Source organism: Aplidium turbinatum, chromosome 15 (assembly GCF_918807975.1).
Source record: "Aplidium turbinatum chromosome 15, kaAplTurb1.1, whole genome shotgun sequence".
NCBI classification, from domain to species: Eukaryota; Metazoa; Chordata; class Ascidiacea; order Aplousobranchia; family Polyclinidae; genus Aplidium; species Aplidium turbinatum.
This window is the reverse complement of record NC_137486.1, coordinates 14,344,256-14,416,344: the sequence shown is the minus strand read 5'-3', so window position 1 is coordinate 14,416,344 and position 72,089 is coordinate 14,344,256. Positions and strand designations below refer to the sequence as shown.

The 72,089-nt window shown below is 37.7% G+C and overlaps 3 protein-coding genes across 3 annotated transcripts; 2 read left to right on the top strand and 1 right to left on the bottom strand.

The window, feature by feature from the left end:
- Window positions 1-6,420: 6,420 nt before the first annotated feature.
- LOC145783993 (uncharacterized) lies at window positions 6,421-10,095 on the top strand. Its single transcript, XM_082595752.1, has one exon. It carries the CDS (start codon window positions 6,421-6,423, stop codon window positions 10,093-10,095), a length of 3,675 nt encoding a protein of 1,224 aa, XP_082451878.1.
- Window positions 10,096-17,479: 7,384 nt separating this feature from the next.
- On the top strand, window positions 17,480-37,770 carry LOC145784668 (synaptojanin-1-like). Its single transcript, XM_082596536.1, has 26 exons — window positions 17,480-17,617; window positions 17,990-18,076; window positions 19,285-19,433; window positions 20,880-21,013; window positions 21,378-21,492; window positions 22,089-22,199; window positions 22,380-22,525; window positions 22,742-22,838; window positions 23,717-23,822; window positions 24,133-24,275; window positions 24,530-24,682; window positions 25,044-25,212; window positions 25,595-25,728; window positions 26,866-26,992; window positions 27,935-28,095; window positions 28,327-28,428; window positions 29,023-29,120; window positions 29,727-29,867; window positions 31,847-32,039; window positions 32,587-32,754; window positions 33,125-33,274; window positions 33,347-33,432; window positions 33,700-33,897; window positions 34,563-34,678; window positions 34,875-35,365; window positions 35,523-37,770. The coding sequence occupies exons 1-26, from the start codon at window positions 17,497-17,499 to the stop codon at window positions 36,000-36,002; spliced, it is 4,176 nt and encodes a 1,391-aa protein (XP_082452662.1). The 5' UTR covers window positions 17,480-17,496; the 3' UTR covers window positions 36,003-37,770.
- LOC145784669 (guanine nucleotide-binding protein subunit alpha-14-like) lies at window positions 37,708-51,565 on the bottom strand. Its single transcript, XM_082596537.1, has 6 exons — window positions 51,351-51,565; window positions 45,432-45,549; window positions 42,668-42,812; window positions 41,814-41,907; window positions 39,246-39,415; window positions 37,708-38,951 (listed from the first exon to the last, which is right to left on the bottom strand). The coding sequence occupies exons 1-6, from the start codon at window positions 51,510-51,512 to the stop codon at window positions 38,237-38,239; spliced, it is 1,404 nt and encodes a 467-aa protein (XP_082452663.1). The 5' UTR covers window positions 51,513-51,565; the 3' UTR covers window positions 37,708-38,236.
- Between the last annotated feature and the right edge of the window lie 20,524 nt (window positions 51,566-72,089).

Sequence of the window (72,089 nt, the reverse complement as noted above, 5' to 3'; positions counted from 1 at the left end):
GCATGGTGCAGAACGCCTTTTCACACAGGTAGTTAGTCGGAAATGGGACGATCAATTCCATTGCTGCTCGTGCCAATGCAGGATGTGCTGTCAACTGGTCACACCAGAAATCAGCAAGCGGAAGGACGAAAGTTTGTCCCACAACTCGGATTCACCTGCATGTCAATCATAGCTCCTCCTTTAGTCTATTAGCCTATGATCACTCATGTCTGCCAAGATGGCTGCTGTATCCACTCTGGATACTTTGCCATGGTGGTTTCTAGAAGCGAGAGGTGAGCAACAATATTACAACAAAACACCCACCAGATAAGTTCGCACAATCTACTCAGGATCAATTTGAGTATTTGACTGGGAGATGACTACAATGACAGCAAATCATGTAGGCTACTTCGAAACAGCAATCATTGATATGACAACTGCTGATACTGGCAGAATAACAAAAAAATACAGAAAATTAAAATGGCATTTTTTGATATTATACTGCATGCATTTAGCACCCCTTACAGTCTATTCCAGCACCCCCAAGGGGTGCTAGCACCCCCGGTTAAGAAACGCTGCTCTAGAGTGTAAACTTATGTATACTATACACAGTGGTGGGCGCAGCTAATGTTAAAGTTAGCTTTCAATAAAGAAATCAACGGATTTCCAATAAATTTACTTTCGCTAACGAGTCCGCTAAAATTTCTAAATGTTAAGTTAGTGGAAATGCTAATCCATTAACCAAAGCGTTAGCTTCGCTAATTAGCGGAACTGTGCCCTCTACTAACATAATATGAACCCTGCACGTTGTGTAAAATAAATACTACATTCCAGGTTCTGCGTTGTAAGGGGCCCCGAACTTATGTTCGGAGGGGGCCACGTTCTTTGTTGCTACGGCCCTGATCTTTATGCATTTGCAGTAAGCTATGGCAATGTATTATTTCATTCTTTTGGATATGGACAGCTTTGTCTTATGCACATAAATAATCATAGGCCTAATTGTAGGCTAGACCTACGCCTATTTGCTCATACGAGCAACTTGTAAATTACTAACAATAGGCTACAAATCGCCAAAAAACCCAAGGACGATTAGCGATGTGAAAACGCTTCAAGATGAAATTGGGTTTGGAGAGTTTTCACAGCGGCAATGGGAAATTCATTTTTGTTACATTCTGGCAACGCTCGTAAAAGGTAGGTTATTATTATTAGGTTATTAACATAAAATTTTGGTAAGACAAATGATTCAGCGGACCAATCAAAAGTTACAGGAACAGCGTTTCAACCAATCAGAAAGTTACAGGTAAAACGGACAAAAAAGGCAAGCATTTCTGATACAAAGTAAAATCAGTGAACGTTCGCGCTCCGTCGTAGCCCGTGTGGTCTAGTGGGCTAAGGCTAAGAAATAGGCTACACATCGATGACGTGGATTCGATTCCCACCTCTGTCGTAACTCTTTTTTCTTTCAGGGTCTTTCGGGTTGATTACACAAAAGGTCAAATAAAATGTCTTGCTATTTTCATTGATAGCCAAACAGATTAACTTGAATACCGGTAGGCCTATATCATATAGAAAAATATACGAAAAAGTTGCATAAGGCTCATGGGCATTGCTGAAACTCAAAAATTATGTAGACACAGACCCTCTGAAAGTTGTTTATCATGCTTCGATTTATTCACACTTCCATTCCAGTATTGTAGCCTATATTAATTTGGGGAAAGACCTGTGACAGTGTCGTGGATCTTCGGATAAAATTGCAAAAAAAGTTATCAGAATAATCACTAAAAAATCATATTATGCTCACAATAACCCTTTATTTTTCAAAGCGAACATCTTGAAACTAAAGGACATATAAAACATTGATATAAAAAAAAAACAGAATGTGTAGGCCTACAAAGTTTATTCGAATCAGCATCCCTCGACGTATTGTGAATTATTTACAAATGCTTTCTATTTATCAGCATAGCACAAGATATCAAACCAGCTGTGTTTCATAAATAGATCAAACACAGAATCTGGAAAAAAATTCATGCAGGTGCTGGGACCAATGATCTGGTCAGAAGTTCCAAGCAGCTTGAAAAACTTATTTTGTTGTTTTTAAAAAGAAATGGAAGCCCTAATTTTACAAAGCTGATGGCAGCGCTTCCACTTTGGTGGTAGGCTAATTCAATTCAATTTATTTTTCTTTGCTGGCGCGAACATGTAGAGAACGATAAAGTAATCACACGAATTTTACACCAACAAAAGGAGAAGATGACAAAACCAAAAGGTTTAAAATATGCATCAATAAAACTGTTTGAAAAACATAATCTTAAAAATGCACAGCCACCAAACCTAGAAAAGAAAGTGAAAAAAGAAAACTTTTATTTCATCGATAATAAGATAGACCTACAACACTTGCTAGAGTAGCAAGGGCGATTTAACACAAAAGAAATTCAAAAAGTGACAAGTTTCCCGAAGGTTTTATTTTGAGAGCCTCCATTCAAAACTTGGTTGTGATGTCATAAAAGACTCAAAAAAATGGCAGGAAACCGGCTCAGTGTGACCATGCGAATTCAGAAAAAAGTAAATAAAAATAGAGATATAATTAAGCATAATAAAATAAAGACATACTACTTTCTGTTCAAATAAACTTTGTTCAATCAATTTCACTTTCCAAAAGTTTTACAAAAGTTACAAGTGAAATAATTTATGGCGATTTAAAATTTAAATCATAAATGCAATTATATTTCCACCAAAAAGGTAGTGATAAAAATGCAAAAAAAAAAATTGTAGTCAAAAGCAAATTAACGAGAACGATTATAGTTGCAACAATTTGTATAAAACATTAAAGCTGCAGATGTAAAATAATTTTGATGATACGAATTTTAGTACAAAAAAAAAGATCTGGCAGCACTATTTCTAGAAATATAGTTAGGCTACCATTCAACAATCAACATATTACAATTTAATGAGCAATTTGATGACAAAAATTAACTAATTTGCACAATTTAAAGTTGTATTTTAAGGATAAATAATCACATCTTAGTCCCACACAAGCAGTTTTTGTTATTTGACCGAATTTCCATTGGAAAGCCTACTTCTTGTCTTCTCTTTTTTTTCACATTTTTCTGACATTCCACTTCGTAATTTCCTTGCAAACGTTTGAAGAAGATGAAACTGTAATTTTTCCTTTATATTTTCTTGAGTTTAGCTTATCTCCAGGTCCTAAATTTGCACAAATCCAGTTTTTAAACTTGGACCTAGAGAGCAAAAATCTTGCTTCCGACATCCAAAAAGCGCGGGAAAACTAATTACCACAATTGTGGAATTTTCATCATGCTTGTGGTAAAAATGTGGTAATGAAAAATTTGTGGTAATTTAGTGGTAATATGGAAATTTTGTGTGGAAATTTTGCCAAAATGTGGAAATTATAAATTTTGTAAATTTGACATAAAATACTATCAATTAAGAGCACTTAAACTGTTGTCTTCCAAAATCGAACAGATATGCAAAAAACTACTTATAATAGCATGTGACTAGCATGTTCCGCTGTTTTCGGTTTGATTTTGGAATACGTCTTGACTTTTGACTTTAAACGTAGGGTGACCATGTGATCATATTCATAATTCATCGTCAAGATGTCTTTCAGATTCTAGCTGCGGTGTCAAGTACAGTACTGTGCTTACTTATTTTGGACGTTTTAATAACTGTTAATAACCGGTACGGTACTGTTAATAAACTGAATAGTTGTTTTAGACCTTATTTTACACTATATAGTGTAAATATAGCCAAATAATAGCGTTGCCAGATAAGGAATTCTGTCTTAATTTGAGAAAAGTTTAAAGCTGTTGAAAACAAAAACTTGCATTTTAGAATTTTATTAGTTCTGTGCCTAAAGATCAAAACCCTAACCTTATTCCTAAGTCTAACCCTTGCTTCAACCCTTGATAACTTTAATCCTAACTCTGGCAACACCTGATTGTAAACATGGCAACAAGTGGGTAAAAATAGCCACTTTAATACGGTTAAAATTGGGAAGAAACTCACAGTAAAAAATGTGGTAATCTGAGGGCAAATGTGGTAATACAAGTGGTAATCTAGCTTTGTAAAAGTGGAAGCACTGATAGATAGACAAGTTCTCTACTTCTCTAGAAGTATCAATTGTACGGTATGTGATGCAAATCCAGTCTTTGCTTATTTCTTGTAATTTTGGGTAAACGTTATCTAAAATTATCTGTTACATTTTTTGTGTGTCTGCAGTGACAAAATTACCATTTCTATAGGGTGGCAATTGAATAGTAGACCGTATGGTCGTTTTGTTGTCTCTCTGTCAGTATGGGAACTTATGCCACTTTTGCAGTGTGTAGCGTAGGCTATACAACTTGCATATTTCGACCATGTGCTGTTTCTGGCAAATAAACCATTGATAAATTTACTGGCCTGTTTTTACAAAGTAACTTGGCAACATTGGGGAGCAGTCTTATTGTCTGTTAGAGCATAGATATCTTACATGTAAGATACAGTATATGCAGAGGTGGGCAGTAGCGCGCTACTTTTGTAGCGGCGCTACTAGCGGCGCTACTTTTTTGGTAAAAGTAGCGGTAGCGGCGCTACTTTTTAGTTGGAGTAGCGGCTGCAGTAGCGGCGCTATTTTTATTCCAAAGTAGCGGTAGCGGGAGAGGCGCTACTTTTTTTCAGTCGCACTCCCGCTACCGCTACTTTTTAATTTAAATTGAAAAAAATGCTTGATTTTTTTGCAATACTGACGTGGTCAAGCAGCTATATAATCGGCTTGGTTGCAAAATTTTGGTCTTTTCTAGCTGACGTCAATTTCTTCGGGGAATATCTCCGTGTGATGAAGCCTATCTGCCAGGCTTTAGACATTCTCTAGGAAGAGTCCAAGGCGTATGACGGAGTCTTGCTTCCAACCATTACAATTTGCGCGAAGAAGTTGACCGAGATCAGTGATCTTGTGACCTGTGAGGAGTTGAAAGTGAAAGTCCTTGAAGAGGTGAAGAAACGATTCAATAAGTGCTTCAACAACATGAAATGCGTTATGGCATCATGTCCTCATCCCTCCTTCAAGACGTCGTGGCTACAATTTCTGCACTACGTTTCCACGGATGATGCTGACGCACTGCGAGAAAAAGTCAAGACAGATGCAATTTGACTGTTGCGGGAGACATCAAGCCAGGTTGATACCGAGAAGAGTGACACCAATACCAGTCATGACTCGACAATGTATTTTTGGAGTGTTTGCGCCATCACGTGAAACGTCGGTGCAGAAGGAAGCAACAATAATTGTGGACGCCTTTTTTTCGGACAAGAGCAAGTCCTTGAGCTTTTCGAATACCGAGTTAAAACATCTGTTCATTAAATACAACACCCCCATTCCTTCCAGTGCTGCGGTGGAGACACTTTTCTCTGTTGGAAAAGATGTGCTTAAGCGAAAGTGCGGGTAGGACTTAGTGACTCTCATTTTGAAATGCTCGTATTTTTGAAAGATGCGTAACAATAAATTTCCCTTAGAATGTGTTTTCTATAACGACGTCAAAATGACAGCGTAAACGAATGATAACATTCGTTTTCAAGGTCATTTTTGCGTCACTAGAGACTTGAGTGTTTCCTAGTGTCATTTTAGACAAAAGTAGCGGAAGAAGTAGCGGTAGCGCGCGCTACTTTAGCCCGAGTAGCGGTAGCGGGTAGCGCGCTACTTTTGTAAATTGGTAGCGGGTAGCGGTAGCGCGCGCTACTTTGGCCAAAGTAGCGGTAGCGGGTAGCGCGCTACTTTAAAAGTAGCGGGTGCCCACCTCTGAGTATATGTAATATAACTGCAGACAGTGCACACCGTTTCGACCTTCCGGTCTCATCAGTGCAGTTTACAATGGAATGGCCATGTTTATCATCATCGGAGCTGGTGTAGTTTACAATGGAATGGCCATGAAGGTATATACCTCCATGTGACATTTTCCTATTTGTGGTATGTAAGCACCAAAAATAGTACGGTACTACTGCCAACCTTGTCAAAGTGCTCAAACTGCAAGCAGTGAGCTTGCGCAATGCATAGCAAGGTGCCCCCAGTAAAGTGCTCAATCAGCTCAATAAAAAATAGAATGAAGTTTAGACAGTGGGATATCGGACTCAGAGGAGCAAGGAAAAATTAGATGATTCATCACTATCAGTTTCCAAGGAGAGCTTGTTTAATCATAATAATATTCTAGATGTTGTAAGCACCGAGGTGATTTTTCACCTTTCTGATGTAGCCTACAGTTGCTGTCGAATTAGGTTAACAGCTACTACCGTAAATTATAGATATAGACTACTACCGTAAATTATAGATTACTACCGTAAATTATAGATTATTTCTATTTGAATAAGGTTAAGGATTGTTTATTTGAATAAGATTTCAAATTGGTTTTGTAATTGAATCATTGAAATTGTCTAAGTGTTTGAATAAAGAAAATGAATAAAGAAAAAGAAAGTTGCCCGAAATGCAGTAAAAAAGTTACAGTGGATGGAATTGCTTGTGACATTTGTGACTGTTGGTTTCATGCTAAATGTGTGAGCTTGACAAAAAATGCATTGCAAATTTTGTCAAGTCACAGCAGCAGTGCAACTGGTAGCAATGAGGTCATACAATGGTTATGTCCTGGATGCCAGAGAGGTTCAAAAAAGATTATGGATCATATAACCATGCTTATGAACATTCAACAGGAGCAGAGACAAAAAATAGAATTGCTAGAATGTGAAGTAACCAAGCTATATTCGCTGATAGAAACTGTTGAAGAAAAACCCTGTGAAAAAAACTCTCAAGTTGTTGAATTGCATGATGAAATGCAAAAGCTAAAGCTGGATGTTCAGGAAGATATGGACAAGCAAAGAAGGCAACTCAATGTAGTGGTTTTTGGGGTCGGTAAATCAACATATGAAACTGAATCACAGCGGCGTGAGTCTGAAGGAGACAACCTTTCTGCTGCGGTGGAAGAGGTTATCTCACACAAGATTTGTATGGTTAACAACAAAAGGTTGGGGAAAAAAAAGGAGGGAGAGACACGTCCAATACTAGTCACACTGCTATCACTGGATGACAAACATAAGTTACTAAAAAATGGATATAAAATCAGTCAATCAAAAAAGTTTCAATTCAATGTGGATCGGACAAAACAAGAGAGGATGCTTTGGAAAAAATTGATACAAGAACGAAATGGAAAGCGACGAGGAAAAACTATCTTGGAAAATAAGGGGAATGAAAGTGGTAAAAGTAGGAAAATAAAGTTTATGGATAAAAAACACTCCATAGTCCTGTACACAAATATGGACACTTTGACAAATAAGAAAGATGAACTCCTTGCTAGAATTATCACCTCCAAAGCTGATATAATTGCTCTGGTAGAAATAAAACCAAAAAATTTTCAATTCTGTCTTACACAACAAGAACTGGAAATACCAGGATTTGATATCTTTTGCAAACTTGATGACACTGGTAGAGGAGTATGCATCTATACACATAAAAGTTTAAAAGCAGCTGAATGGCGAGATCCTTGCTGGCATCTTCCTGATGCATTGTTCATTGAAATAAAAGATAATTTTGGAGTAAATGTAGTGATTGGAATTGTCTATAGAAGTCCAAATAGTAGTGATGCTCACAATCAGAACTTAAACAACTTATTGTATAACCTAGGATCAAAAAACAATGATATTTTACTTGTTGGAGATTGGAATTTTCCTGAGATTGACTGGTCTGTGCCAATCTGTACCAAAGCTGTGACCCACCCAGCCAATTTATTTTTGGAAGCCTCTAGGAATGCATACCTTGATCAACATGTCGAACAACCAACACGGATACGAGTCGGAACTACACCAAGTTTAATTGACCTGGTTATGACAAATCAAATTGGCCTAATTTCAAATGTTACTGTAGGTTCCCCAATAGCTAAAAGTGATCATGCCACAATAATGTTTGACTTGCATTTGCAGAAAACCACCACCACAATGTCTAACTGGTTCTACAATTATTCCAAGGGAGACTTTAATGGTTTAAGGGAAAGCTTAGAAAAGGTGGACTGGGATCAAATACTGAGTGATACTTTAGACATACCGGTACCAGAGATGTGGGAAAAATTCAAGAATAAAATATTTGAGGCTCGTAACAGATTTGTACCTCATACGTACTGCAATCAAGCCCAAACTGCAATACAAGCAAAACATAAGACATACAGAAAATGGCTAAAATCAAGAACAAATGAAGATTACAGATTTTACTGCAAAAAGAGAAATGCCTGTACAAAAGTCATACGTAATGCAGTTAAAAATTATGAAAAAACTCTAGCAGCCAATATATCTTGTAATCCCAAAGGTTTCTGGAACTATGTAAAATCTAAAACAAGGTATCAAGAAGGTGTTGCAGACATCGACACTGCTTATGGAAGAACAGATTCTGATGGTCTCAAAGCTGCTGAACTGAATAGTGCCTTTTGTGGTGTATTTGTAAATGAAGAGGACAATAGGAATGAAAGAGATTTTCCTTCATTCAGCACTAAATCACTCACTCATGAGATGGAAACAATCCATATAACTATTGAGCAAGTAAGAGCTGAACTCAAAGCACTTAATGTTAACAAAGCGATGGGACCTGACGCAGTGCATCCCAGACTGTTAAAGGAAGCTTGGTGTCAAATCACCTATCCCTTACAAAAAATATTTAATCAATCATTGAAAACAGGACAACTTCCAGATGAATGGAAACAAGCTAACGTAACAGCCATCTTCAAGGGGGGTGACAGGCATTGTCCATTAAATTACAGACCAATTAGTCTCACTTCAGTAGTTGGTAAAATTCTGGAATCACTTGTGAGAAATCAAATTACACTGCACACGACAAAAAATGGATTTTTCTCTCAACACCAACATGGTTTCATGCTTGGTAGGTCATGTATGACTCAACAAGTTGAAGCACTAGACAACTGGACTGAAATTTTGGGCCAAGGTGGTAATGTAGATGTTGCTTTTATGGACATAAAGAAAGCATTTGACACTGTGCCTCATAAAAGGTTGTTGACAAAGCTTGAAGCATATGGCATAGAAAAGCTTGTACTGCAGTGGATAAAATCTTTTCTCACATCAAGAAAGCAAAGAGTTGTTGTGAATGGACACTACTCAGATTGGAGAAGTGTTAAAAGTGGTGTGCCGCAGGGAAGTGTATTGGGACCAACATTATTTGCATGTTATATTAATGACATGACCGAAAGTGTAAAATGTAATATTAAGTTATTTGCAGACGACACAAAAATATATCAAAAAATAACAAACAGAAGTGACTGTTTAAAACTGCAGAATGATCTTGATGCACTGAATGAGTGGTCCAGAAAATGGAAATTGAAATTCCACCCAGAAAAGTCCTGTATTTTAAGAATGGGAAAAAACCCACCAACATTCAAGTATACCATGATTCAAGACTATACTGACAACTCAAGAAAGGAATTGACATTTGTGAGTGACTACAAGGACCTTGGTGTAGTTATTGATCAGGACTTATCATTCAGAAAACACATAGAAAAAATGGTTTCTAGAGCTAACAGTATGGAAGGACTGATTCGACGTTCTATATCTAATTTTGATACCACAGTATTTGTCACTCTTTTTAATGCATTAATTCGTCCAATTTTAGAATACAATAATTTGATCTGGTTCCCAACATATAAGTACTCTGTAGCTGTAGTAGAAAATGTTCAAAGGCGTGCAACCAAATTGGTTCCTGGATTAAGGCATTTGTCATATTCTGAAAGATTAGAAAAATTAAACTTGCCTACTCTAGCATTCCGACGTCTTCGCCATGATATTATTCAAGTGTATAAATATTTAAATGGTTTTTATGATGTAAATTATACTGTATTATTTCAAATGAATCCAAATACCTATGATACAAGAGGCCATAACTTAAAATTGTATAAGCCACAAACTATGTCAAGGCTGAGAAGCAACTTTTTCACAGTGCGTGTAGTAAATGCCTGGAATAATTTACCACCAACAGTCATAAGTGCACTTAGCTTGAATGCATTCAAGGCAAGGCTTGACAAGCACTGGAGCAGCGATACATTGAAATTTACCTTGAAATCATCTTATGATGTTATGTATTAAGCGACAGTACTATTGTGTATGTATTTTTCATGTATATATCACCGTATTATTTTCTGGTCCCACTAATATGTCTTCTAAAAGTTTATATATGTTATCAGATGTTATTGACGGTTAGAGTTATTAGTTATTAAACTAGCTGTCACGATTTCTTTCTATCTCTTACCAGGAAAAAGACTTGGAAAGATTCAATGACGTAGTTTAATGGGTCAACCGAAAAGCAGTCAATTAAATGTCGAATAATTCTACTAGTGAAATGATAATCTGACTTCTTGAAGAACTTTAACGAACGGCTTCTCAAATAACTCTAATTTCTGCATCAACTACCAATAGGGATGGGCAAAATAGAATAATTAGCTATTCTAGAATATTCTAGAATACTGAAACCGAATATAGAATACAGATATGTATTCTAGAATAATTGACAGTTTTTACCATCGACACATTTTAATGATTTTTATGACTTTACAAAAACAATGAACATCACAAAAATTGCTTATCGCAGTGTAACTTTCACCAGTCAAACGAGATCTCAACTTGGTGGCAGTTAAACCTGCACTTGAAAAACATCTCTCTGAAGAAGCAGATGTAGCAGGTACACAAAAATATTTTGAAACTAACTGACAGAAACAAGAAAATTGGTTTTTGTTTTGCTTTCCATCAAACAAGGGCGTTTTGAAGAGATGTAGTGAATGCTTTCAACAACGTGAGATATGTATCTATTTCTGAAGCAGGGGAAGCCAAATTTGCTGATTCATCTTCACTACTGCAAGCAGCATCTTCAATCCCACAGCTCAACAAGTCGTCCATGTCACTGTACTGGCATGTACGGTATTACAGGCCCGTAGCCAGCCGGGGGGCCTCGCCCCCCACCTAAAAATTGTTGCCCCCCTGGCAAAATCCCAACATTTTCGAGCAACAGCTACAATTATAATGATTTTGCCCATTTAAATTTTTCGGCCCCCCCTAAAAAAAAAATTGCCCCCCCCCCCTTGCTCTGCGGCAGTACAATAAAAGCTAAGACAAAGCCCCCCGCACGTACTTCAGCAAGGAGGGTCGCTAATTCGCACACCCTGTGGTCGACGTTGCCCTGCATACGAGAGTGGGAGCTCATGATGTTGGGTAGCTTAGCGGAGGCAAGTCGACCCTTGTATTCTACCAGAAACAACTTAGGTTTGTGGTACCGAAATAGAGAAAAATCCTGAAAGCGGATTAAGCTGTTTCGTACCACACTTCCGCAAGACTGTGAGGAGACTACAAAGCGCTTGACAAGAAAGATCTCTTTAATGCGAACAATGAAACTCGTGCGTTTTTCCGACGCCGCATCGCACTGAATCGATAAACAATTCTACTTTCGCTGCAGCGAATTCGTTGCGATCAAACGGACTATTACGAAGTAGATCGTTAAAGCGGTTTCAATTATCCGATTTCATATGCATTTTGAAACCGGTTAGACTCTACAACCGGTTATTCTATATTCGGTATTCTATTTTGCCCATCCCTAACTACCAATCCACAACTCATAGCACAACTCTCATAACCAACTCAATAATAATCACCATAATTCTCAGAATCTACACCACTATTTATATAGTTGGTTGTTCAGTCCAGTAACTTCGAGAAGGTTACATCATAAAGAACCATCGTTCGGTCACGTAGCATTTAAATGTAAACAACAGAAGTCTCTAGAAGGTCACGTAGGGAAAATGATTCCAGAAAACACGTTACATAATACAGATTTCGTCATCAGAGGTTACTTCAGGTCATAACCGATAATAACACATCGCACCAGAATTCTACTACCAAAACAACACATTCGTTGAAGATACAAAGCAAACCATCGCGAGTCATTGCACCTTGATTGTGACATACGCCCCCCCTTAGAATATTGTTGCAAACAATATAACAACACAATCAATACAAAACATATTACAAAACAATTAATTACTCAATAATCAATTCTCATAAGTCCATCGTTGCATGAACTACCAACGATAGCTTTTCTCAAAACAATAGTCACGTTTTCTGCGAAAGTTTCCAACGTCCTCAGCAACTTCAGTGCATCGGCGAGCAAGATGACCCATCTTCTTACATCGGAAACACCTCCTCTCCGGACAGTCCTTGGCGAGATGACCTTCTTTATGACAATTGTAGCAAGCCTTTTCATCAAAAGGGCAGCTCCTGGCTATGTGTCCAATCTTCCCACATCGGTAGCAATGGTTGTTACGGCAACGTCTGTTTTCCGAATGTCCGCCGTCAGCAACGCACTCTCTAGCGAAGTGTCCGCGTCTACCGCATCTATAGCAAACTCCAAATGTTCGTCGCTGATTATCTGCAGAACAATCTCGAGCAAAGTGACCATTCTTGCCACAAGAATAACAGGTAACTTCAGAATCTTTCTCAATAACACTTCCGATTATAAGATCAACTAAAGGATTTTGTAAACATAACGCTTTCACAGTCCCACTACAATACGGAGTTTCGATATATATCATCGCTAACGGTCCTTGGATTGAAGTGGTATCTATCTTTGTCACATGGCCAGTTTTTCCCGTTAACTGATTGTCATTTACTAAATCTCTCCTCACCATTATACCCGTAGAACCAGAATCACGTAAAACTTTTACCTTTTTGTCTCCAACTTTTCCATCTACTACTGGCAGGTAATCTTCAGGTATTATTTTTCCGCAAACATCTTCATCCGGTTTCTCCTCCCCAAGCGTGGGTTCAGGAATCATTAACGCACAACCGCATCGATAAACGTCCGTGTCTTTATCTTTTCCAGACTGAGTGGATAGGGAAAACGACTTGTCCTTGCATTCCTTCGCTTCATGTCCTTGCCTATTGCAACGATTGCACCACTTCCTCGATTCCTGATGATTTCTGTTAGTCTTCTTCCGGCAGTTAACAGACTTATGACCTAAGCCATTACAATTAAAACAACGTACTTCTCTTGGAACCGCACCTCCTTTAAAATTATTTGTTTGCTCTTCGTCATTATCGCATGACAACGTTTCTTCAGTCGACAACTTCTCATCATGAGCAACTAAATACTGTTCTGCCACACTGGCTATTTCTTCTAGATTCTTTGGACTTCTCTCCATTAAATAAACAGACAGATCTTTTGAACATGAATCTGTGAATTGTTCCTTAACTATAAGGTTTGCCAATCCGTCCAATGATTGTTCGGCCCCCGAAAGTTCAAACCATTTTAACAAAAGGTTTCTTCAGCTTCAAGTTGTGCTCGCTTTTCCTCAGCTTCAAGTTGTGTTCGCTTTTCCTCAGCTTCAAGCTCTGCTTTCCTTATTTCACGAGCAGCTCTTCTATCTTCTCTTTCGTCAGCTTCTCGCTGAGCTTTTTGGGCCATTATCTTGTGATACTCTTCCATCACAAACTGAGACTTCTCATTACCAGTCAGCCCCATTCGTTCAGCCATGCTCCCTAAGTCTTCAATCATCTCATGTTTGACAGTATCCGCCATCTTGACATTAATTTATTATTCTTTCAATAAATCTTCGGTATTCTTCGGTTTTTCGGTTAAATCCTTTTTCGGTATTCCCGGACGAGCCCCCAGAATGTCACGATTTCTTTCTATCTCTTACCAGGAAAAAGACTTGGAAAGATTCAATGACGTAGTTTAATGGGTCAACCGAAAAGCAGTCAATTAAATGTCGAATAATTCTACTAGTGAAATGATAATCTGACTTCTTGAAGAACTTTAACGAACGGCTTCTCAAATAACTCTAATTTCTGCATCAACTACCAATCCACAACTCATAGCACAACTCTCATAACCAACTCAATAATAATCACCATAATTCTCAGAATCTACACCACTATTTATATAGTTGGCTGTTCAGTCCAGTAACTTCGAGAAGGTTACATCATAAAGAACCATCGTTCGGTCACGTAGCATTTAAATGTAAACAACAGAAGTCTCTAGAAGGTCACGTAGGGAAAATGATTCCAGAAAACACGTTACATAATACAGATTTCGTCATCAGAGGTTACTTCAGGTCATAACCGATAATAACACATCGCACCAGAATTCTACTACCAAAACAACACATTCGTTGAAGATACAAAGCAAACCATCGCGAGTCATTGCACCTTGATTGTGACACTAGCTGTTAACCTAATTAACAGCAAATGCGTTATGTATATCAGAATGATGAAAAAGCACCTCGGTGCTTACAACATCAAATATTTATTATTATTTATTATTATTATTATAACAATTATTAATAGGCAATGGCTGTTTGACCGTCGCCGGTCTTTGAATCTGAAACACTATTTGACCAGTCATGACGTCACTATATCGGCATTTTTTTCTTTTTCTCTTTCAAAGTAAAACACGAGAAGAGTGCCTATATAAGTTCTAAATTCAACATCAATGTTCAACTGATTCTGTGGCTACGGATACGTATCGGCTGGTGCTCCAGAGGGAATGAGTTTGATACTACGCGAAAGCTTATTTTTTTTTAATTTTTAACTAAATTTTGACCTGAAGTGACTCAATCGTTAGGCTTCTGCATTTTTGTGGTCAATTATTAATTTGAGTAGCCTACAGCCCAATTTTTTATGTCTTTTCAAATACCGGTATGAGTAATAAAGTTAGAGTTTTTTAATTTTCTTGAATTTAAGAATTTCTCTGGATAATTTTCCGTTCGTCATATGAGGATGTGACCGTGTTTGCCGAACGACGCAAAAATGTAATGACCAACGGAAAATTATAACAAACGGAAAATTACCCAGAGAAATTCTCAAATTTCAGAAAATTAAAAACTCTAACTTTATTACTTATATATATAATTTTATTTTTTAATTTTCTTGAATTTAATAATTTCTCTGGATAATTTTCCGTTTGTCATAAGAGGATGTGACCGTGTTTGCCAAACGACGCAAAAATGTAATAATAAAAATAAAAAATAAATATAAAATGTATGTAAAATGCAAAAATGTAATAATAAAAATTAAAAATAAAAGAACGCTTCTGCGTAGTATCAACCTCATTCCCTTTGGAGCACCAGCCGGAGACTTATCCTACGCGCCACCGAATCAGTTGAACATAACTGCTGAATGTAGAACTTATATACGCACTTTTCTCGTCTTTTGCTTTGAAAAAAAAAAAAATGCGTATATAGTGACGTCATGACCGGTCAAACAGTGCTTAAGATTCAAAGACCGGCGCCGGTCAAATAGCCACTGCCTTAATAATATCAGATAGCATACTCAGTCCTCGAAATTAGCGGCGGCACACGGCAATTGCCGTGGTAAATGCCGCCGCAAATGTCATAATGGCCATTCTGCTACGGCAATAAAAATGCCGTCGCAAAGTGAGCACTTAATTAGAACAAAAATTGTTCAAAATTTCTTCCTGTTTTGTTTACTCGCAGCGAGAGTTTAATCAGCAGAAACATCGCACCAACACCTCACCTCGGACTATTTTACTTGCTGTGAGCACTCACGCAGTCTTCGAAATTAGCATATTTTTACTTTGCAAAAACGTTGACAAGGCCAAACGGCAAAAGTTGAAATTGCCTTGGCAATTGCTGTGAAATTTTATTATGAAAAAATTGTACCAAAACATGTAAAACGAGAAGAGAAAAATATAATTGAATAGTCTATCATGACCGCACTGTTTGATTTGTTGTGATGTAATAATACCAAAAGTAGCGATAAAGCGAGAAACACGATACGCACACTGTTACAGTGATTCACATGAAATAACTCATTGGGGGGGAAAAAGTAAGTTAATTTTGGGTTGATTCAACGTTCGAGCCAGCACAAATCGATTTAATTTTCCCGGCGGGTTATATCGCGTAACAACAATGCCAATAAGAAATTTACGTTTGTTTTACATTAATTCGATATTTAGCGACGTTGAATTATCATGAAATAACATTAATTGCTCAATCAGGTACCGGTAACAAATCAATAGAAGATTACCTGGATTTACGTATACAGTACTCTAACATAATTTCGGCACAATTAGGATACTGCGAGCAACACAAAGTTTGTTGGATAAAGAACAAGTCGGAATCATCGGAGGAAGAGGTTGTCGCGTCTTCACTGGAATACTTGAAGACGCAAAACTGCCTGTTCATGAACGCGCAATGCCATATGATTGGAAGCATTACTTTACTGCCGAAGAACCATTTATCTAATTTTGTACCACTTTTTATATTCGCAACGACACCGGTAAAAAATAAGCATTTGATGAAAGAATAATATTTGCGTAACAATTAAGCCAGTAGCCTATTTATAAGGTTGCAAATTTTTACAGTTCACAAGAGCATTGTCAGCGCATAAAATAGCTTGCGTGATGCTCTGGGCTACCGCCGTGTGACACACGATGAAGAAGAAGCACATAAAATTTCGTTTGATTAAAGCATACGGCAATTGTCGCCACAATCCAAGGTTTGTTGATTTGGCGACGGCAATGTTTTTGCCGTCATAGATGGAAGCTAATTTCGAGGGCTGCATACTATAAATAAATCTTCATAAGAGATAATTGTTGCAGCACAACATGTAAAAAACACAGTCATATATGAACAATACACAGCACAATAGTGTTGTAACTTAATATAATAGCCTAGCCTACTGAATGTTATAAGATGATTCGGGGCTTGTATACAATTCCCCCCCCCCCCCCCTTGGTAACTCATGACAAAGAGGAATTGACCAAAACATGGCGATTGAAGTGTGTGAACAATGAAGCAAAGGTAAAGTAGTTTCACCCTATATATATGTTTGATCGAGTCCTGTCTTTGTCATGACTTACCAAGGGGGGGGGGGGGGGGGGGGGACTTGTATACCAGCTCCGATGGTTCTAAGGTAAACTTTAAGAGATCACTGCTCCAGTGATTGTCAAGCAAGCCTCACCTTGAATGCATTTATGACTGTTCGTGGTAAATTATTCCAGATATTTGTTACACGTACTGTAAAAAAGTCACTTTTAACATTAAAATAGATTGTGGCCTATGCAATTTTAAGCTACGTGACCTCTAGTGTCATATGTATTTGAATGCATTTGAAACATTACAGTGTAATTTACATCATGTAAATATTTATACACTTGAATAATATGGCGAAGACGTCGCAACACCAAAGTGGGCAAGTTTAATTTTTCTAATCTTGCAGGATATGATAAATGCCTTAATCCAGACACCAATTTGGTTGCACTCCTTTGAACATTTTCTATTACAGCTACCTACAAAGCACTTGTATGTTGGAAATTCTAAAGTCCCCTTTTTGAAATGTTAATTCATCAGATGGTAAAGATGATATTACTAATTAAATATTAACGATGTAGGCTAGTTATGCCACTGTACAAAAGTCTTTTTTATGTTTTTGTATCAAAATCAGAGCAAGGGCTGATGCATAAGTCGGTTGTAAGTAAACATGGCTTTGGTAAAGCACCTGAAAGTGTATGCTGTGCAGTCACCTTCAATATCTTTGCTGTTAGAACATAAGAACAACAAAGAGGTACTTCTTGTGGAGCAAGAATTTTCAGTTTTATTAAGTAAGCATTGTTTGTTTTAGTGTGACAATATCTAAGTTACAAGTTGATGATATTTTTTTAGTACAGCAGTGAAACTTTTGTTAAATTGGTAAAAGGTTGTACTGACACTGAATGTATATGTACTGTATTATAAATTTCATGATTGAGGTAATGTTTAGTTGACCTTGACAAATTATTCGAATTGCCATAATTATACATAAATTTGTTAAATTTGAACATATATTGCAGAAGCAGCAATGTACATACCTTTCATGCTTAAAGTGACTTATTTTTAACTGAATTGTAGGCTATATTTGTATTATGATAAACTTAACTTGACCGTTGTTTAATTTCAACTGTCATCTTTTCTATGTGTATTACTTATTATCACAGACTCAGAGGATGGTAATCGGTTGAAGGCAAACTCTTCCAAAGTAGCTGATGCTTATGGATGTCTTGGTGCAATCAACTTAACAAGAGGTAAATTTATACATTGGTTGGCATAGAAAGCATTACACTTTGCATTTTAGCTTGTTTAAAATGTTGTAGTAATCCAGTTTTAATCTGGTGACGTTCCTGTTACCGAGGGTGGCTGGATCCACCTCCATGTGCCGCAATTGCCTTCACACCCTGCCTCTACATCGACCTATAAGCCAGCCCTGCTTCTTTTCTCCTCAACTTGTCTTTTTCACATTTGCTTGGGTTTTCCTGATTTTCTACGAGCATTCACTTGCAACCCCAGCAGTCCAGCACCTGCAGTCCAGCACTCTGAAAACATCATTTTTATCCCTTCTCAAAACATGTCCACTGTCCAGTTGTCCACACCATCTTACTCTATTCGTCTTTGCCAACTTATCAACATTTTCATTTAACCCAAGCCAGTTCATAAGTTCCTCCATATTCCTTTTGTCTTTTAACTTCATCACTGTTCTCTCAGTTCTTCTTAACCACTTGCAGGCCTGCAAGCTCTCGGCAAACATTGTGGCCATGGCCTCTGAGAAATCGTTAAATGGCCTCCGTAACTACCGGACCGGTAGGCCATGTTTGGTTGCCAGGTTTCACAAGCCAACATTTCTCCCCCACTTCCATTCACTACCTCAATTTTACCCAACTAAACCTTACTTTTGGCTGCGGTCACTACCGCTTCACAATCACCACTGACATTCAACTTATTTCCCAGATAGCAAAAGGCATTCACTGATTCCACTTCATCATTTTAGCTTTTCAACAGAACCAACCATTCTTTCTTCAATCTTTCCCATTCTAAACAATCTCTCGATCAACATTTCTACATTTCCTATATAAATACAATTTACTCAGTGAAACTTTCAGCTCTGTAAGCTTTTGTGTATGTTCTGCACTAATTTTGTTAGAAGCTGCACAAAATGTTGATAAATTGTTATACTGCTACCCAAAAAGGTAATCCCAATAAATGAACTTTTGTAATATTGTGCTACTCTGGCAAAGAAAAATTCAAGATGTTTTATGATTTCCCACTAGCGATTTACCTTTTTATTGTCCATTTTACTTTTTATTCACATTAATTGCAGGTAATTTGAAAACATTATTTGGAAGCTTCTCTTATTTGGAAGTCACACAAAAGGATAAGGGAAATAAAAAGCAATTACTGTACTGTTTTTCATTGAGCGAATACTGCTGAAACTAGTTACTAATTTAACGTTTTTTAGGTTCAGAGAGTATGGGATATTTTCTTCTACTGATCGCTGGATGCCGAACAGTTGGTAGGATTTTAGACAGTGACATTTATCGTGTCACTGATGTTTCTTTTGTTTCAATAAAAAGTGGCAACATTGACTCAAGCAGTGCTTCATCTGAGGTGGGCTATGTTACATGAATACTGACTTGCTAAAATACGTAGTAGGAACATGATTTTGATGTTTAACTCATATACCAGTTGAGCGTTAGAACCATCAGTAACACATTGAATGTTGAAAAATGCCATTTTCGGTAAAAATGAACGGTTTTATACAGAGAAACATTATTTTAATGTGAACAACACACATGCTATGTGTTTACACAGCAAATGCAAAATGACACTTTAGCTATTGATAATTTTTAAAACTTCCAATTGTGTTAGAATAGATAGTCTGATAATTATATATATAATATACATTATATACAATCTATTTGTTTTTGGCACATCATTAAGGTTTGAAGCTGTTGACATTATTTACAACCAGCAAATTACGAAGTGATCAGGTCATGACAAAGTTGGAAAAAGTTTTCAGTAGCCGCAATCCCAGACAACAAAATTCGTCATTTTTACATTGATTCAATGTCTGCCAACGTTGAATCAATGTGAAAATGACGGATGTTGCCGTCTGGGATATTTATTGCTAGCTTATACAAACGATTTTTACTAATGACAGTGTAGCTTGTATCCGAAATTCAGGTTTAAAATCGAAATTAAAATCGATATGCTTCTCACTTCAGGGAAACTGCCTCATGACTTGAGTTTAGTGTTTTTGACTTATTGAATGGTTGGTGGTAGCCTACATTATTTTAGTATGTTTCCCTTTCAAAGTAGCGAGTCTAACAGTCAGCAAAACGGGTAAGAACACAACTGGAATTTTCGATCATTTCTTTAACTGCACAATTCACATTACATTATCACACTACACACAGCCTACCTTACTTTGTTTTATGTTTGATCATTTACCTAGTAGATTTTGAATTAATTTATATATGATATACAATATACATTAAATTGGTTTAGCTTTCACATTGGCATTATATACATTCTTTTTTATTATACATTGTGGCAGTAAAACGCTTCTTTAGTTCCATGCTTAGTAAGACCAACCGAACGACCGTCATAAGTTTCATTTTTACTTAAACGCATTGCATTTATTCTCTTACTGAGAAAACATTTTTAGCCTACAGTCCTACACAGTTCGGTCGATTTTATTAATGTGAATACAGCGAATCTGTTTTTTTTCTTAGTTTATCTTATTGAAAGAGAGTTTTAAAATGTACCAATATTGATTTTTCTGGTCGAGTGTGCTTAAGTTGCTAACATGTTTAACCAAGTCTAACTTCTGCAATTGTGTTATTTTCAACAAATTTGTGGGTATGGTTTTCGGACCTGTGGACTGTGGACATGTAGGTTTCTGTTTTGGCAGTGACGTTACAGTGCGTTAATTCATATATTGCTAACCCTGCTAGCAAAATCTGCTCTTTTTACATTGATTCAAGGTCTAAAAACATCGTATCAATGTAAAAAGAACGAAATTTGTTAGTTGAGGTTGTTTTATCCGACCAGATGAAGCGACTTCTTTGCACTGGCTCTTTCTACTTTGTGGCTCCCAACGCCGAAGACAACAACAAAACTATCATTGACATCACACAGTCCTTGCAACACAAATCAGTTGAGGAAGACAGGTCTCATTACTTATGGTATGTACGATTGCACGAATGTGGTATAGTTGCTGAGGGTTATATATCATTTAAAAACGCTCGACTTCTTGGTGATGTCTTTGATAGCTTTTGATTCTGCAATTGCGTTTTACAAACTATACTTTTGACAAAAAAGACGGTTTTAAACCTTGTTGGTTTATGGCAGTTACACTAGAAGGGTCTGTGATAGTTCTGTTGTAGCCCTGCTTTGGTTTAAAAAACGAAACTGTGCACCCTACAAGAATGTGATGATAATGATGAACTTTAGCTAATGGTTTGACATTTTTTGTCTTCAACTAAACGTTTTTATTACGAAAATTTTCCTTACCAAATAACTTTTAGTCTAAAATCCTAAACATTTCAGGAATCGCTCCCTTCTTGCCTACTTTTCCTTCCGCGACATTCCGATTAAATCGTGGTTCATACATGTCATGTGTGGCGGAGTGGACATTCGGACTATATACGTTGGGGCATACCAAGTACGATGCCATGCTCTGCTAAAGATTATTGATTTCTAATTGAACACTTTGTCTTTGCATGCAATTGTTAGGGAGTTCTTCAACTTTTTATGTGATCTCTTTTGACATTTCATTTTTTTTATCATGGAGATTGGAGATGTGGGGCTTTTATACTCATTAAGGCCCCGATCGAATGAAAATGGAAGACGTCGTACTCGAGTTTCCCCGCACCATGATGATCCCAAACTAGAGTGAATCTCGAGTATTGCGTCTTTCATTTACGGATTTTTTGTATCGATTTTTTCAATTTCAATTCGAAAGAAACATAATGAAATGAACATGGAGGCATCGAACCAAACCTTTTGCTATTATTTATCAACCTCTTTTAAAATCCAATTAGTTCCAGTGAGTTCCAGTTGACACGTCTGAGAAGTAGGTTTCCGAAAGAATCACTGTATAAACTAGTTACTGGCTTATCTCTTTTCAATGAATTTTTTGCTTCCATCATTCATGCTGATCTTCCAAAAACTGACCTCATATATTAATTTGACTATCCTGATGTTGATCAAACGTAAAATGGTGCAATTATTAATCCATTTCTTTCCCAACGAACGCAGGCTCGGGCTGCAGTTGTCAATCGATTGAGTTGTGAACGTGTGGGTACCAGATACAACGTACGCGGCGTAGACGACAAAGGCAACGTCGCAAACTTTGTGGAGAGCGAACAGGTATTTCAAATTATCCAAGAAAATCAATAAACACGACACACGCAGAATGAATTACCCGTTGACTACAAACACGGTCAGAAGTTAATGGTCTGGTGACTTTATTGTGTGATAGAAATACAATGGTACTGCTATATCTCTATTTATGAGTTAAAATTGCCAGTTGTGTTTTCTTTCAAACAGATACTTTGTATTGGTGACAACTACTCGTCCTTCATTCAAATTCGTGGCTCTGTTCCGTTGTATTGGGAACAGCCAGGACTTAATGTTGGATCTCACAAAGTGAAAGTTCCATTCGGATTCAACGTCAGTTTTGAAGCCTTCGAAAGGTCTTGACGATTTAAAAGTTTTCGTTTAATGAAGGATTTCAATAGCAAGTCTTACCACATCATTTCAGTCACTGTGACAAAAAATGTTTCGAGCCTGTATGTTGAAGTTTAGCCTTTTACTTTGATTAAACGTACAAAGATATTCAAAAACAAAAATTCTGCATTTTTTTTGCTTTTTGTAAAGCTAATTTGTCATAATCTTATTTACCCTTCTAGACACCTGGAGAACATCAGTAAAGAATACCCCAATTGTGCGATTGTCAATCTGCTAGGTTCCAAAGAGGGAGAAGCGTTCCTGAGTCGCACCTTTCAGGTGATTGTACGCATGTTTTGTATGATGAGATGCTAAATCTTCTTTCGCAGTGTCGTCTTATGAGATATTGAGACTATTTTCAGGGATGGAAATGGTTTAAGAACTAAGCTTGTATTTACGCTCTACAGTCTCCAACATAAACTTGGCATGCGTAGTAAGATTCTGATCTTGATCAGTAATCGCGCAATTGTAAACGTTTGTTACTGTCTGTTGAAATCCACACTTTTGCTCGACTGCTGTATATCGACGCATGGGATATCAAGTCCACGAAGTTAACCTTGAAAGAACATGAGTGGTTTTAAAGTAGATCTAGAGTTATCACGTTTACAGTTATCTAGTAAGTAAAGGTCCCATACTCAGATACTGAGCTTTGGGGAATGAGAAGATAAGGTTCTCATTATACTAAGCCTTCGGCACTAAGGAGAGTAGGGTGGCCAGTTCCTTTCTCTCGGCCGCCTTTACTTCAGCAACTACGCCCACCCAATTTATTACACCCTGGGTAGTGGGTAGAGGTGAGCGGTGTTTGTGAACAACCAGCTTAAGCCGGGAGTCGAACCAGGTTTGCATAATTGAAAAGCCAACGTCTTATCCGTTGCGCCATCTCACAGTTATCTACTTGAAAGTAAAGTGTAAAGTAAATGCGTGCAAACCAATGTGCTTCCAGCTACCAAAGTTACCGTTTTTTTTATATCGTTTCAACGTTTCTTACTAAATATCGACTTTTGGTAGCTGAGCAGTAACATCAACATGTCGTGGTAGCCAACTCGCCAGTCGATGCAAAAACACCAGACACTTTATAAAACATAATTTAATAACTGAACCTACATCTGTGCCATGTTGTGTGCTACATTGACAATCTGTGCTGCTTTAAACTCTAGCGCCATCATGAATCGAGCAAGTTTGCTAGTGAGGTTCCTATGACAAATTTCGATTATCACGCTGAATGCAGAGCTGGAAAGTCGACAAACATATCGAAACTGATGGGTGAGTTATTACATATGTTTCGTTGTTGGCTGTATATGTAGTATGAGATAATTACGACATAGTGGATGGTGATGGTAAGACACGAAACTTGTACGCTATTTTTAGCGTTAGTTTGACATGCATTGAGTGAATTGATTGTAATGCCATTTTTTTCTAATTCTCGTCTATATGGTTTCATTTGAACTTCTGTTAAGCTTTGAACACAGCTTAATGTTAATATCGTTTTCCACAGTTTTCTATCACTTTGTACTCTCCGAATCACTTTTTCATTCACTGCCATTGTTGAATCGATCTTTCACTGTTCAAATAGATCAGCTGAACCCCCTACTAGACAAATACGGAATGTTTTCCGTCGTGGAAGGAAATAGGACAGAACAGAATGGCGTACTGCGAGTCAATTGCTTGGACTGCCTAGACCGGACCAACAGTGTTCAGTCCTACGTTGGTTTGCAGGTCAGTTCGAGGGGGATCTCCTCAAATCTGTTTGTCAACGAGTCGCTAATAAAGGGCTTGGATTGTTGTTGATGCAATATCTTTGCATTAAATAACCTATAAACTAAGAGGATTTGTCGCAACTTGTAACACTGTGTTCCAATTTTTGCCAATCCGCAAACCGGCCTTCATTTTTCATTGATTCAACGTCTGCAGACGTATAACTTGCACGATTGACATTGGTTTCCATCGTGTGTTTTTACAATGCGTCGCAGATGATTTCAAAGCAATTGGAGATTCTGGGCTACAGCGACAACGCACAACTTCTAGGGCGGTTCACTGAGGCACTCAAAGGCGTTTGGCAGCAGACCGGAGACTTAATCAGTCGCATGTACGCTGGCACCGGTGCTCTGGAAGGCAAAGACAAGGTGTTACTACTTATATATCTTCCATAATACAACAGTGTTTCAAAAGTGGTGCATTGACCTTCTAGAAAATTTTTCCCTGTAGGAGAAAAATTAGACGATACCAAAAATTACTTAGTTGGTCTTTCGTTACTTAGACTTAATGGAAATCACGATGGTGTTAGGAATACATCTGAGTAATTGTCGTAATATGTGGGCTAAACCTAATAGTTAATTTGGAAAGGGAAATCCACCTAGGAAATCTGTTAAACATTATAGGGAATCTCTTCCTGAGCGCTTGATGCTCTAATATGAAAGCAGGTATTTGGAAAGGGATCAAAAACTACTTAAATGAAAGCCTTTTTGCTCACTTTTACTTGTTCAGGTCGGGAAACTGAAAGATGGAGCAAGATCAATATCCAGATCGATTCAAAACAACTTCCTCGATCAGGGAAAGCAAGAGACGATGGACACATTCCTTCGCATCCCATTCCACGACTACGAGCTCCATCACGCATCCCGCGTCTTGCTGGATCAGCAGCAGTTCAGGAAGAGTAAGTGCTTGCATTTAAAGCGTAAACTTAGCCCAGCATATCAGTGTTTATTACGCTGATTTTACGTTATCAGACGTTGAATCAATGCAAAAGGTTGATCTGCTACCTGAAAAAGTCTGTAAATGGTTATATGTGGCAAACATTACATCAAATTTACTTGTATTCTCACAAGTAGGCTCTCTTTGCGCTTTGTGTTAGTGTTATTCCCAGCCTGCAAGGTTTGCCCTTTGTTTTTAAAACAATGTAAAATCATAACTTGTGACCTAAACGGTTATTTTGTCGCAACTTACATGTGCTTTTGATGTTTCTATTCATTTATTTGATGATTCTCAACATTGAATTCACGTAAAAACACCGACTTTGAGCTACACTATCTCTACAGGTTCATCTCACTTATTAAAGGAAATGTATGCACGGCGGGCTCACTATTGTCAAGATCTTCTCTTACGAATATGCGTGGGCACTTGGAATGTGAATGGTGGAAAGCTGTTTCGTTCCATCGCTTATAAAGACAAGGTGAGCTGTCTTCTACATTTGTCCTTGGATATACTCTAGTAAAAATTGACCCTTTAGAAATAACACTTTTTTGGTGGTTTGGCCAAAATGTTGGATGATTAGCTCCAACCTCACATTGAAATGCAGTTTTATTTAGACTTTACAGATAATTTCAACGTATTGTCTGCATATTTTTTATCATTGTGACGTCTTAAAGCTACTCCTTTGGCAGTGGGTCACTCGGCTCGCGAGTCGATGAAGGACGCAGTCAGCTGCGGAAATTGATTCGATTTATATACAGAGTAAAACTTCAGGCTTTAAATGTTTTGAAGTCAAACTAAAAGATAACGCCAAGGCCAGCAGCAAGTCGTTAAAGGATCCAGACGCCATTTGTTGCAGCTTAAAGACATTTACAGCGTTTATGTCAACTATGAAGAACGTTCTGGGACAAGTTATGACAATCGATTTAAATTTCCAGTAATAATATGAAACTGAGTGATGAGCGTTCTGGTAACGGTATACTCCTTTTTAATAGTCCTATAAAGTCCTATATGAACTCTATATTTCCAATGTCAGTGTTGGCTACAGAAATTTGATCACCATAATGTGTTTAACACTAACACATCAGACATTATATGCTTTCACTGGTGCCATATTCGCATGAATCAGAAAGGTGCCACGGCACACTCCCCATACAGCAACCGTGGCAAATGAAACTACTCCCGTCTTAAAAAAGCAATTTGGTTTAGTGGGAAATAACCAAGTCTCATCTTTATTTTGTTAAGTGTAAAAAACAACTTTTATATATTGGTTGTACAAAAAATGCAAATTGAAATTGCTACGGTGAAAAAGAAATTACTACCGTATTCAGAAGAACAATTAATTTTAGTACGAACAATCAAATCTCGCGTCAATCGTGCGTTGCGGCATTCAGGCCTTACGTCATTCGTGCCTTGCAGCCTAGGGATCGCGTTATTTTGACCGCGGCATAAAGTGTTTCCAGATGCAGAATTTTGTTTCTGTGGTGTTTTTCAAAGCATTGAATTTACAAAAAAACAAAACTTTTAATCAACATGCTTTTCACTGCCAACACTCTTTCAGCAAACAGGTAGTTAATGTGAAGCTGAATTGATGGGACGTTTCGTTTTTTAATTATAGACTCTCAAAGATTGGTTAATCTTTGACGAATCGCCAAACAAGCCCAAGAAGTACTACCAAGCATTATATGACTACACTTCCGCTGAAGATGGGGATTTGGCTTTGTGTTTGAACGACATTATTGCCGGTGGGTCTCTGAACTAGTTGTTGGTGACCAAAATTTTTCACAACACTCGAACCATTTTGTTTTTCGTTGTTTGATTAGCTCAGTGTTGCAGGATTGAGTTGTCATTTTCAAGGCAAATAACAGTTATTGGAATGTTTACATTATCAAATGCCATGTGTGATTATATTATGTAATGTTTACCATGCTGCCGTAAACGGGAACTGTGAGGTCTCAGTTTGATTCTAAACCGCAGCATTGTTATTTTTTTACTGCGAAGTCATTTGCAGTCTGCATGACGGTTACTATTGGTTTTTAATGGAAGTTAGTTCTAATGTGAGCATTTCTTTGACTGCGATTTATAGTTTGTGAACTGGATATCCATTGTCAAAGTTTAAAAAAGTGGTTTTTCAAGATTAATTCTGTGACTTTCGCAAACTTATAGAGATTTTAAACCACTCCAGTCACCGAAGTTGACAGCGTGAAGTTTCGCTGGCAGTTGAAGTGTTCTTGCAAGTAAATTATTCAATTCCTTAAGTGCTACTGGATAAACAGTTGTCTTTTGAAGTGTGTTGCTTGGTTGCACACGCCTAGATTTTAATCGTCCTGGCTTGCTTGCAATCTTCTTTATTTACATGATTATTGATCTGATGGTAAATGCTACGAGCACAACTATCGAAATATTGAATGAAAACAAAAAAAAAAACGGCTCAATGGTTAAAGCCTTTGTCAGTAAAACATGGAATTGATCTCCTTCGGGTATGAAAAACCTTATCAAAATACAGTTGCACTACAGTACATGTAATTTTTGCTTAGCACTTAGCTTTGAGCTGATCGATTTAGGGCAATGATAATGTACTCGGCTGCCCTCTACGGTTAAGCTAAAACTTCACAGAGCAACACACGGATACAGCGCTATCTAAAAACACGTATAATTATTATTATTAATCAACAATACGCACTCAGTTGACTACGATTTGGAAGAAGGAGAATGGCTCCATGGATTCAAAGGAGAAGAGGAGGGGATCTTTCCAGCTGCTTACGTTCAACATCTTGCCAATCCTCATCTTGTACTTCACGACTTTCCAGCCCAACAAGATGGGGATCTAGAGCTTTTTGCCAACGAAGTGAGAATGGTTCACCACAGATATGCTTAAATCAATTGATTCCTTGATATTTGCTTTGCTATGTTTGATCATGATTTGCATTCAATGTTTAAATATCGTAGCTTTGTGTGTCTACCGTTACATCTGAGTGCCTGGCACTAGATTTTTATGAACTCTAGTTTCAGAATAATAGTAAACATTTTTGACCTTAAAATAATGTTACAAAACGTCAAATCAACGTTATTGTTCCAGGTGGTCGACGTGATCGAAATCAATGGGGAATGGATGACTGGGAGAGTTTTCCGCAACGAGACCACTGAAGAAGGAACTTTTCCTTCCAATTTTGTTGACAAGGTTGGGACAGTGTGAATACTTCGCCTACAATTTGATGGAGACTTGAAATAGGAAAGACTTGTTGAACGACGAAAATAACCAGTGTTTTCTACATTTTGTTTTCTACATTTTGTTTTATTCGTACAAACCTCAGGCTTGAGGTGTCGTTTTAAACAACATTGTCAGAGTTACACGCATTTTCATCATTTTGGTGAGATTTTTTGCATCTCATCATCCTATTTTCTCTTGTATTAATGAGAATTGGATGTTGCTGACCTCCAAAGCTTGTCTGCTACTCAGCAGTGCTGTTACAACAGTGGAAAGTGTGAACTTAAAACGAGCAAATTAATGTTCGAGCGAATGAATCGGCTAAAAAAATCAGTCAAATGTAGCAAATTGGGCTTCAAGTCACGTATTCTTGGAACCACAAATATAAAACCATAACTTTATGTGCTTTATTATTTTTTTTAGATTTTGAGTAAAACACTTACCACATTGCTGGGTCATTCATGAGACTGTATTGTTGCAATATGCTACTTCATGCGTATCTGGGGTTTATCTGAATACGAGCATGCAGTTGGCAAGTGTGAATTCACTTGTTTCTTGTTTTAACAGTTAGCCGACGATTCCGACTCAAATACTCCAGTGGATCTGTATGCGATTGGATTTGAAGAAATGGTTGAATTGAACGCCGGAAATATCGTCAATGCAAGGTAGGCTGCTGCCAAATAACTTGATTCTCTTGCTGCCAAGCTTGTGAAATTTTATGGTCTGTTCAATAATGTTATGGCTTTATTGTTTCATCGCTCTACAACAGCTAAGGATTTTTAACGACTGTACGTTTTATAAGTTCATGTCATATTCCCGACATGATCCGTGACTCGTCCTCGCCGCTATACTCAAGAAACCAAACAATCACCGTTTGTGAAATTACAGCTGTTTTATTGTGCAAAGTTGACACTTTTTTCCAAAGTCAAACGCATTACCAGTAGCGTTGGCAGGGAGGACCACCGGGTACTTTTGGACCCGTGGATGATTTAAGGGCCCATAACTTTTGCGGAGGGCCTGGAAACTTGAAGAACCAACTTATATGCTTTGGATATAGTACGTTTTTAGAAGTATCTTAATTTGAGGCCCGAAAGTTTCATTAGTATCGGGCCCAAATTATCCTCTCATCGGTCCTGCGTATTGTGCTGGTGATTAAAAATTATGATAAATTTGTTTTAGAGGCTAGAGAAAACTCTTTTACACTTGACCACGCAATCGACATTGATTTCGAATTAATTCTTGAAATTGTAATAAAATCTCTTGCTTTCCAGTCAAGCGAACCAACAAGCTTGGGCCACCGAACTTGAAAAAACAATCTCAGCAAAGCAGGGATATGTTCTCATCACATCGGAGCAGCTGGTTGGAGTTTGCTTGTTTCTCTTTGTTAAGAAGGAATTGGTGGCAAACATCAGGTTTGGTGGCATTTTTTCTAGTTTAACCCAGACAGCAAATCAACCGTTTTTACATTGGTTCAACGTCTGCAGACGCTTCCATAAAGTTTGAGAGCTACTTATGATGAACAATGTTTTGCTTGAGTCTTATTTTCAAGAAATCATTTGATCAGCTCTGTTGTGTTCTGCGTTTTTTACTCCTACGTTTGAAATCTCTCGAAGGAACCATATAGGAAAATTCCAAACTTCCAACCTCGGTGACCGATCTCCGGTTAGCGGTTCCAATCACACACAAGGCTGTGACACTTCTTAAAACTATTTCCAAAAGAGACTTTACCAGTTCCAAGATAATGCTTTACACATAAACTACCGAGTTTGTATCAAAGAGAACTTGCTTGTTGTGTCATGACCTGTTGTTATGGTTTTGATGTCGTTTTTGTGTAGCTCGACGTGATTTGCTGAAACTGATAAATTGAGTAAAAAAACTGAATGGAATTCTTCTCTGGTTAAATTCATGTAACGAATCAACGAGGATTAATCAACTGTCATTAGTCTGTTAATACTTACGGTAATTTACATTTAACCAACGAGAGCTAAGACACCAATTTTGAAAGGACAGTTGAGTTTCAGACAGCAAACCAGTCGCTTTTTACATTGATCCAACCATTAACATTTAAAGAATATTTTTAAGTACCCGGCCGATTGACGCGCTTTTTTGTACACTTTTCTTGATCTGTGTTTCCACTCTTCAATTCCGTTATTTTGATGTTAACTTGACGATGCCTGATGTTGAATTAACGTCGAAAAACATTTTCGTTCCAGATGGGGGAATGCAATGCAACTGACCGCCAGCGATTAACCAAACAACCGCTGTGCATTTTGTTGCGTCAATGTTTTTTGTTGCTCATTGATTCACTTTTGGCTAAGCCTGGTTGCAAAAACTGAACGATTCATTATCGTTAACTTGACGATGTCACGTGTGTGGTTAGAGCGCCTTTGATGTGAAACGTTTGCGTAAACAACTTGAGCTACTCATCGTATTCATGTTGAATGAGTAACGTTACATGTTTTACTTGTTCCTCATTGCATGGGAGCGCTCAGGTTTGGTCTTGAAATGAACGCATGCTCAGCTAACAAAATCCTTCATCTAATGTTTGTCAACGTTAAATCAATGTGAAAAAATACGAATTTTGATTGATTGGTTGATGCGTAAACTTCAAACAATGACAAAATAAAGCTGCTCCTCAAAAAAATTGTCATTTTGCATCTCATGAATATCCTTTCTATAAGAAGTTCACCATGTTTCACGTGGAAATAACAACAAAGAAAACCTACTCAGAAGCTAATCACAAGTTCAGCACTTAACAGTATAAACTGGCAGAAATTGGCGGCTTCATTTTGTCTCAGCCAGCAAATCAGCTTATTTTACATTGATTCAACATCTGCAGACGTTGAATCAAGTGAAAAGGCTGATTTTCTGTATAGGATATCCTGTATGTCCTACCAAGTCCATATATGCCATCGCGATATTCACAGCAAGTTTCCTTGCTCTTTCAAACCGAGCTACTCCATTTTAGTGACGTCACGCTCACTAACTTCCGCTTAAACTCAAAAGGAAGTGATTCCAAGAACTGTGCTATGATGATCATGTCATATTGTGACTGTACAAATACTTTTTGCAAGGGGTAGACTAGATTATTTCTGTAGGGAGTACGTCTTAACGTTTGTCGTTTGCAGTTTTCTTTTTCAACCCTTTCTGTGTTCACTTTGATGTTCAACGATGAAATCAAGCAAACTTCACTGTTTTCCAGCATCTATCTGCATTTTGCAGTTGTGCATTGCGTTTACATACGTGCCAATGGGTTGAAAATCGGCAGAAGACTTCCAACCTTAACCCGTTAACAAAATTGGTCCTTTTTATATTGATTCAACGTCTGTGCAAATCTACAAAGTTACTGTACAAGTCGGGTCGATAACCAAACTCATGTTTTTTATCACAGAGAAGTATCAGTGTCGACGATCAAGACTGGTATGGGCGGAGCTACTGGCAATAAAGGCGCTGTAGCGATTTCATGCGTTGTTTTCAATACGTCAATGTGTTTCGTGTGTTCGCATTTTGCCGCTGGCCAAACACAAGTCCAAGAACGAAACAACGATTTTGAAGAGATTTCAAACAAACTGACGTTTTCCAAGGTAAACCTTACTACAGTAGTGTCACATTTTCCTTATTCTCTTTCAGATCATCGGCCCATAGGAAAGTCTGATTCCTGAATATGTGATCGACATGTGCAGTTGTGCACAATACCTATACCTAGACAGAAAATTCGTCAGTTGCTTTCCAGCATACAGAGAACAACTCAATACTTGTTTGATGTACAGTCGGTGTTAGCTGCATAGCACTTTAACGACATCTCGCGGTTGGTCAAATTTTAAATATTTACCCAACGGATTCACATATAACGCGGTTTGCCACTGAGGCACCAAAGCATGCGAGCTGTGTTACCGTCAAGTAGATGACCGGAGCAAGTTCAGCACGACCTTTGAATAGAATGTTATTGCGCTGGAAGTTCAACAAAGCGCTTATGACTTTTAGAAATTAATGGAGGACCCGTGAAAAACCTATAATTTCCACCATGCTGCCCGACAACAATGACAATGTTTTGTTTTCGTTTATTTAACGAAACAAGACGTCTGGTCAATGCAAAATAAATAAGTTTACTAACGATCATCTGTGGTCTAGGGACGCAACCTGTTCTGCCACGATTATGTGTTTTGGTGTGGCGACTTCAACTATAGAATAGACATGACCGGAGATGAAGTGAAGCAGCTGGTCAAAAGTGAATCTTGGGAGAAACTTAAAGAATTGGACCAACTTCGGGTGCAGAAGAAAATGGGAAATGTTTTTAAGGTTTGTAGTAGATCGCAACCTGTCCGGATAACGAGGTGCTTTTTTTACATCGTTTTGAAGTGGCTCGACGTTGAAACGATGTAAAACTGCTATTATTTTCTGGGTGATCATTAATCACCTGTCGCTCAAACATCATGTCTACAGTACTTTTCACTGAAACTTATTGAACATAACTTTTCATCTTTTGAATTTTTACTGTTTAAAGCCAACATCCGAACCATGAAAATGCCTTTTTTTACATTGAAACGATCGCTTTGATTACGTTGGTCTCAGAAGAAGAGCATTGTTTTTGTTTCGACTTTGAAGAAAATCATACAAATGAGCTTAATTTGTTTTTGCTTTGATTTTTAAAAACGTTATTTTAACGTAGGATTTCAACGAAGGAGAGACCGACTTTGCGCCGACTTACAAATACGATTTGTTTTCTGATGATTATGACACCAGCGAGAAGTGCAGGGTTCCCGCTTGGACCGACCGAGTTTTATGGAAGCGTCGCAAATGGTTTGAAAACAGCACACAGGTATGCGTCGTGCGCATTTTTCTCGCCTTGACTCAGCGCTGTCAAGATCCTTAACCTGCTTCGTGTTTACAGAACGGAGAAACCGACCAAGACGAGACCTTCAACAGTGGATCTTTAGTTCTGTACAAAAGGGCTGAGCTAAAAACTTCTGATCACAGGTACCAACAAAGCTTCCAGAATATCTCGCAATGAAATTTTAGCCACACTTGTTTTCGTATCAATTCAACGTTGCAATACGCTGTTTCAACGTCACTGGCTGTCTTAATGTAACTCACCACCCATCTAGCATTCCGCAGCTCCACAAAAGAAGTACTATAGTGTATGTTTTTTAAAAGGTAACGTTGTATATACGAAAAGAAAACCATGATATGTACTTCTGACACGTTACCCAAACAGCAAAATCCGTCATTTTTACATTGATTCAGACCTGTAGTGGCAGTCATCGATATCGTGGTGACGGAAGTTGACGAATCCCACCGAGCCGGAGTCTACGACGAGCTTGTGCACAGTCTTCAGCCCATCGACTCCCCAGTCTATATGTACGTCGAAGGGAAGCCAGGCGACGAGGTCTTGTGTCAACGCTTTCTTGGAACCCTCGACTTCGGAGATAAATTTTCCACAAAGTACGCTGTGAATTTTTGTTTTAATCAGCTGCTTGGAGTCGCTAATGTAACGCTGCTTCGATCTCTATATCCTTTGCTTGTTGCTTCATGAACTAAATGGCAGTGTTTTCTTCCCGGTGGCTCACGATTTCGTAGCTTTGGCTAAAGCCTTCATGCCAGGCTTGCTCAATATAAGTTTAACTTGAAAATTCTCTTGTCCATGTCATCTCTTTTATCTACAACACAACACTGGTTGTGGTTGCTTTCTTTCCACAACGATAAGGATTGAGCTGACTGGTGAAGGCAGCGTTTGCTTACTGTGGCGAGAATTAGTGGTAGGATACTGATAGGCTTAGCCTCGTGAGCGAGACACATGTCAATCGCTGTCAATTCTTGCTACTTCGCTTTTGGCTGCCCAAATACGAACCACAGTAAAGTATTTCCGCTTTACATCACTCAGTAAAACTGTGGACACTCTATCACAGACCTGCTTGTATTTTTTCTCACCGGCTACCACTTCTAAGAAACCAGGCATAACTGCAACATTAAATGTCAATCATTTCGCATCGCGTCGTTTTTTGGAACTCAAAGCTGCCACAGAACGTGAACATTTAGGTGTGAACTGCTCTCGATCGTTTGCACTATCTCGAATAGGAAATGTTTAAGTCGTTTTTATCATTCAACAGATGCTTTCCCAATTCCTGCCTCATCGTATGCGCTGAAGCCTGGATGGGCCCTGAACTCCTTCAACAGGATGGAAGCATATTTGAAGGGAGGAGAATCAGAATGTCGTTAACCAACGGTCAGTATTGCTACGAGATCAGTTTGTACGGCATTACAAAGTGTAGTTTTTGTAGTGGTCGAGTATTGAAGCCTATACAGAAAAAAAAAACATTAAAAACTATGTAAAGGTGTAATATAAAGGTATACTTTGTTGAGTCAAATTATTGTGTTTTAATGCAAACCTAAAGTTATTTACGCGTTTTTTCGCCTTTCAGACAACATTGTTGAAGCTCCTGCTCAAGCAAACTCGCTGAGTCATGTTGCAAGCAAACCAGTCATCGCCAACCACAGTAACGATGACAAAGAAATTTCCGCTTTTCCGCAACCGTCCATGCCTAGCAGCCATTCAAGTGGAAACATAGCCGCTTTGCGTGTTCCACCAATGCCCCGCCCAAGGTCAACTCCACCTGTTGTAGACCAGGTAGTAAAAAGTGAGCCGATTGAACCCAAATCTCAAACATCCAAAAGAGCACCCCCTCGTCCCCCAGCCATCTCCAGCGGACCGCCTCCCCGACCTCCAACTTTGCCAGCCAACAACAAGCAGCGGTTAAACCCTATCCCTGAACCTACTGGAACAGCAACTGCAGCTAGTTCCTTCATGACACCTCTACAGCCTGTTGTGGTGGAGAACAACTCTCAACCTGCTCCTGTCGCTTCGACTGAATATGCTTTTCCTGACTTGTCTCTGTGGGATTTCCCATCTGAGGTTCGATTTTCAGAGATTTGATATTGTCCGTTTCACGTTGATTGATTTAACTCCTTTCTTGTTACGATTTTGTGTTTGATTCTCTTCATTGTTGTTGTAATCATTTGTTGAGTGATGTTGACAAAGATTTCATACTGTTTCTGAATTTTTATTGCAGCCTCCAAAGATCAAACCTCGGAAGACTGTTCCCAAGCGAAGAGCACCTGTTCCTCCTAAGCAATCACCGCAAACCCGGAAGAACCCTCAAGCTCCTCCACTTCCTGTCAGTCACCAACCTCCCTCTAAAACCGACTTCTTACTGGATGATGTCATCTCATTCGAGGCCACTCCATCCATACCTCCTCTTCTTCCTTCACAATCAAACGCTTATTCTTTATCGATAATGTCCCCATTAGTTCCAGAGCAAGTGAATACTCAACCTCCAAAACCGGCTTTTCCTCCTCCCATCGTTCCTTTGCAGCCAACAAACTCATCCTTGCCTCCACCATTGATTCCTTTCCAACCGTTCAATGGTGCTTCCAACATCAACGGGAAGACAACCGTCCAGGATCCTTGGTCTGGAGGAAGTGCTACCAACCAAAGCTCACAGATAAACAAATCCTTCACCACAGATTTTAGCGACTTTAACTTTTCCTAAACCTTTCAAAATCTTTTATGTTTGAAAATTCACTTAAGGTTCTAAATATGTGTCGTGTATGAAAGACATTTTTTCGTTTCATCTGTTGTTCCATCTCTTTGTTGTCGCCATTAGTTAAGTTAAAGTTTCTTCGATGTTGCTCAGCCCCACACCACATACTAGTACCGTAAGGGTTTTATTTTATTTTTATGCAATTGTATCACGTTTGTGAATGTGCAATGTTTTGTTTATTTTCATTATTTTCTTTAATTGAGTGTGCATGATTATAAAGGGCATCATTAGCTAAAATTATGAGCCTATTTTTGTGAAAGCCATCTACTTTAAACCCTCGACCTTTGTAGCTAGAAGAGAAGTATTAAGTGATTTTGAGTGGATTTGTTACACGCTTTTTGTCGTTGTTTGATTTTTATGAGTAAGTGAAACTTCTATTTATTTCACGCGTAAGCTTGACAAAGCCACCGTTATGTTACGTAATCCTATGTTAATTCGTCGTGCTGTTTCTACAATTATGCTTGCTGAAAAATAATTATTGCATTTCACGTTTCCTTGCTCATTATTCTTGGCTGCTCGTCGAACAAAGTTCCTCAACTTAAAATGATCATCTAATTGTGTCACTTTTGCGTCACCAGTTGTGTTTTGCTGTACCACAGTTGAGGGTGTTACTGAAGCGACTATTTTGATAATAATGAAAGGCCATCGCTCCAGATAACGATTGTGGTTGTATGTTTTGTCTTAGCCAGTAAAGAGTTTGTCGCTCGCTGGACGTTGAAACAACGTAAAAAACAACATTTTTTGCTGGTTTTCATGTGCTCAAACATCAAAAACCTTCATTTTACATTGATTCAACGTCTGCAGACGTTCAAGTCAAAAGTCAAAGATTTCTACTTCATGTTCTGTCGCAAACTCAGCGAAACAAAACGTTGAAATAACGAATAACCATCAGGCCATGGTCGCAACTCTCGCACTGCCACAGAAAGTGAAAACTGTCACTTTCGATTTCGATAAAACGTTGAACACGTCATCAACGTCACATGATGAAAAATAACTTGGTTTGAGCTATTTATTGCTTGGCCGGTAAACAATCAAGTTCAGTATACGCAGACAAGTTGGAAATGATTACACGAACTCAAGTGATTGCACAAAACAAAGAATGCATAAAAGCCAGTAGCATTAGCGGCTTTTTAGGTTTGTGAAGATTGTGCTCACTTGGCTTAATTTATAACCCTCTACGCTCTGTAGATTTTATTATAGAAAAAATAACCTTCGATGCAAGTAGTTAAAACGTTATCAAAATTATTAGGAACATAACTTTCAGATAACCTTTGGCGCTATAAATCACAGTCTGTTATCCTGCCTTTGCCAAAATGGCCATATATGCTCAATAGCGACTATTAGCGGTATCACACTACACCATCACATTACCGGTACCCGATTTAACGCCATGGATTTTGGTCAGTGAATACAGATTTCATCTGGTTGCTGTTTTGTTTCAACCTTATTTATGAAGTGGCTTTGATGCAACGAGTGCTGTTGTACATTGCCAGTGATTATGTTATTTGAAACTTCAAGAGTTTTCTTTCTATTCTTTTTTATGAAAATGAGACAACTGACTGTTGACACGTAACATTATTTCTCGCTACTCAGCTACAACCATCCGCTTTTGCTCACCGATTAATGAAACACATTCTTTTTACACTGATTCAACGTCTGCAAACGTTTATTGAATGTAAAAAGGACAGTTTTGCTGTTTGGGTTTACGACAATAAACAGGATGATGATAAAGTGACTGCATTGCGGTTACGTAACAATTAGGTCAGGAAGAATAGACATTTTCAACTGTGATCTAACCTCGATTAAATTCATATAGAGCAGGGATGGGCAAGCTGCGGGCCGGATCGATATTGCCGTCTGACTAATATGCATGTTTTCTTAGTCATATATTTGCATCTATTGGGGGCTTGTAGAAAATTACAGGTTTTGACACTAAAACCAGCTGTCGAATTTATATCATATTTGGCCCGTTGTCTGAGATGTACCCACCCTTGATATTAAGAAAAACAGTCACCTTTCGTAGTGGGCTGATTAAACATTGTCAGTGGAAAATAACATAACACAATCACTAATCACAGTTTTGCAAAATAATGTCGGAAGAAATACAAACAATACAAAAAAATTAAAAGCGATACACTTTATCACTTGCAGAACTGTACTAGGCAACGGTGAGTCTTAGAATTCTACGCGAGGTTGCAGTTAACGAGACAACTTCGCAAAATAATATCTTTGACGGCAGCGAAAACAAACCGAATGTTGTCGGTATCAGTGGCACAAGTAAAATGTGTGTACAAAGTGCGTTTAGTCTTTTTAGTGTTCTCGAAGCAATCGACATATTTGCTTAAAATAAAGTCTCTTGCTGCAGCGGCGTCTTTTTCAGGGCCTTGAAAAGCTGGGAAGTGTGCAGCCAACGGTGAGTGTTGTATTTTTTCTTCCAATATGTCTGTCTTGTTGAGAAAAAGAATAACCGATGTGTTTTTGAAAAACTGATTTTGAACGATTGTCGTGAATAGGGCACAGCTCTCAACCTGACGATTGATGGTCGGAATCTCAATTTCCGGTTCGACTTTGCGATGCAGACTTTTGCCTTTCAGCAGCGGTGCCTTTATTCCATTGGTTTCTTCTGTTGGTGGCAAAGGGGCAGGTCGCAGTAAAGACTTGGAAAGCTCGTTTTGTCCTGGGCGGTGATTTTGCATAGACCTTTGTCGCGACACAGGGTTTTTCATTGATTTACTGAACCCCTTTCTTTCGTGAATTTTGAAATGTTCTGACGTTGCCCGCTGAATGACTTTTCTGTGAACGCTGGCCTTCGGTGGTGAATCGTCGGAAATACTTAAATTTCTGACGTTTCGTCGCAGTTCCAAACTGATTTCATCCGATGGGATAGTCTGATCATATCTGCACGTAACAACAGTTGTGAAAGGGTCGCTTTGCATACGTAGCTTCAGAAAGTTCTTCCGGACATGGTTTGCATAATGCAGCAGGTTGAAAATAAAAAGAGACACTTTGCTGCAGTAAATGATAAAACGGTAGCTTTGTTTTACGTAGATGTTCTGTTTGCAACGCGCAACAAATAGCTTAAATTAATAAAAAATGACGTTTGCTTGGTAACCTATCATACAAGTCGTTGCTTTCCGAAAGTATCTTCAGTTTTACAAAAGTATTGGTTGTTTAAAATGAACAAAAACTTACTCGCTCAACGCTGCGAGAAAAATAATAGACGTGACACTCTCAAAGCAGTTGATCCACTTTCTTCTCTCTGTTTTCTGTCCTCCAACATCGACGATACCGAATATGAAGCGATCGATGTCAAAGACATACTCCACAATACCAGACGTAGGCACTCTGGTACGCAATATGTCCTGAAAACACACAATATTAGACCATGGTGCATCATAAAATGTTAAATAAGTTAAGCTATAATTGCTCATCAAGTCAGAAAAACCTTTACATTTACGTGACATGCATATTGATGTATTTTCCGACAATTGGGCATATCTGTAGTCAGGGCCGGTTTTAGGCCGATTTGACCGATTAGATCAAATTGGGCCCCGCACATTGAAGGGGCCCCGCGCTAGCGGGGGTCTTTCTGTATTACGAGGTTTAAAATACTACTGAAACGTAAAATAAAAATTGAAATAATATTCTTTCTCATAACATCAATTTGTTATGCATCGTAACTAAAAAATTGTATAAAACACTATTAAGCACACTGAAGGAAACAAATTTAGAAGTGCAAGATATTCGAGGCCAAGGCTACGACAACGGTAGCAACATGAAAGGTCACACATCTGGAGTACAAGCACGACTACTGAAAGAAAATTCAAGAGCGTTTTTTGTACCCTGTGCATGTCACAATTATAACCTACTACTCGGAGATGTAGCCAAATGTTGTCCAGATGCTATAACATTCTTTGGAGTTTTGCAATCGATCTACACATTGTTCTCGGCATCAACTAAGAGGTGGGCTATTTTTAAAAAATATGTACCTGGGTTATCAGTAAAACCCTTGAGCACTACAAGATGGGAATGTCGCATTGACAGTGTTAAAGCTATCCGTTATCAGGTTGGAGAAGTATATGATGCTCTTGTTGAAATATCAGAGATAACAAATGAGCCGATGGTAAAAGCAGAAGCTGAATCTTTAGCAAACCAGCTAAAAGACTACAAATTTTGTGTTTCTTTGATATTTTGGTATGAAGTACTTTTTAAAGTTAACTACGTAAGCAAGGAACTACAAAGTGAAACAAAAGATATTAATGAAGGTATAGAGTCATTTAAAACACTCTTGTCATGGCTAAGAAATTATAGAGAAGAAGGCTTTAATGATGTTCTAATAGGTGCAAATGAATTGGCTGAATCGATTGAAATACCACCGGAGTCTAGAAAATTTCATGAAAAAAAGATACGTCGAAGGAAGCGAATGTTTTTGTATGAAGCAGAGGATCAACCTAATGATGATCCAAAAGAAATGTACAGAGTTCAATGCTTCAACTTAGTCCTCGATCAAGCTATTCAGTCAATGGAAAGCAGATTTAAACAACTTAAAGATCATTCAAAATTATTTGGATTTATAAATAGCTTTCAAGATATGCGAAAGGAGGAAATAAGGGAGCACACATCAAACCTTGAAGCTGCTTTAACAATTACCACAAGAAGACAGGACGCTGAAGAAAAGATTGTTACAGAAAAAAACAAAGATATTGATGGGTATATGCTAGCTGAAGAACTTGAAGCTCTAAAAACTTTCCTTCAACCCAGAATTAAGCCGTATGCACTCTTTGAACACTTGATAGAAAACAATAGATTTGCAACATTTCCTAATGTTTTCATTGCATTGAGGATTTATTTGACGATGCCAATAACTGTTGCATCAGGGGAAAGAAGCTTTTCAAAGCTGAAACTAATTAAAACGTACTTGAGATCTACAATCGCGCAAGAAAGACTTAACAGTTTGTCAATGCTTTCTATAGAATGCGAGATTGCTAAAGCCATTGACTTTGAAGTTATTTTGAATGACTTTGCTAATAAAAAGGCAAGAAAAGTTTTTTTCTGAAAAACTAAAGGTTAATTGCCTAATTTTCCTTTTTTGCTATTAAAAGTAAAACAACATATCGTAAATAAACATCCACATTACCTTTAATTTGTTTTATAGCAAGTAATAAATGTCTATCTTTGTAGTTTGTATGTACTGGTATGTATTTTATGATATATAAACACCCATAAATTTTGCTGTGAAGAGTAGGGGCCCCGTCATCACATTTCTAATTGGGCCCCGCGGTTCCTAGCACCGGGCCTGTCTGTAGTCTACTCGCCTATAGTTAGCTTACTAGGTAAGTTAATTAAAAATTAATCTAAAATCAAGGGAGGCATGTTTCCCCACTGAGATTGGGTTAAAATAGTTTTCTACATTTTGTCCTTTTTGCAGAATCCACCCAATAAAGATCGTTGAAATAAGCAGCGAAACTATGGGCTTGATTTTGTGTCTTTCTAACTGAATTTTTCAACAAGTCACCACGTGGCTTTATTTCGTCAATTGAAAAACTAAAATGGTCTCTGTAATCCTGACTCTGCTAAATCAGTAGGCCTAATAAAATATCGAGTGACCAAATAGATAAGCTACTACAGCTTTAGCTTTTCAGTTTGCATGATACAGTTGCCGCAAACCAGACAGTAAAATCCGTCATTTTTACAGTGATTCAACGTCTGCAGACGTTAAATCAATGTAAAAATGACGGATTTAGCAGTTTGGGAACAAACCTGCAAGGTTGGAACGAAAGATGGGGATGCCAATCTGCTCAAGGAGTTCAAATAATATGAAGCCGAATCGAGAAGATGGAACTCATTTCTTCGTCTTTAAAATAAAGTAAAAGCTTATTATTTAAGCTAAGATTATTTTTGACAATATAAATTATGTTGAAGTAGCCTACAATAAACTGGCTAGGCTATTGTTTATGTGTTATGATTCCGCAGGGCACATAAGCGTAATAGCAAAGTAGGCCAGTTTCTTGTGGAATATTTGTACTTTAAGCTAGGCTATTCAGGCTATTCAGTTATTGGTTTGGTTGGTTTTGAACTTTTATTCCCGGACTGACAAAGCCTTTGATACGTTATTCCTGGTAGTTTCGCATAGGCCTACTTGTAGAGGGTTTTGGCACAGGGCCGGTCACCGAGAGTGGTAAAGTGAAGTTTTCCGATTGTTGTTGAAGTGTTAATGCCGGGAAATTATTCCATCCATTAGTTGCCGCTGAATGACGAGCAGTCCTGAAATGCGTTGCTCAAGCGCACACCCCGAGAGCCGAACCAGCGACGCGTGATCTTGAGTCAGGCGCGTAACCAATGAGCTAACATGGCGGACTAATCAGTTAATCAACATAGATGACATAAATTACTTTCAGTACCCAGACAAAAAAATCCGTCATTTTTACATTGATTCAACGTCTGCAGACATTGAATCAATGTAACAATGACGGGTTTTGCTGTTTCGTACTGGCAGTCTTACTCATTTTATACAATTTTAACTGGATTGTAATTGACTTGGTAGCCTACTAAGTAGATAAACCTGCACAAAACGTACTGTTTACATTGAAATAACATAAATAAAGTATTCTCACAAGTAGCAGGTTTGAATTCCTTCATCTTTCCACAATCGAGCAATGAGTTTGGCGTTATCAGGAGTGAGTCTGGCTTCTTCTTCTCTGTCCAGATCCATCAGGCTGCATGCAATCAAACGGTTTTGTTCGCTTTCGTATGGAATTCCTATTGAAAAAAAAGGTTAGTCAATGACGTCTACCACCATTGATCAATGGCTAATTACCGTTTCTCACATTGTTAGTACCGGTACTGAAAATCATCGGTTTGGGTGCTGAATTTGCGTTTGGCAGGGCTTGGGAACAATCTTTAATGACTGCAGCTGCAAACATCCAGCTCTCGGTTTCCCCATATCAAAGTTTTAGATCAAAAAATAACAACCAGGACTAGCTGTCTACTGAAAAAATTACAGCAGTAGATTAAACGTAAACACTAAAAAGGCATCACGACCAGTTTAAAGAGTCTGTCAAGTAGGATAAGTTTGCATTTACACAAGACTACGACCTTTTGTAAACGTGCTGTGTTTAAAAACTCAACTTCTTATAAACAAACCGTGCAAAGTGTAGCCTGCTGTCTATAAGCTTTCAGGTTTACAATTTAACTTTTTAAGGTTATTTCAAGGGAAAGACATGATTAGAACTACCAGTTCAGCAGTTTGCAACCTCCGAGCCGAAAGATTTTGCCATGGGCTCATAGTAAATGTGCAAAAAGCTGAAACCTGTTGCGTTTAGGTTTTATTCGCTTGCACGAGAACGTGAATCTACAATAAGTATAAATTCTGTCTCAAGGCTGAGCTTGCATAGTCATGTTTTGTGAGAGAATGAACATTCTCTGTTACATAATAAAGCGACTCCAGATTTATGACTAATTTTGTAACAAACACAATTTCCTTCCTTATCATTAAAAAAGAAAGATTTCAGTTACCAGTTCCCGCGGAAGTAGACTAATTTTGGTTCAGAATTACGGAAGCATTCTAGCTGTTACGTGTTGTGGTCTGGTTGGTTCTTTGGAACAAATGCCAATAATACTTGAACATTTTTGATTTTGATATACTTTAGTAGCGCGAAATTTCCTAAGTATTTGCTATGGATTGAGAGTCGAACACAATAATTTGTGTTATTGTAATTCAAGATGGCTTTCTAAGGGCAAAGTTGTTTTTGCTGTATACGACTTGAGAAACAAAATTATCACATTTTGAAAGAAAAAAATCATGCAGTTTTCCAGACTAAGATGGCTTATCTCTGTGATATTTTTGCAATAACTAGCTACACCTCTCTCCAAGGAAAGAATACTCACATCCAGTGCTGGTCTTAGGGTATTTCGGGCCCTGTGCGAAATATGCTTTGCGAGCCCCAATGACAATGATCCAATTCAGTAGCTTAGCTAGGTATTTTGGAAGGGGAGGGGGTTAATTGACGGACGGCGGGCGAAGTCTGACGGCGTGTTTGCCGAAGGCGACACCCAACGGCGGGGGGTCTGGGGGCCTCTCTCAGAAAATTTTGAAAAATTACTTTGAATTTGGTGCGTTCTGAGAGCATGTTCAACAAAAATACCGGTACTTGGATAATGGATACCGGTACTTTCTTGTGAATCAAATTGAATTTTTTCCATTGGAAATGACAAAAATTACTGCATTTTCTTAGTAAATTGCGGGCCCCCTAATTTGCGGGCCTTGTGCGATTGCACGGTTTGCACACCCCAAAGACTGGCACTGCTCACATCACTTTACTCTATGACACATTTTAAGCTTTTAAACGCAAACTACAATTGTGGAAAATTGATTTGTCGGAAAATAACGTGCGATGTGATAGCTTTCCCCTTTTAAAGTCACATTTGAGCTCACAATCTGGTAATCTCGCCTTGCAAAATACAGATAAGTGTGATAGGCGGAGTGTAACGTATCCACATTTAGATGCTCTAATCCTGATCTCACATATTGAGATATAATTTTTCTGAGAACAATTAGAAGCACAATCCAAATTTTCGTTTGTAAGCTGTTTAGCTCTTCGATTTCTTATAACAACCAATTTATGTAAAGCCTACTTTGTGGTAGCTGTGATCGTCTAAATACATTGCAGCGGTAAGATCGACATTGACTGAGAAATGCATGATGCGATATCGGATGTCGAACCGCGGATTGATAAAAAATGTTTTGGGAAGTAAGCTCATACTTTGTAATTTGAATGATATTAATTATTAAATCAACCATTAAACTACACAAGTTTGACAGTAGCTCAAAAATTCTAAATGTGACGTAAAGTACTAGTTCTTAAAATTCAAGTTTTCAACTGACTTGTACTGCCTATCCAAAAGACAATGTTTATTGCTAAATATTAAAAATCTTTTTTTAACACTCTTAAAATTTCAAAAAAAGGGGTAATTTGCAATATGCCAGTTTAACAAACAATTAAAAAAGTGTGAACAGGCCAACTAAGCAAAGGTTACAGTTTTTATTTTAGGCCCATTGTAATTGGTAATCCTATGGTTTCTTAACTCACAGTTAAATGATCAACTAAAAATTAAATTTTCTCTGAAAAACCAGCCAACAAACAGCTAAAGTACAATATTCAATCCTACAAACGGAGGCTAATGTACAGCACGTGATAGAACACAACAGACCTACGCAAGTGAAAAGTTGCATGAAATCGTCTACATCAGCAAAGCTGTAAGAGAAAACATGCTGTTGGCAAAGGAAACTGTTACATGCTAAATTTTAACATCAGATATACACAGTCCAACAGTCGTATACCAAACTTGCTGAGTCATTGTGATTGCAAGCAAACATACCTAATGTATCCATCGCTCTTATCAACATCTTCACGGATACGTTCACATTCTGATGAATAAGAGAAATGTGGTTTCGCCTTTCTTCAAGAGTATAACCTTTTCCATGAATAATGCGCATCTGTATGAAACAGAAAAAAGCTTTTAAGATTATAACTTTATAATGCGGTTTACAGATTTAGAGGTGTAACATAACACATCGGTTTTATTCCAGTTGCATACTTTCCGTTTTGGGAGCTACAAATCAGCAGGTCGTGAATAATTTCAAATATCAATCAACCATGGTTGAGCGGTATGGCCAATCACTGTTATGACTCACTTCCACTTGGTTTTGGTTTTGGCAAAATGTGGTTGTGTCATACTCATAGGCCTACTACAAAATTAAACTGTCGAGCTAGTTTCGGCTAATCTGTTTATGCAAGAAATGCAGTTTTTACAGCAGTAAGTTTGTATGGTGAAGTCCGTACTTTATTGAAAACGTTGTGCTTTGAGTATGTTGTAAAACGTACAAACCTCTCTGAAACAGAATCAAATAGGCTTTAACAGAGTTTTAATTACACTAGGAAATAAATTCAACTCATTGCCTTTACACCATGCTTTACACTCATCGTGATTTTGCATCCAAGCAGTCGTGTTGGAACATTATGCTCATAATTAATTATACACAGTCATACTTCCTGTTACCTTTCGTAAGCTTCAGCTAACGCTGCATGAACGCAGGCAAACGTCAAGCAAACTTAAAATATCATTCTTCAAACGTCCGATTTTGTAACAAGAGTTGCATTCTTTTGCTTTTGATCAGCGGTTCAATGCAATGGTTTTAAGCACTTTCTCTTTCCACAGCCTTTTCTGTCTAATGGACTTTTTGTACGTCACTTATCATCTCAGCTACAACAAATTATTTGATTGCTCATTTTGCTTGTGTTGTACCAGCATTGCTTTCTAGCACTAGTTGCAACGTTCATCTGATGAAATTGAAAGTAAAATTAACAACAAACAAGATGGTTTATTGCTTCACTGACGTTTTGTTTTACTAAACCATCTTGTTTGTTGTTAATTTTACTTTCAATTTCATCAGATGAACGTTGCAACTAGTGCTAGAAACGATAATTGTCCTGATAAACACCCAAACTTTTCAGTATTGTACCATTGCATTGCTGCCGTTTTGTGAACGTTATTTGGTGAAGTTTTTCGAGCAAGTTGTTACGTGGCATAAGTTTAAGAGGTTAGAACCCCCAGTGTTCTCTTTCTGATGTTTTTGTGATTTTGTATGTGACGTGGATACGATAATCATGCACATCATCATCATCATCATTAGTCGTTATCTCCGCCTGCGGCAGATTGCGCATCAACATGGCTTATTTGTTTCCAAGAGTGGCGATTTTGAGCCAACTCGCCCAGTGTCGTCAAGTGGAGTACACTGACACGGTATCATGCACACTGACACGGTAATTCTATGAACAATCTAAACAAGACAACTGAATATTTTGGCCACATCATGAGAAAATACTCCTTTCATAGACAACTACGACAAAAGAAAATGAAATGAAATCCACCAAAAATTTGAATTAATCTTCTTCGTGTGTCAAGTGTCACACGGCCGCCATGCAGAACATCACGCAAGCTCTTTTCTTGTTCTATCGTTGAACTCGGCCAATTCTTGTGAATGATAAGACTGGACGAGGTTGCGACTGTGATTGTGAAATCTAGATGTGTTTTCCAAAAAAAGTTTTTTTGTCAAATACCGAAATGTAGTTCTTGTGTTATGTTATTTCTTGTGTTATTTATGTAGAAGCAGTCGTAAATCGACTTCAAGTCTGAAAGTTGAAAGTTATACTATTTTTGTGAATGTAGTGAGAGAAATAAAGTTTGCATTTGCTCATAATGGTTGATGATACTGGTAGAAACGTAAATAGCAATATATATAAATCTTGTTTGTAATTGTTGTTACCGTACTACCCAACGAAAAACTAACACATACAATAATTTCGAATGGAGATTGGCAGCACCGAAAGTAAAAACAAAAACATAGAGTGACAGACAAATCTTGGAAGGCGTTAATCAACCCACTCGCTATCTACTGTAAATACCAAAAGTTAAACTGCAATAGAATCCAGTGCAGCAACGTACGGTAACTGTTTGTTTTGCTGTGTTTGATATATCTCACGAACTGCACAGCGGCTCGCATGAGCAACATCATGCAGCAATGCGGAAGAAAGACTAGTCAGTTCAAAACAAAAAGTTACAACTTTGCATCGATTTTTGGCGTGATTATGTTGTTTCGACATAACGAATGACTTCATCCGGTGGGTTGGTAATCAAAAGATATGTTGCATATCGCTGTTATTCATCATTTGCCATTTAAATATACGAATTCACTACTATTTCTTTGCGCACTGATCCACAAGTGTAATTTCCCTTTTTGTCACAAACATTTTTCGCGAGGAAAAAGCTTTTCAACAAAGTATACACCCTAAAGTGTTTTAGAATATTTTTTTAAAGGGAGGTAGATTATGGGCGCATATCCAAGCACACAAGAGTAACTAACCTGTTTAGCCTTGCCATAAAGCTGTGGCCATAATAAGTAGAATAATATGTGAGCACTTCCTGTATCGTCATCATCATCATCATAATCCATCGTCGGTTTGTTCCCCACTAGTGGGGGTGGTCGATTGTTTCCGCGCAGCAATTGTTTTAATCCCTTTTCTCCATTTCACCCTGTCCCTTGCATCTTCCTCCTTCAGTCCGACTTTTTTAAATTCATCCTTCACTTGTTGTTTCCACGTTCTTCTTGGACGACCGCGTTTCCTCTTCCCATCCACCTTTAGATCTAGTGCCTTTCTAAGAAAACTTCCTTCCTCCCTCCTTATCACATGTCCATACCATCTTACTCCATTTGCCCTTGCCAGTTGGTCTATGGTCTCTCTCATCTCTAGCATATCCAACAATTCTTCAGTCCTTTTTTCCCTTCTCGTTTTCACCCCACACATTGCTCTCACCATTGACCTTTCCGTTCTTCTCAGGATTGCCAGTTCACTCTCTCTCAATATCCATGTCTCGCTACCATATAGCATTGCAGGCCGCACACAGCTCCGATATACTTTCCCTTTCATCCTTAGTGAGAATTTTCTGCCATACAACATTTCCCCACATTCCCTGAACTTTGCCCAGCCCAATCTTGCCCTTGTTGTCACCGCTGCTTCACATCCACCACTTCCATTTATCCGATCACCCAGATAACAGAAGTCTGTCACTGTTTCGATGCCATGGCAGAACTCATCATCATGGCCTTCCACTTCATTCGTTCCTTTATTGCATTTCCCACAAACAAAACACTTCGCCAATCTTGTTGCGGCTCTCTTGACATTAGCACATCTTGCATGTACCCACTTTCCACATTCCTTGCATTGCATTGAATTTCTCATCACTCTCTTGCCACATATTCCACAGGGATCTACTTTGCTCTCAACAACTGTTCCTTCTGCTCCACTCACCATCACTTTTGTTTTTTCAAGATTCACCTTCATACCCTTGGTTTCAAATGCTTCTTTCCATTTCTCAAACTTTCTCTCCAGTCCCTCCATACTATTACTTGTCAAGACCAGGTCGTCTGCATACAAAATTTCACTCAATAAGCCCTCCCTCACTCCTTCAGTTACAACGTCAACCACAATAGCAAATATCAGAGGTGACAAAACTGATCCTTGGTGTACACCAACCTTCACAAAAAACTCGTTTGAATAATTTGATCCAACTCTCACTTTTGTTCTTGCATCCTCATACATAGACATCACAGCTCTCACTAATACCTCCGGTATACCTCTTTTCCTCATTGCCCACTCCATCACTTTCCTTGGTACTCTGTCAAATGCCTTTTCTAAGTCGACGAACACACATATATAGTTTTCTCTGCTTCTCTCGGTATTCCTCCTGCATTCTTCTCAATATAAACAGAGCATCCACTGTACCTTTTCCTGGCATGAATCCAAACTGCATATCATTTAATTTCACCAATGTTCTCAACCTCTTTTCTAGTATTCTTAAAACTTGTTAAAAGGAAATGAAAATTTTAAGAACAAAATTTGCTTTTGTTTATTAACTCAAAGTGGCTTAGAGCTGTAGCATTGCAAAGGCACACTGATGCTGCTGGCAGGCAGGCTACTCTATCCCAGGGAGCAGTGCTGATCTACCATTGTTTTATATGTAAGATTAGGACTTGCTGATGCACTACATACTTAGATTTTTAAAACATCACTTGAAAGTATCCATTGCAAAAGTGGCATCTTTAAATTTATAAACAAATATCTACCCTTGGGTGCCCCTAAGGGTTCAATCATGCTCGAATGACCATGGTAAAAAAAAAAAAAAAAGAACAATCCATCGGAAGTGAAAAGGGAGAATAGAACAGAACTATATTTAACGTGATGTCATGTAGAGTTCCCCACTAATGTCAGTTTCTTGTAGCTATCAGTGATGGCCAATCACTGGCATTCCATTCTCAAACACACGCTTGCAGAGCAATTGAAGTGGCAATGATCCCAGACAGCAAAATCCGTCATTTTTGCATTGATTAAACGTCTGCAGAATATACAAATGACGGATTTTGTTGTCTGGAATTCACCTCATTCTTTTTTCACTAAAGATTTACATTCAACCCCGCAGCGATTTTCATTTTCACAATGAAGGGAAATTTTAGTACTTTTAGCAGACGAGTGCAATAATTCCGCCCTCAAAGTAATTTTACATTCAGCTATGATTAATACGTATTTACACTTACAACCGTTCAAGCCGCCCGTCCAAAGAATGTTATAAAACTAAGTTTATACGTGGAGGCTGACTCAGCGTGAATAGTAGCCTACATAACTGCTAGACTAATTTAAAGATGTACAACGCGGTACTTGACAAATCGTGCTCTAACTACGATGTGCTGACGATGCAATAGGCTACTACATGTTTTTTCACAAACTCCAAATAAAAGTTGAAAGAATACCAACAATTAATTTGCACTTCCAATGATGGCATCATAGATAACACATTTGATGACATTTATTGTATTTTACACCAGCACCCGTGGCTCTTGTGCTGGTAGCCCTGGGGTCGATTCCAGATCGGGTCATACCAAAGACTTTAAAAAGGGTACCGATTGTATTCTTTCTTGCATAAAGCAGTGAGGATGAATCGGGTAATAATCTGGTGACATATCACCCTCTTCCAATCTGCCTTGAGCCAGCATGGAAGCAGTACGGCTCATAAAATCACATGGAACCCTGTCGAGTAATCCATGTTGTTGCGCAATCTGCTGCAAGCGGAGATAGCAATTGATTATTATTATTATTGTATTTTACAATATCACATTTCACAAAATTTATTTGATGCTTGTTATTTTAGTTTTGTATTGAAATTACACGTACAATTTTCAATTTGTGCTCTTTTCAAAGTCGATTCAAACTAGCAAAAGATTTTCTATCAAATTTAAGAAGCTAATTATCAAGTTTACCGCAAATTTTGTTCTTAAAATTTTCATTTCCTTTTAACAAGTTTTAAGCTGCAAATCATGGTGTAAGAAGCAGATGTGCTTGAAATAGTCGAATTTGTATTGCAAAGAAGAAAAAACAAATTTCCTTTCATTTTTTAAATAAACAAAATAAAATGAAAAAATTTTGAAAATAATCTGTGTAAGTTTTTTGAAAGGATGAAAAGCTTTACTAAATTTCAGTCCACATCAACTACAAACACTAAGTTATCGTATTAACTACTGTCAAGCATAATTATTGTCAAAAGTTAAATCAAAATTCAACATGTCGACATAAATACAATATTTTCTCAATTGTCAGAGACTGCAACGACAGGATAGAAAGATGTTACGCTTTTTTCATGGTGAGGCTACAACAACATTGCAAAGCATCTTCTAATTGAACTTACCTGCTTTAAGAAAGTCGATTTTCCACTCTCTGCAGTTCCCAACACCAACAATTTCACTTGACTTTTTGCTTCTCGTTTGGCTTCTTTTAACTGTTTTTCTATTTCTTTGTTGATCAGCTTAGCATCAGAATCAACAGTGAAACAAGATGACAACTGAGACATGACCAGGGCTAGAGTAAGAAAACCTTAATTTCTACAAGTTTTGTTTATACAGCCTATACAATCTGTCAACATCATGTTTTAAATTTTCATTGAACCAAATCAAAGTCAATAACTATTGTGCTTCCAAAACGTAGACTCACATATACGATGGACTGCGTTTATTGTTCTTTGTCGCTTACAAAGTAAATAAAGACCTTGAAAAAATACTATTAAAACAAAGGAAATTCGGTCGGGTTGAACTCATGCATACATAATATTGTTTATATACGTGACGAAACAAGCAGGTACAGAGTGACAAAATAAATAGACTTCTTATTTCGTATCCATTCTATCTTTTGCCATAAGTCTACTGCGAACTATATAGGTACTTCGTTCTCGTGTCACAAACTGACGAAAACAAAAATGTTATGATCGCGCTGAAAACATACCGGTTTAAGTTAGTTTTACTTTTTGTATAAATTTTGTGATTTGCTCAAAAGACTGATAACTCAAATTTAGAAAAAAGTTTCTGTTGAATAATTCTAAATAAAAAGCTGTGGCCTATAAATCAGCACCGCAAACTGCTACTACTGCAATGTGTCTTTAGAATTCCCAGTAGATCGAAATAGTTGGTGCAAAGCTTCACGTATAAACAAGGATTAAACAGCAATTCTCCGAATTCCATTACATTTTCGACGTCAAAATGTGTCATGTAAACGTGAAGTGTTTTCGCATGAAACTTGCTCAGTAAGTTAACAGTTTTTACTGACCTATGCCAAATGGTAATATAACACTAGCAGTCTGGGTTGACTGAAAGCAAGTCAGCTATTTTCATGTCATTTGTATTTATCCGTAGTAGCCTACTTTCATCTAAGAACTTTGACAGAAGTTAACGCTACCAAAGCACGCGTTATAAAGACATGCTCATAAGTAGGATAACCATGCCATTCCAAGGTTAAATCTTTGACATAAAGTAGGGTAAGCAAACTTTTAAACTGAGGTTCTATCATCACCAATAAAAAAAAAAGGTAAAGGTGAGTCCCATGCTTGTTCCAAGCATCGGGAGATGAGAAGATAAGGTTCTCATTATGCTAAGCCTTCGGCACTAACGAGAGTAGGGTGGCCAGTTCCTTTCTCTAGGTCGCCTTTACTTCAGCAACTACGCCCACCCAATTTATTACACCCTGAGTAGTGAGCGGTGTTTTTCAACAACCAGCTTAGCTGGGAGTCAAACCAGGATTGCATGATTGGAAAGCGAGCGCCTTATCCGCTGCGCCATCCCACCGCTGTCGATCACCAATAGCGCAGCTAAATGCTTGGGCCAGGTGCCCAGCTTAGCTTAGCTAAAAGTAGCATACTCTTAAGTTTATAAATCAAATGCTTTTTTATGTAAAGTTTTGTAACCTGGAAATTTATTTTTAGCATTTCTCTTTTTAAGGCGATTTGAGAGGATGACTTTTCTTTCTCAGGTACTTTGCTGCGTGCCATCTGTCACTTTGCGTGCCATCTGTCAATATCTTTTTTAAATGCAAAATGTTACTTGAAAAGAACTTCATTCTTACGAGTTTCTATTTACTTAACCAGCTTAGTTAGATGATTGGAGGCTGAATAACTTGCTATCATTGAAATATACCCAAGTAGTCCCATAAGTTGACTTTGGAGAGCGAAACTGTGATCTTTCGCTTGCCATCCTGGTACCAGCACCACATTCAACGTATTTATTTGTACAAATATATACCAGTTGATGTACACGTGCTGTAGTGCTAAACCAATTAAAAAGAATCTGAACCTGAAAGCTTCAAGAAGAGAATACCCCGTCTCTTGCAGTCTTAAAACGAGTCCATTTCCCTGCAGACCCATTTATCTAGCCTACATTTTTTCTCACTAAAACAAAGCTCGAGACTGTTCTACAATGATGGTGCTCGGAGCGTTAAGTTGTCAAACACTAAATCAAAGACAATACGGTACTTTTGACAATTTCCTGCCGAAGCATTCTATCAACCTTTGCAGACTGGGGTATGTTTTGTCGCTCCAGCGTGACTAATAGGTAGACAACAGTTTTGACACCAAACAGCTTATAATTTCATGAATACGCTTGACGAATGGAATCACTGCTTCAATCATGGTAAACCTGTCAGATTAATCTTCTGGAAAAGCAAATATATTGTTACGCCATAGATCAACAATTATTTGTTGGTGAGATCTAGCTGATAGCCTAGAAGCCTCTCAAACTTAACTTTGTAAACTTCAATGTTTGCAAAACAGTTTGTAACATGAGCCATAGGTTACGTCATAGAGTCTCAAGAAGAATTTTCCCACGACCTGAAGCAAGAGGTAGTGTGATTTGAGCTGTATTTGATCCGTTCTGGCGGGTCATGGTTTGCTTCATATGTAGCCTATCACACTTCCCCTTCTATAGGTGAAGCAAAGCCTTGATAGGTTATTTCTGGTAGTATCGCATACTTGTAGACGTAGAGAGTTTCGACGCAGGGCCGGTTACCAAGATTGAAGAGTGAAGTTTTCGATAATTGAAGTGCTGTTGCTGGGGAATTATTTCATCCATTAGGTGCCGATGAATAGAGTGCAGCCCTAAGGATATGTTGCTTAAGTGCTACCCCGAGAATCGAACCAGCGTGCTTGAAGCTTCTTCGTTCACGAAGTCATGCCCTAACCAGCTGAGCTATTAGACTTTGAATAAGGTTCTGGCCAATCCCTAAAAAAATTCAGCCCTGTAGTAAATTTTGTGAATAACTGAAATTTGATCTTGTTTAACGTTTCACGTACATTGAAGCGTTAAACATTTGTGCTTGTCAAATCTCTTCATTTTACCAGAACTTTCTTGTTTATGCACAAACTGTTTGACTTTTCAATACGAACTTAGTGGAGATCCATAACAAAACGCCACACCATGAAACAGACGCCACTCTGTAAAACCATAAAACGAAACAAAATTTTAAGTTTATTGTTTAGATTTTAGACAGTGCCATCTCACTAAAACGCTTACTTCATTCTTTGCTTGGTGGATAGATCCTTTTCAACTAAAACTGCGCAGAGAATATTTAGCGTAAGCACTTTCTAAAACTTTGTTGTTGCTGCGAATAATTCAGTAAAGCCTCGCGTAGGCCTACTTGTTGCTGTGTAGGCTACAGTTCACTTCCTTTTGAATAGCGTGGTTAGCCAAATCAATTAGCATCGCTTTTTTCCAAGTAAGCCTACCAGTGCGTGTGTGTATGTAACCTTTGCATGTGGTGCATGTGTTTTGTCATTGGCTGCGAGTCAACTTCATGTTTTCTTTATTGTTTTATATTTTCATTATTTGAGCAATGTTAAATTGCTAGGCTTTAAAAGTTTATTAGAAAGCTCTTTTGAATTTTCCTTTCAAATATTCTTTTTGTAATGTACAGTGTTTCCTATTTCACAGATTTTCTGTTAGTAGGCCACAAAAATAAAGATAGCTTTTGTTCTTGTTCAGACTGCCTTCATGAACTGCCTGTGTACACGTGCAAGCTTTCGAAATCGAAACTCTCCGCTTGACTTTGCGCTCTTGCGCATGCACAAAACGATATGACATGGATTTGTGTTGATCCAAGTAAATAAACCAAGGGAACGGAAGCCATGCTCCCTTTCAAAATAAACAAACAAAATTGAGCAACACAATATTTTAGATACGGACGAAAATAGCTTCAGTTACACAAATTTTACTATTTTTATCAGCCAAATATAAATTTTGACTTTTTTTAAACGGTTGCTACGAAACAACAATCCTAAAATTTTTAAAACTTTGACTCAAGAAACCGAATAAAGGAATCAAACACATCCTTTACGTTAGGGATTCCCGATCTTTTTATAGTCAAGGACCTTTCGAATTATTATACAACCCAAGGTCTCTAACTTCTTTAACAATGGCCATGATTAAACAATGTTGGTAATTAGTGAACATTAGTGTAATAAATGAACTTTACTGCCTAAATTTTAGTACTTTTTTATAAAGTCAGCGTTCTCACGGATCTCCGAAACTTTTCTCTGATTCCTGAGGTGTTCTTGACACTCAATTTGAGAACCACTGTTTTTGAAACTGAGTTTTCTTGCCTTTATTAATTTGTTAGATTTGTCACCTTGAGCTTTTATTAACCACCTTGCAACCACCACCGACACGGCGACATTATACCTTACTAACCCAGCCAGTAAATCAGCCCATTTTTACGATGGTTCAACGTTTTTGGAAGTTGAATCAATGCAAAAATAGGGCTAATTTGCTTGCTAGGATCACAACAACCACAAACTCAGTGGGAACTAATTAACATTACTCCCCAGCCTGCCAAAAATACTGCTGCTTCGTACATAAATTCAACGTGTGAGGACTCATTTCTCATGCAACAAAATCCGTTGAGTCAGACGTTGAATCAATGTAAAAATGATGGATTTTGCTGTCTGGGTTGCTATCTTATGTAACTGCAAAATATCTGTTTATTATTGGCCTACTCTTTCATTCGTTTTATTGAAACAATGTAAGTTTACTAATTGTAGCTATCTAAAAACATCTTAAATTTTTATCACTGGAAAACAAAAACAAACAATTACGTAACTAATTCTAAAGAGCAACATTACGTTTCGAAGTAGGCTAGCAGCGGTCCCAAAGCTTTTTTCTATCACGGACCAGTTTTAGAATGAAAATAGCCTCGCGGACCGGCGATAGGAAAATGTAATTTTGATATAGAACAGGTTATAGGTAAGATTCATACCTATCAAGTGCATGATTGCAATTGCTTTCACTGTAATCAATTTATTTTATGGCCAAGGACATGCTTCCAACCAACTCACACTCTTGACCGCCATTTTGATCGTGTGTTCCCGCGACCAGGTAGCAACCATTTTGCGACCTGGTACTGGGTCGCGACCCGGTGGTAGGGGACCTCTGGGCTATAGTGACTAGGCTTGATGCGAGGTCACTCGTGACATCTTTCGATATGAAAATAAACGCATAAGCCTAATAGATGCAAGTTTTGCTTCTTGTTCAAAATTTTTGACATGTTGTACCAGTCAGCAAATCAGTCCTTTGTTATAATGATTTGATTTTTTTACATTTTTTAACGCATGTAGACGTTGAATTAATGTAAAAATAAACTAATTTGCTAGTTGAAGTGTGCGATCTTTATTGTTGAAGAACTGTATCTTCGGTGACATCGTTGTAGTGCGCGTTGGAGTTGGTTTATACATCTTTGACGTTTTAACGGTTTTTACACCAGATCTCTACCGTACTTTACTTGTCAGTTCATTCTGTATAGTTAAGTTTCATCGAACTGAGCTTACACAGATTTGCCTGCGATCAGGTTGGCTCAAAATTGCTCGCAAACAGTTTGGTATGCAGAAATTCGTTATGAAGAAAGGATTTGAAAAGCAGAATTGCATGAAGCTACGAAAAGTATGGCAACATAATTTTACACGACAGAAACGAAAATAGATCTATGAGGCTATGATAGGTAAAAAAAAATACTTAAACATTTATTAACGGCAATTATTGCAGAGAATGTCTGTCAAGGAAAATCATGCTTTCTGTTTTTAAAAGCCTCCTTTATTGTCAACTCAATCGAAACGATCCAATGCAATTTCCGAGACTTATTAAGTTTTGGAATCGCTGTACTTTGACTAACAAATGTGAGGAAAAGTCACATAGAGCTTTTTCGAAAAGTTTTTGGACCTGTTAATTAGTATTCACCTGTCTGCACATAGTTTTGTAGCTAGTTTTGCTTGGTTAACAAACGAACTGTTTTTAAAACAAAAAAGAGAACTGCTGCAACAAAAAATGCGAATGTTTACATGCAATTCTAGTTCCTGTGCTTTTGTGTTATGACATCATCATTCACGAAAGGGAAGTGTGTCAAGTGCTAGGTTTGCATCATGTATTAAATAAGAGATTGTATACAAAGCTTTTACTGTACCATGCTACAATGAAACAGACGATTACAATCTGTGCTTTATCAATCGCAGTTTTGAGCTGAGCTTTTCTCCACTGATAAAACCGCTACATGCAAAAATCATTGCAACGTCATAGCTTATTGTAGAATCTATCTTTTGCTCTTGAAATGAATTATGCAAGCAAAATGGCTTCGAAAATGAAAATGTTTACATGGAACTAGCTTGTTAACGCTGGCTTGAAAACAGTCTGCATGGTACCAGTTTCCTGAAAACTTTGCATAGGGAAATTTCATGTGATGTGCATTCCAGCACTCGACAACAAAATAAAACACAAGTTGAGGGAACCATGTTCTGCTGTTTCTTGAAATAGATTCTTGTCCTAGTGTGTTGCATTTAAGATGACATTTTCAACAGGATTGCTAATCAGATGTTAAAATTAACGATGCTGAAACTGCAGTTAACTTGAGCGCTTTGGTGCAAATATGATTTGTCTTTCCTACCTTCCTAGACAGCAAATCCGGTGTTTTTTACATTGATTCAACATCAACGTTGAATCAACGTAAAAAACGACTGAGTGCTGTCTAGATTACTAATAACAGCTATAAATTGCACGGGTGGTTTAAAACTGTTGAGATCCTGTAGGCTACAAGTGCTAGCGTCAAGGGCGATTCAGAGGACAAGTTGGCTGCATGGTACTAAGCATAACTGTAGGCCTTCTCTAAAAAATAAACATCTCTGAAACTTTTTTCCGAAGAAAATATAGGTGTAGGCCTACCCTGGAAGGCCCATTTCTTCGACCTTAGCTACGTTAGGCCTATGTTTAATAAGGAAGGACACCTCACCTGTTGGAGTAGAACAATGAGACGTTTATAAAGATATATTCGGGGTTTCAACAAGCTTCCGGGTACCGTAGCCTACCTGAAACGATGGGTCCTGGTCCAAAAGTAGGCTACTTACTGTACTGAACCACCCATTTCAACGCTAGCAGCGCCAATCCACAGAGCTTTATTAGAGTCATAAATCATTATGCTTCCACGTTCGACATGACGAAATTGATAACGAAACAAAACTAAATTTGTAATAAAAGAGTATTGCGTAAATTTTGACTAGGGTTAAATTTTGCACTGTTATTTACTACTGCAAAGCAATTTAATCCACAGCAATTTGAGTTACCGTACTGAAACTCCCGGACTGAAACCGGAAAATTTCACACCTTTTATTATTTAGGCTACTTATTACACTAAAATGTTGATCAATGGGGCGCCGAAATGGAAACTTGTCTAGAGTGCAAAATAGCCTTGTGCTGGTCCTGGCTGTAGGCTATCCTAAAGTTTGAACACTTTTGTCACATGACAAGGAAAGCCATTATTTTTACTTGAGACTGACAAAAGCCTATAAAAAACTAACAGCTCACTTCCCAGACAGCAAAATCCGTCATTTTACATTGATTTAACGTCTGTAACGTCTTAATAATGACGGGTTTTATTATTTGGATCTTTAACAAAAAATAAGTGTCTATCAGTGAGTGTTTGGCTTATATTGCATGCCATACTTCACTGATACTGCTTTTTCAAACAGTAGCCCATTTCGTGACATAAAAGCTGGCAACCCTGATATACACTAAAAAAAACGACCCCTGGAATCAAAGTTCAAACTGCTGTAGCCTACAATTTACGACTGCAAAAGGCAAAGTAGCCACACTTGATTGCCTTCAGTCATTAATCAGAGCTTGTGAATGCATGCAATGACTTCCTGTGGAAAGGTAGGATTCACCAAGTATAGCCTCCTAGGCTATGTTGTAAATGCAATCACGACCTTTTTAGAAAATTTCGAAGCTTTGTATTTTGTGTGCTAGCTGGACAAATGCAGTGGCGTAGCAAATATGCATTAGCCTACAACATTGATTGCTATAAAATGTAGAAAGAAGCTTAATATGAATTACATTGCTTTTGTTTTGAAGTAAGCTAAATGTCACTCTATAACAGCTAAGGTCTTTTAGCGACATGGCTCATTATTAATTTTATATCAGATTTACGATGTCATCACATTATTATCCAACTTATTCTCACTGAGTGACTGAATTACGCAAGAAAGAACACAACCGGTACTGTTTTTAAAGTCTTCAGTTTGGTCCGACCTGGTATCCATTTCAGATCTACCAACACCAGAGACAAAGGTGAAACCACTCGGCCACTGAGCTGGTTTGAAGTAAGCTAAGAACAAGCCAACAACAGATACTGTAAAATTTATGATGTGGCATGCAGCATAGAAGGTAATCATTAGAACAGTGGTTCTCAACCGGGGGTCCGTGAAAGTTTCTGAGTTATTGATAACAAATGAAAAAACTTGCAACGGTCGCAAAAATTCTATTAATTTTTCATATAATTTATAGAATAACATTAAATCACCATATAGATTACTAATTTTTGATTCTGTGTGCCAACACATAGCTCATAACCAGGCCGGACTAACCATTAGGCTAATAAGGCTATAGCCTAAGGCCCTGGAAAAATTCGGCCCTCAATTTTTTTAAGGTTAAATTTTTGTAAGGCTGATAGTGATACAGATCCAGTACAATAAAGCTTTTGCTTAAAAACGAATGACTGAGTTGATTTAATACACATGAAGAGCCCATTTTCAAATGCACGTAGGTGCCACTTTTACCGAAAATGAATTTATTGTCATTAGTTTGTCTTGGTTTGCAAAATTAGCCCTTCTCTAGCAAACAGCCTTAGGCCTACAGTAGGCTACCCTTAATCCGGCCCTGCTCATAACATAACTTCGTCAATGTCGTCACAACGCACAAGTGCTTCGCGAGTTCAGCAAATTCTTCTTAAATCAAAACATGTATTGCTTTTATACGCTTATTATAACGGAATTCCATCAGTTAGCTAAGCATAAATTACACGTTTCGAACAACGTTATGTTTTAAGGCTGTACTGTAGTGTATAGGCTACTCACTAACCTAGCAAACGCTGTATTCCTGTCAACAGTAGAAATGTTACAATGTTTCGCATCTGCCTGACAACAAATGTCTGCAGACGTTAAATCAATGTAAAAAACGGTTGCTTTGCTGCCTGGGCATGGACGGGTTCTCGAATCTCTTGCATTGACCTGGTTGTGGAAGCAATAGCTGTGCGACTGACAATTAGGCCTCGTAAACTTGTTCTCACAGAAAGCGTGTCAAAAGAAGTCAAAACTATTATACTCCATTTGCGATGAAACATGGCACGTCACCAATGATTGCTATTGGTTACAACATTTTATTGGTGTTCACGTTTTTCGTTTGGATTCGCTATTACAGCAGCTTGACTTCCATTTGAAGTGGCGTTTCAATTAATGGGTTCAGTGTGATGCAATTGCTTCAATTAATTAGTCTTATCAATATCAATCTTTGCCCGCGTATGCCCGAAATGAACCAAAGCTAGACGTATCCCATTGCACGTAAAATATTCTTTATTAAAGTTTTGAAGGTAGTTTTTGATGTTATAGTCAAAAGTACATGATTTCTATTTATGGTTGTGATGCTTCGCTTGAAAAAATCTTTTGCAATCGGTCTACTTCAGAATGTGCACCAACACGTCAGCTCAGAAGATCTTCTTTCAGGCCGATTGAGCACTTTACTGGAGGCACCTTGCTATGCATTGCGCAAAGCTCACTGCTTGCAGTTTGAGCACTTTGGCAAGGTTGGCAGTAGTACCATTTTTGGTGTTTAGGCACCACAAATGGGAAAATGTCACATGGAGGTATATATCTCCATGGCCATTCCAGTGTACCTACAGCACTGAGGAGACCGGAAGGTCGAAACGGTGTGTAGTGTGTACTTGTACTGTCTTGTACATTGTTTAATTGTCAGCAATGTCACACTCTGTTGAAGAACAAAAGAACTCAAATAGTTGGATGTTTTTAGGTGAGGAACATGCAGCTTCAGATTTGGAAACAACAGATATCTCATTATATTTTCTTGAAAATAGTGTGTTTCTAGCTTGTTTCTTCAGCTCATTTTACTTCACAAGCATCACAATAGACACGTTGCTCTTTACAGTAACATCACAAAATACATGTTAAACCATTTATCTGCTTATGCTGTGACTAAGTCAACAGATGGTTTCTCTGTAGAGTTGCATTAAAACGCGTGCGATTCAAGATCAAGCGACACCGGTTCGGCTCTCGGGGTGTACGCTCGAGCACCGTATTCCAAGGACTGCTCTCCATTCAGCGGTATTTAATGGATGGAATAATTCCCCGGTCACAACATTTCAACAATCGGAAACTTCACTCTGCCAATCTCGATAAACGGCCCTGCGTCAAAAGTTTCTACAAGTAGCCTATATGCAAAACTACCAGGAATAATATATCAAGGCTTTGTCAGCATGAGGATGAAGATTTAAATCCACGCCAAAAATTTATTCAACGAGAAAAGACAAGTGTCGGGGAAAGTCCTGAAATAAATTTCCACAGTGCACATCACCTAGAAATAACGCAATAGATTTTGTGCTGATATATAAGATTATTGCAAGAATAGAATAGCTATCCCAGTATTACAATAAATCAACTTGCTCCTCAAAGCGTTGGCGATTGCTAATTTTTTATTCGATTTACTTTTACAATTGTTTCTATGTTTTGAAATTTGGCGTCGCCATGTGGCGCCCAAGAACAGTTCAAAATACAGCACCTAGCATGCATGCTTGGGAGGAGGCAAGATTTATAAAGGGGACTATTTCAGAAATCGATGATTACGTATTATCATTGAATTTTGTGTCAGTGTTGGATGACTAAGTTGAATAATTTGTTTTAACACAAAGAGGGGCAAATAAGTAACTTATTATTGTACATGTCAGTGAGCCCAGCAACAAGTCGGAAAAAAGGAAGCACCTATACTAGGGAAGTCTGGGGTTTTTCAAGAATTCTTGAAAAAAAGGCCTTATAATTAAACATTCTGAGAGTAGGCTACTTTCAGCCTAAATCCATAGTAAAACTCTATCAAATGATGCTGTAACAGAAGGTAAAATGTTAATTCAAAATATTTTTGAAGGATGCAATTGCTCTTCCTGACCACGCCCTTGCATGTAGCTTAACTATGCAGTAGTTTTTATCTGTAATAACACTAATATGCACATTTCCCAAAAATAAGACATCATTCCTACAAGGCTCCACATACGAGAAAGTCAGTCACGACAGGCTCTCTCTTGAAACTCCCTTAGTTGATTTCCGCGATTACTTTGTTACATTAAAACTAAGCCTACTCTATTTAACAAGCCGAAGAAACCACTTTATTAAATAGAGTAGTTCCAATGGATTGAGTAAGCGCGTTAACCGACTAGTGGGGGGGGGGGGGGGGGGGGGGAGACTTTAGTCAACTGGGTTTCTTTTAGTTTGCTGAAAACTTTCTTTATGTAAACCCTGGCACCAAGAAAAGCAACAAAAAATTGAAAAATTTTGCCAACCAAGTTTCATTTTTAACAAACTAAAAGAATTCAGTAGTAATCAATCCCTCCCTTGGGGCCCCCTTATCGGTTTTACATGCTTACTTTAAAACATTGAAACTAGCCTACTCTATTTAACAAGATGAAAGTATTGTTTTATTAAATAGAGCAGGTTCAATGTATTAAAGCAGGGGTTTCCAACCTAGGGGCCATGTCTCCCTAGTGGGCCATGAGCCTTTTTCAAGGGGGCTATGGAAAAATTTGAAAAATAATAATTTTTTTAATTTATCATCTCTAAGTCCACTCCAACACTATATAACAAAAAAAATAAATCAAAATTTAATAAAAATGCTAGTACATTTTGCCCAAATCTTCATGAAATGGTCTTTCCCGGTTACTGTATAAACAAGTTTTTTAATTATAATGATGTTTCTTAATTTTTTCAAAAGGTTGAAAAAAATAGGAGAACCATTGATTTTTCAAAATTTTCAAAAGTGGCCAAGGTGTAAAAAAGGTTGGGAACCCCTGTATTAAAGCAAGTACGTAAACTGACTAGAGGAGAAGCAAAAGGGGGAGGGACGGTGACCTTAGGCAACTGCCTCGTTCGCCTATACCTAAATTTACCACTGAACAGCACACATCACAGCTAACCATATAGCAATTTTTGCTTGCTTAATTATCCATGCTGTAGTCTCCTTAAGGCCGTCTACGAACAGCATAACGATTGTTCAATTAACCTACCTACCAAAAAAAACACAACAACAATTAAGACAAACATCAAAGGAGGCTGACTGTTAATATTGTCACCGCTGGGACGGAACAGTCGTCATCCTCATCATCGGTAGCACTTGAAGTTGTGTGGTTTATTGGTACCACTTGCTGAGCATGCGACCACAGATCTGACTTACAGAACTTATTCAAAACTGCAGCAAACTAATTTATAATAAGTTATTTAGCAGCTATAATTCAACACTTTCTTTTGCAGTTCTTTGTTATGATTAATGAAAACAGCTGTGACTTGGAAAAATGTATGAAACGATTGGAAGTAGCATGAAAACGAAAAAAACAAATACAACGAATAAAAAACAAACAAAAAAACGATTAAAAAAATGACGACTAAAAAAAATCGTTTTTAACCATCCCGACTTAACTCAGAGCTAGAGATATCCAGAATCAATCGGGCAACAAAATAAATTATTTTTTTATGCTCAAATAAGATCACTATGTGTGGTTGCTGAGCCACCGAAAGTATAACGTTTATAATTTTAGTAATTAGCTTTTTTGATAATGTTGAAAGTGAATACTTTGATGGCAATTCACATAAACAATTTCGCTTTTTTTTACGATGAAGGGGTCCGTTACGTCAAAAGTATCCAAATATCGTATTATTTTTGTTATGCCGTTTCATTGTATTTTGAAATTTAAACGTTAAACTTTTAAGAAATTTGTGAGCGACACAAAAAAGTAAATTAATCTGCTTTTTAATTAGTCAGTGCGGCGTGTTTACGAATAGGCAATAGCCAGTTTTGTAAATTTTATTACAATGTTTCGCTACTCGATCTTATTGTGAAATGATCTAAATTTAGTTTACTGTTTATTTTGATCCGTACTTTATTATAGGGATTTCAGTGCAATTTTGACGAAAGCATGGCTTGCTGGGTTAACTATTGCCAGTGGGCGTTTTGTAATCGTCTTTATCTTAGCTTATGACCAATTCTCGGTACAAATGTTTCATCAAATGCTCTTCATTTTTATCTCTCAAACTGCACAGAGGCACACTATGTTTACGTTCTTATAGGTTTGTTAAGTGCGCTGAACCATATGCTCTGATGATGTGTATGTGTTGAAAGCAAGTTTTTGAACGGATATCAACTTAAAAAACTTTTGTAGGACAAGGGAACGTTCAAATATTACGTAACGTCTTCGAGGGGGAGGGGGGGTTTATGCAAAGCGTTACGTTAGCGTCACATCGGGGGGGAGGGGGTTCAAGCAAAACGTTACGTAACGCTTTCGAGTACGGAATGGTAGTTTTTTGTGCTGAATTCGTAGTGAAAAAGCGTTACATGGGGGAGGGGGGGATTGAAAAAAGCGTTACGTTGGCGTTACATGGGGGAGGGAGGGGTCAAAAATTTGGAAAAAAAGCGTTACGTAATATTTGAACGTTCCCCAAACGGTCGAGCACGTTCGACCACAAAATGGATGGTCGTCTTTGTATGGAAAAGGTTATATTATTCAAATGGTTTAAAAATAATTACAAAATCAAAATTTTCCAAGTAGAGAGATAAATGCAAAAAATGATAGTTTTTAAATCTTTCGGATAGCTTATAGCATTAACTTCTTAATAGTAGGATTAAGAAGAATTAAGAAGTCCATGCTTAAAGTCTTAAAACTACTGACAGTCAAAACAATAGATTAAGTAAAGAGATAACTTATGACGTTTTTGCAAACTGCTAGAATTCAGAACAAAGTCCAGAGTAAAAGACGCGTTAACGAATTTTTCATGAAGCTATATCCTGACTTTAAATTGACTTGTTGGAACAAAAGTGATAAATACAAATTAATGTTGGTCTAGGTAAAAAATAGTGATCAAGACAACTTTTAAACATAGTTAATACTTTACTTTTTTGCAGTAGTAGGTTACTACTATTATATGCAAGCATTTATCTACAGCCGTAGGAAATGGGGGCATAAGAGGGCGGTCGCTCTCTCGCTGAAAAAAAAAAATGTTGCGAATTCGGGCGAAAATGTCCTATTATTTGGGCAAATCAATCTTACCATGATGTTTCCACATCTCACTAGTGTACAAACTTTACATAATTGTTATAATTTATGAGATACATTGATAATTTCCAATTAATGTAAAATGTATTATCATCAGTTTTGGAAACTATTGCATGTAATATTGCAATTTGGGCGGAAGGATAAGTTTCGATTCAACATTTGCAAAAAGTAAGTGTAAAACAGCATAATTGGCGAGCAGAGATAAGCTTATTCACTAGCATGTAGGCTACACTTCTTCACGGGTAGAATTCAAAAGTCTGCTGGGTAATGGTAACCTTATGAGTTATGACTTATGAGTTTTTTCGCTTTTCTTCTCTATATCCTACTAATGCAGTTATTAATAAAATCATGTGGGCAAAAATATCTAGCTGTTTGGACAAATCAATTTTTACTATGATTTTTAAACATTTATTACCAATGTAGGAGCTTTGTATACTGTTGTAGCCTAGTTTGAGAGGTTTATGAATGTAGATTAAAGTTAAGTCAGCTTTGTTTACCTAAGTTGAACGTTTTGTTGCCTGTGTTTTTGTATACTGCCAAGTTGATGACTGTGGAGTTATTAGACCAGGGGTCGGGGCTCAGAAACCGCTAATCTTAACTTTTCATTACAATTTAAAGCTGAAAATATGCTCAGAATGCACCAAATTAAATGCATTCTTTTCAATATTTTCTGGGAGAGCCTACTGTTTTTCTCATCTTCAGTAAACACATAGCCCCACTTTCAGGCGCGGATTTATGGGGGGGGCCCAGGGGGCCCGGGCCCCCCCCGAAATGTTGCGAGGAATTATTGTTGAAATTCTATGTATCCGCATCAAATCGTTTGATATGCGTCTACACAACTGATATTAGTCCCACGGCAGACTTCACTTATCTGGGAGGGGGGGGGGGGTAATTTTTTGTTATTATTATGGTTAAAATCATCCATCGATCAGACTCCTTTATTCCGTTATACAACTGTAAATGCATTTTAATAGCAACATTTGTTGGAGCTGACTCAGCTGAAACCAATGCTGAACCAAATGACGTCAGTTGAAACAATCTGAAACCTTGAATGGCTGTTTTATAGTTTTTAGCCTTCATTATAATTTCAATCAATTGCCGTCTATGCTTGCAAACATACAAACATCCAATTGGTCATGGACACTGCATACAGGGTTTTAAACCAGATTTCAAGTTTACTTTGCATGCTTAGCAATTTTTATTCAAGCAAAATGTATTTTTCAAACATTCACAATTGATGAAATGACTGTTTCTTTTAATGTATATTTTATTTTATGGCATATCGTATATGTCGTAGTATAGTGGCGTAGCCAAGGGGAGGGGGGGGGTTACAACCCCCTCCCCCTTTGGCACGCGTGTGACATCACGATATTGAGAATAATGCTTTCAGTCTCTGTTTCTCTAAAATAAAGTTTTCCTAATTTTAAACGAAACTGCATTAAAAGAGCGAGTTTTGCCAATACCAAACATTTAAATATCTCAGCCAGGAATTAGCAACAAGAAAACATAGAGACTTAGGTTTATTACCGAAAAATCCGAAGAAAACATGATCTTATCACCATTTTACAGGAATATTTATACCCACATTTTTGTTGAAAATGCTCCCAGAATGCACCAAATTCAAAGCAATTTTTCAAAATTTTCTGGGGGCTGCCCCCCAGACCCCCGCCGCTGGGTGTCGCATTTGGCGAAGACGCCGACGGGCTTCGCCCGCCGGCCGTAAAAACCCCCCCTTTCAAAATTCCTGGCTACGCTACTGTCGTAGTATCATTGTTAATATCTGTTTTATCTTTTTCTTTCTGTTTAATTGATTTTCAAATTTTCTGGCCCCCCCCGAAAAAAACTCCTAGATCCGCGCCTGCCCACTTTCACAATTCATCACCTGCCACTACATGTTAGTTGTATTAAGTGTTAAAGCATCATATGACTATTATGGAAATACATTTCCAGAAATGTAGCTCTCATGGCTGTTTGATCTAAAAAGGTCCCCGACCCCTGCATTAGTCTATACACCATCTCAGAGATTATGAGTAATGTTACGTTTTTAAAAGTATATTTGCAAAAACAAAATTTGGGCAAATTTTCTTCGCCCCCTCCTCCCAAAATCTTTTACTCTCCTACGGCTATGTGTCTAACCCTTAACCCCAGGGCCGAATGTGGCTCAGTGAAACGATTCATTTTTTGGGCCATACTCACCTATGACGTATGCTCAATACATTGTTTTGTCCCGAATCTTCCTGGTTGTTTTTTTGCAAAAAAAGAACACGGTTGGTAATGTTTTTGATTGCATGATGTAATAGTCTTGAATTGGAATCAAATCCTTTTGTACTAGAAGAGTTGGCGCGAACACTTAGCTACTGTGCGGATGAAGAAGATATTCACTAATCGGCTCTATGAGAAGAACCGCTTGGCTAATGCCTTTACACAGGCATTAATACTTGGGGAAATTGTTTACCTTACTAAAATTGCAGGCTTAATTCTCTTTATGGTTTGCACTTGCTTGTTCTGTTGGCTTAAAACAACGCCTTAGTGGCGCCACGGATAGATCACATCAGTAGCGGATTTAGGGTGGGCACTGGGTCACGTGTCCACCTGAAATAGATAAAGCGCAACAAATTACCAAAACCACCCAATCGCACTCTCCAAATTAAAACTTAGGTTATTCAAGGTTAGCTCTCTACTTAGGCTATATATTTATATTTTCTTGCCATGCGTTTTTAGAACCAAGCTATGGTTCCAAAAATAATTTTTTCTGAATTTGCTGATGAAAGTTTACATAATGATCATGGAAGATTTGTCACGCTTGATTGCTCACGAGCAAGTACAAACTTGCAGCGTTTCATCTAATTTTTTAGCTCTAATCGTTCGTTCACAGTTGTTTCAGCATCAATGGACACAACATCTACCAAAAACGAAATATTGTTGATACAAAGGCTCCCTCAAACGGTTTAAGAAATCACCGGCACACTTCAAAGAAAAAATTTAACTAATAAGAAAAACAGCAAAAGCAAACCGAACAATCTTGTGAAAAATGTCGCTTTCCAGCTGGCAAAAATCCTTTTTATATCGGCAGGACAACATTAAATATCGACCTCACAACCATGAAACTTTGGTTCTACATTTCTTTTGTTAATTGGTAAAACCAAAAAAAAGTAACTTTAGTGACAAAAAAGGCCCTAATTATAACAAACAAAAGGGAAATAAGATAGCAAACGTTTTCGACTATGCATATAGTCCTTTTCAAGCCTCTAAAAATAATTTTAAGTTGCGCAAGAAATACTAAAGAATACAGTATAGCCTACAAAAACAAAAATATAGTCCAATCTAAGCATTGAGAAACCCATTATCCTATTCACATAGGAAATGACTAGGCAACACAACGGATCAAGTATTTGATCGATAGCCTATAGATATTTGAAAGAAATTTTAATCAGCTATTCTATTATTTTACTTTCATCAGATGAGCGCTGCAACTAGTGCTAGAAACGATACTTGTCCTGATGAACACCCAAACTTTTCAGTATTCAATCAGCTATTATACAGTATATAACAAAATTAGAATCAAAATAATTCCAACAAACCGTTTCATCTTTGCTATGTACTTATGCATCGAAATTAAACTGTTTAGTTTTTTTAGGTTTAGATTGAATACGCTACGTTTATGGTATGGGATAAAGTATTTTGGGTATGAACTTTCATATTGGCTGAACCTATACCATTTAAAACCTTGAATATATCACCAATGTACATTGCAGCAGGATGTTTCAAAAAAGCAAGTTATTACCATAAGCTGGTAAAGAATATGATTGTTCCGATTTGTTCCGTAGGCCTTTATGCCTTTCATCGGATCACCGTTTTTCGCTTGAGTGATTGTCTTGACGATGTTATGAGCCCATAACGAAACACAACACAAACATGTCAACAAAATTACCTCTTGTAAATCAAAACGAATTGTCAGATCTATTCCACCTAATTTAACGTTGAAGTGAAGTAATGAAACGGCCTGAAGCGTGAGTCATTTGCTAGCTTTGAGTCTTATCTTCAAACGTTGAACTTTTTGCATTGTTTAAGTTACTCCAGACGTTAAAACGATGTATAAAAGGCACTGTTTGGTAGCTGGAAAGTTGAAACCACCATTACGTGATATTGACTTCATGTGGGTGAGGAAGACAATTTAAGATTTATAAGAGCTCTTTTGTAGTCGTAATTGAAGTCATCTTAATTATTTTTTATCAAAAATATAATTATCACCATACCATCATCTGGTCTAGCTAGTGCTGGGAGATAGTTTTCATGGATGTTTCAACACTATTTTTTCTTTTACAGTTCTCTACTAAGCGTTAAGTCACCCAAATCTTCTTCAATATCGTTCCACCATGTTCTCCCGAATCTTTTTTTTTTCTTTTCAGCTCTTGAAGTTTAAGTGGTGGTTACTTTTAGTCCACATGCTGCTTACCATTCTTGATACAATGTCAGTCTATTGCCACTTCAGATTTTTCGTTGTTTCAAAACCATATTCGATTGTGTTCTGTATATGATGATTTTTTTCTCTTTTTATTTTCAGTATGTTTCTCTCCACGTTTTTCGGGAGGGTTTCGGCCACTGCCAAGTTTCTTTTGTCTTTGCGTTAGTGATCATGCATCAGTTTCGTATTGATTGGTTAGTGATTATTAATAGGCTATTTAGCTCTTCATGGAGAAAACATGGGCGAATTACTCATTATAATTTCCGGTAAAAAAAGTGACAAGTTAAATAACATCACTTCGTCTCTAGCAGCAAGTACAAACTTTGTTTCGTAAAGATCCAGCCAATCTTCATGTTACTTTGAAGACTTAATTCAATGTTGCCCGAGTGCGTAATCATTTGTTTTGATCGGTCAGTCAGAAATGTAGTGACCATAATCAGAACACAGCAAAGCGTAACGGAATAAGCAGATTATTATCTTTTCTCTCACACTTGCCGCGCAATCGTAAATCTGCTCTTGGCAAAGAAAACCTTTTTCGTTTTAACTACACGGCGATATCGTTTTTCCTTTGCTCTTAACTTCAACTCCAAAAGATGGATTATTTTAGACATGATATCATTTTACCTGCATTTCATTGGACGAAACAGCGTCAGCGAAATATACCGTATGCTTCAACAGAAAAGTCACAGCATTTGACCCGCGACCAAGGTTTCCTCGGTTGGTGTAGGCAAAAAAGAAAAAAAAGCGGATGCGTCTGTTCTAATTTCAGCTGTGGCGTTGACTTTTTTGTCTAATGACGTCGTTATAAAAACAAAAGAGTGACAAAATTTGACACCTGATGCGTTCTACTGGTGCAAATTAAGCTAAACTATCACAAGATGTATAAAGTGACAATCTGCTTTTATTCCGACGTTTCGTCAATCAGACACAACTGACTTCTTCAAGGGAGCTAGACCAGGTAGTGACTACCTGTCTAGAATAAAAGCAGATTGTCACTTTATACATCTTATGATAATTTAGCTTAATTTGCAGCAGTAGAACGCATCATGTTATTTGATTAAATGTCTGGTGAACAGCCTCATTCAATTTTAAATTTGACACCCTTCGGTTTTCATGCAAGCTCTAGAATAGATTGATGAAGTTGAACAACTTAAAAGCTGCTTCCTACTTTTAAAAGCTAAATGTTCACCGACTGCAGCAGAAAAACATTTTTCTTTGAAACGGTTGGTTGTGGATCAGGCATTGTTTAGAGGCGTTTTATCGGATACTTAAAGTTTTAATGTGTGCAATCAATTTACATAAAATGCAATAACCTCACGTGTCTTGATTGTACCGTTCGCTGTCGATACTGCATAATCCTTTATCCACATACAGTATGACTTAAGTTGCACATTAATTTCAGAAAATATCAATCTCTTATCCAGCTGATGAGAGCCATTGTTCCAGCATTCTCAATCAATCACTTTTATCGAAATAATAGCGGTTTACTATAGTCTAGCAGTCATCGTAGTTACCCCTATCAGTCAATAAACTTTTTTCGGTGATTTGAAAATTCATTTGAAGATAAAGCTTCATGTCTAAGTACAAGTCAATCCTGTAAAAGCAACAAACCGGAAGACACAAGTTGTGCTAATGTTAAATGACAGGAAAATAACACTTTTTTTTTCTTCATTAAGTGAACCTTTATGACATGAACCTCCTAAAAAAAAACGATGCATAAATTTTTTTTCAAACGATTGAAGCTGATTACTCGTCAGCGTTATATTTGAAGTTTTGGAGCAGAAGAGTCCACCTTCCTCCACCCCATGTTGGTAATGTTTTCCGGACCACGTCTAGATGATGTAGGTGAACAGCCGGCTTTACTACGTTTATTGAGTAGCCTTATAAGCATGGTAGGCGGAGCATATGAATGCAATAGACCTAAATGTTGAAAAAAACCTAAACGGTATACTTGAAACTCCAACCTTCAAGTGAACTTACTAATTATAACAATTGATAAATGAAGGAACA

What these genes read in the sequence shown, in the direction of transcription:
- LOC145784668 (XM_082596536.1), top strand. Translation starts at nt 17,497, where the DNA reads ATGGCTTTGGTAAAGCACCTGAAAGTGTATGCTGTGCAGTCACCTTCA. An exon ending in AGTCCTACGTTGGTTTGCAG is followed by an intron (nt 24,276 to 24,529) that starts GTCAGTTCGAGG and finishes AATGCGTCGCAG; the next exon opens with ATGATTTCAAAGCAATTGGA. An exon ending in ACAAACTGACGTTTTCCAAG is followed by an intron (nt 32,040 to 32,586) that starts GTAAACCTTACT and finishes TCTGTGGTCTAG; the next exon opens with GGACGCAACCTGTTCTGCCA.
- LOC145784669 (XM_082596537.1), bottom strand. Translation starts at nt 51,512, where the DNA reads ATGTCTCAGTTGTCATCTTGTTTCACTGTTGATTCTGATGCTAAGCTG. An exon ending in CTTTCGTTCCAACCTTGCAG is followed by an intron (nt 39,416 to 41,813) that starts GTTTGTTCCCAA and finishes GTGTGTTTTCAG; the next exon opens with GACATATTGCGTACCAGAGT. An exon ending in TTTCTCGCAGCGTTGAGCGA is followed by an intron (nt 38,952 to 39,245) that starts GTAAGTTTTTGT and finishes TGTTACGTGCAG; the next exon opens with ATATGATCAGACTATCCCAT.
- LOC145783993 (XM_082595752.1), top strand. Translation starts at nt 6,421, where the DNA reads ATGAATAAAGAAAAAGAAAGTTGCCCGAAATGCAGTAAAAAAGTTACA.